Genomic DNA, 72089 nt, shown 5'->3' with positions numbered 1-72089 from the left:
TTTCCCCTTTGCTGGGCTGCTCTGATTTCTCCTGCCCCAATCTGATTCCTGCTCCTTCTCATTCCTTCCAACAGTCTGCTCCCATCCTCAGTAAGAAGCAGTGCTCATTCATGCTTGGACGGGCAGCCTGTAAATCTTTCTACAAGTTCTAGGAATGACTTTTGTAGTTGTTATATATTCCCCAAGCCAGCTCATGTCACGTTCAGGAGGGCAGCACTGCCTGTTGCCTTTCACAGCCAGCATCTACATTTTGCTTGAAGCCTGTGTACAGCAAGGGAGCCTTGATGGGAGCGTGCACAGTGCTCAGATAAATTAGCTCGTGCCTGCACGTCACTGGCAGCCTCTGGTTACTGCTCACACTGCTCTGCACTCTGCAGCCCCTGGCATCACGGGGGGAGCAGCCACACTGGGTGTCCGAGCTCCAGGCTCACAGGCCCTTCCCTGCACCTTCAGGAGGTGCACAGTGTGCCAGGTGAGGGGGAGTTCAGGAGTGTCCTGAGGTGTGGGGCTCTGGTGTGGGCAAGCAGCACTGAAGTCTAGATGCCCTAGCCAAGAAGCTCATAGGAGTGCTCACAGGGCTGCTTCCCCACCTCCAAGGAGGGAGGAGAAGAAGAAATCCTGTAACTTAAAACTGTATTTAGGTTAATATCTATAAGCCCACTTGGAGAATGGGTGAGCCCAGGGCTTAAAGCCAAGGGTTTGTGGAAGGGTAGAAAAAGTAAGAGGAGTAGTACAACAACACTCCAAATTATGAATTTGTGCAACCTGATCCCCTAATGACCCAGGGGCCTAGTGTGCTCTGCTGAGTTCCCGGCACATGGCACAGCTAACCCAGCTACCCTGCAGTTCTTCTGCACACTGGGGCAGTCTAGAGATATTACAGAAACCTGCTCCTTTCCAAAATGACTTCTTTTTAAATGGCCTTATAATATGGTAGGTGTTGATCCTTTATATTGCTTCTTTTAAAGTGCCTCCTGCTCATCAGCTGTTCTTTAAGAGATGAACAGACACCTTCACGTCCTGTCCTGACCTGCTGATGGCTCTGAGATGCTGCCAAGCAGCTGCTGCCTTAAACAGCAGAGAGGGCTCTTTTCTCAGGGAGTGGGGGGTGATATCTGTAGACTTAAGGTTTCAAAGTGCTTCCTAAACTTCTAGGATAAAAGCCGCTGGAGAAATGTAAAATATTAGTGGTATTTTAAGAAAGTGTGTGGGTGTGTAGACACAATTAATTTTCCTTTTTATAGGCCTACATGGAATATCTCCATCTCTGAGGAAGACGCCTAGATCTATGGAGTGTTGGCATCCCAGAGGAGGGCACTGCTCTGTTCATGTTAACAGCAAATGCCATGGAAATTAACAGTGCAAGAACACTGTTGTGGTCAGGCTCTGTCAGCCCAATAAATTACAGTACGTGTGAGAGGAGGCAGGCTCAGAATCTCTCCTTCCCAGGCTGAAGCAGCTCTTGTTAAATGCACAGGGTAGCAGTCGTAGGGGATTCTTGTCATGTTAGTCCCCCAAGATCTGAGAGAAGCTGATGCGACTTGGAAATCACTGCGTAGGATTAAACAGCAGAGGGGATGTGTGCTCACACACACAGGCTGAGTGTCTGCTCTCATGCTATGCATTGTTATTGACACACTGCACCTTAATGGCTATAATGTCAATGGCCACTTTGGGACCTTTACTCGTGCATTATTAATGCATTAGACCACAGTTTTTATGGGTTATTGTGTCAAGAGCAGAGGGGAGTGGAAGCATAAAGCACATTGGCAGAACAAGGATGTTTTTTAACCAGGGCTGTGGTGTGCACTGTGAGTGTTGCACCTTAGAAATCATGTTTACTGCCCTCTCATACCTTCTTTCAGCACGTGGGATCTCACTGCAGCTCAGAGGACAGCATGGAAAAAATGACACTGCCAGAGAGGAAAAGGGACAGTCCAGGGAAGGGAAGAGATTGTGGTGCCTGTAGCCAGGCAATTGTACATTGCTATCCCAGGCTGAGGGGAGATGATTTCCCAGCACTAGCCACTGATACCCTGAAACATGAAGATTAATAGGCTCTTTATTTTATTGTTAGTAACTGCAGGTGCTGCTTTTATTTATATAAATGTGCACTGCTCTCCTCACTGTGGACTCAGCCCAGGACAAATCCTCCCACGGGACTTTGGAGAGGGAAACTTTCTCACACTGCTGCTCTGCCTGAGAGCAAATGTCACACCACAGGCTGGAACATGAGCCTGGGGGGTGTCCCCAGAGCCTTTGAAGGTGATGGAAGCTGCAGGTGCCCGGTGCTGATCAAGGGATAGATCCTGTCATTTGCAAGGGCCTTTTTGGACACATCACAATTTGCAGAGGAAAATGATGCAGATGTAACAAGACTTTGGCTGGTCTTTGCTGGGTAAATAGGATATTTGTGTTTGCCAAAGCCCTGTTTGACAGGATATCGTGGTTAAATCTGCAGAAAAGTGAAAAGGGCAGTATAACATGTTCAAACACCTTGAATGGAGGCCTGACTGCTGTGCTGGTGGAGCAGGGGAAGAAGGGGGATCCTGAGAGCAATGTGGAAGGAGCAAGGAGAACATGCATGACATTGTAGGGTTGGAAATGTCCTACCTGTCATTTAAGCAATGCAGTCACTTCCAGGTCAAGCAACTCAGAGGACTGAGGGAAGGGCTCTTAACAAGAGCTCCGAGTTTATTTCTGTCAGAAATTGCCATCTTTCTTGTAATCACTGCTGCTTCATTCTGTGGAGAATTGGAGAGCTTATCCTCACAGCCAAACTAGTTATTGGGTAATAGAAACAATAATCAGCCAGTTATAGAAACAAAACCCATGTCACAGGCCCTTCTTCTAGGCATTAGCTCTAATAGATGGGCTGCAAAGGCACAGAGCAAGAAAAGAGGGGCATGGAAAGCCTGAACCCCTGGCAGTGCCAGTTCTCCAACATCCTACAGGGCAAGAGATGGCACCAACCCAGGAGGGAAATTCCTTATTTGCCAACCACTGCCATTGCACTTAAGGCCCATGTCTTTCACTTTCTCAGCTCCTCATTCTCTCAATTTCATATCTGAAGGAGGCCAAGAATTCCCCTGATTTTCCTGACAATGCTGAGTTCAGTTTGACTTTCCTTCATGTCGTATCTGGGCCACGGAAAGGCCCCTGCTTTTATTGTATGACGACACGGAAATTACTGAGTAATTACAGGATTATGCAGCACCCTGTAAATTAAATGTTACCTCTTTACCTTTTATAGAACAAAAAATAACCATGTAATTACCTAACAAATTAAACTGTTAAGGTCTCATGGTAATTATACATGGAGTCAAAAGCTCTGAGTTCTTCTGGTAGTTACAAGTAAAGAATTATCTTTCATTTTTAAACATATGTTGCAGTTGGATCCCAAAGCCTGCACATTTCCATTTTAATAACACTATGGCCTGCCCAAATGAGAAGAGGCATATGTCTCCCATCTGAGTGTGCAAATAGAGTGAACATGTATATATAAAATAGATTGGACATATGCAAAACTGACCCAGGTTCGTACCAGAAAAATGGAATACCAACAGAGGTAAAACATGATTAGTTGGATGATAACATTTAAAATTGTGTTTACTTTCCAAGCACTGGAATTTGTTTTCATAGGAAGCAAGTCAGTTTGATCCTATTTTTCACATGCACGTGACTGTATTTTGAAAACAGACAATCAAACCATCCATCAGGAGCCTCTGTCTCCTAAAGGAAGGCTCAGGACTTGCTGCTATAGGTGGGTTTTGCCATTATCAGCAAGGAGGGGATGACTGGGCTTGCAGGCGAGTCCATGATCCAAATACAGTGATGGTGTGAGCTTGGTGGATGGTCCTGCCTCAGGTGAGGAGGTTTTGCTGTAGGACAGAGCTCTCGGGGCACTGGCCCGGGATCCAGACTGTCCACAGACAGCCAGGGAGAGACATTGCACCAAAGAGCTGCAAAAGGAGGGGGGGTTGCAGATGAACAAGGGTTTGCTGCCTTGTGGCAGAGCTCATTCCTCTCCAAGCACCTTCAGGAACATGTTTTCCTGCTTTAGAAGTGCCACCAGAGACCTGGGTCCCTGCAGAGGGAATGTGGAATAAGCTGTAACATAACCACAGACCATCCAGCCTCTCTGAGTGGACAGAGCGGACAAGCAAGAAAAGGGCCATTGGAACAGTGATTGCATATGCTAAAATTCATGGTCAGATTTTTATTGAATATCAGGATCTGTAGCACATAGGAATTGTCACTGTTGTCTGTATGTCCTTCGCTCTGGCTAAAAATGCCCTTCTGTTATTACAAGATTTGCTTTTTTTTTTTTTTTTTTTTAACTGTTAGCGTAAATTTTTCTTGCTTAAGTTTTTAACCAGACAAAATCAGATCAAAGTGTTTCAGGTCATCTTCTACTTTCTTCAGTTTTTTTATTTCCACTTTTTAGGAATATATTTCAGAAAAATCCCAATGAACTTTAATAATGAAATAATAACCAACTTTGATGTCCTTTCAGTTTTAAACTAAACATTTTCATAGGTCCCAAAAACAGATACGTTGGCTTCATAATTTTAGATCCCTAAATCTGAAAAATGTGATGTTACAATGAGCCTAACACTGTTGCAGAGGTGCAGTCCATTCACCTCCAGCCCTTCAAATAGTCATTATGTGCATTTACTGGCTGATTTTTTAATTTGCTTTGAAATATGTAGCATGTTATACAAGCACCCACTTTGGTAATCCTGGGATAAAATGCAGAACCAGGATAGGGAGGTGAGTTTTTTATTTTAATGATGCTTCACAGTGACATTTTAACTATTAAAATTGTGTCTGGTTTTGCTATCACAGACCTAACTATTAGATCTACAAGTCATCCCTAGTCCAAACAGTAACTGCTCTAGGCACAAAACAAATTGAAGAAATTAACTCTGAATATTTTTATTTCTCATGTTTTTATTGTTTTGCTTTCAATATGATCAGCAATTCTCTGTAGCACTGTGTTTTGTAGTGTTCAAATCCTTCAGTAATGCTGCCTGATGAATGCAGTAATGTGCATTTATTTCAAGGAGTCATTTATATCCCCTGGTGAGCAGGTAGGCTTCGCTTTAGAGATGCAGGGGTGTTTTGGTGCAAACGGGATTTTTTACGTGCGTTTGTTGCATGATTTTTTCCCCCTTAAGTCCATCACTTGTGCCACTTTGTAGTTGCTATCCAGTGAATATTAAAAAGCACCCATTGGGATTGGATCTGAAAAAGGCGGGGGGGAAATTATGCTCCATCTCATTCCTCGTCTCTTGCGTAACGTGCCTTCATCCTGACACAGATTTCTGCCAGCATTGTGCTCGCCCCATTCCTCTGCCTTAATAGCCTTACGTCTCATTGGAAGCAAGATCAAAGACACACAAGTACCAAAGGGCTTACATTCAATTAACAGGAAAGGGGCAGGCTCTAGACGTGCTCAGCAGAAGCTCTGATTGCAACAAACTGCTGACTGCGGATCACGTAGCATCGCTATCAGTGCCTGCCCTTTCCCTGCCACGCTGAGAGGGCGTCTGGGAAGGGAAATGGCACTTTCCTGCTCTTCTTGGCTGTGGCAGGATGGAGAAAGCTGGAGAAGCCCACGTCCCTTCATGGGCATGATCAGGAGGAGAAGGAGGAGAAGGAGGAGGAGAAGGAGAGGGGGGGGTCTCTACCTCCCACTCTGTTCTTTTTTTTCTCAGAACTGCAGACTGAAAACTCTGTCAGACCTTGACCAATGTATTGGACAACTTGAATTTTTAATGAGGAGTGATTTCCCACTGCTCTCTTACACAGATCTCAGAGTTGGAGGCTTAGCCTGCGGCAGTCAGAACTCCTAGGGCAAAAGCTGAGACTTTTGACCCTTTCTGTATATTTGGAGTGTATCACAATGAAATAAAGCCCCTCTCAGTGTTCAGAATAAACTATCTGCTTTTCCCTTCTCCAGGTATTTGTGACATTGGGCAAAACTGAAAAGCTGTGTGTATGAGAGATAGCTTATGATTAGGAGGCATCTGGGACCAGCCCCTGCCATGGAAAACACAATACTGGGAAGACAAAAGACTTGACTTACTATGGCAGTCTGGGTTTAAAATTTTTCCATTTCTCTTAATGAAAGGTAGAGGGGAGAGTTGCAAAACTAGGAACTGGATCATAAACTTGGGGCAAAAAAAGTAGAGCATAAAAAAAGATGAGGGATCACAAGGAGTTGACTCTTTGAGCATTGCTGAAGTGAGACAGCACATCCCATCCCCTACGCACCCAGTGCTCCTTGCCATTAACTCCAGTTATGTTGAAGTCTCACATTTCCTGGGGTTACACGTGTGATGTTTGGAAAAGACAGGAGTCCTTAGCTTTGCATTACTGCTGGAATTTATTTTGGTATTATTTTTTAGAGTCCTGTGACAGCATGGATCCCTATTTGTATTAAACCTCTCTCTCCACTGAGCTGATTGCTGAGATAACCTGCAGCCGGGTTTGTCTGAACTTATGTGACCTGGTTCCATCTGTGTACAGCCCTGTTTTGCATTCTTTTCCATTTACTTCTAATGCAAACCTTGCAGAGCAGGATGTTCCTGCTACACATACACAAAATCTGTTCCTAGGGATTCAGTACCTGCTCTTGCCAGGAATATTTTCGACTGTTTTAACCTTTTAAAATTTTCTGCATTACTGTGGGAGATGACCAATCCTCACACTGCTCACAGGTTAACCGTGCTATAAAGACTGCAGCTGGTCAGTGGAAGCAGAAAACACTGAAAAGGTCAAAGCACGCAAGTATTGCAGAGGTTTCACTCTAGATGAGAGTAGCCTGTGACCTTCACTTAACCCTTACTTTAAATGATTGCAGATTAAGTTGGGCAACTTAGCCTGAGCTCTAAAAATCTAACTGTATTGAAAGATGAAACTACATCAAACAGCTTTCCATCACTGTCAGGCAGTGTTCTCCGACACACGTACACCAGATAGACATTTCTGTCTCTGAGCCTCACTTACCCACTGAGCTGTATTCAAATAAAGCCCCATTAACTTCCCCAGTGCTGAATGACATCCATGCATCTGTTCCATAATGCAGCCGTCCCTCTGAACAAAGGCATATCCAACCAAGGATCTTTCCGACAAGGTGTTTTTTAATCTTCTTGGCTTATACAGGACTTAGAGATATAATATATGGTGTTTGCATAGCAGTCAAAGCAGGGCTTTCAGCACTGTGAATCCATCACCTGCTTCCCATCAGCCATGTCAGAGCTTCCTTCGACTTCAGCAGGCAATATCCAGTCTCCTGGGCTCTAGGGACCAAATGCCCCCACTAAATGACCAAATGGCACTGATTAAATATAGTGACAAAAGAGAAGAGCTCTGCAGCAAAGCATCCTGTGACACTCCTTGTCTTGACCTCCTCCACACTGTGACACCAGAGCAAAACCAGAGATGGGGACCAGCGGTCTTCAGGGAGACCTGTGCACGGGGTTCCCTGTGGGGTCAGAGCTTCTGAGCAATCACCTGTGCCCAGGAGCAGCAGAGCCAGTGACACCTCCCTAGGGCAAAGGGATGGGATCCCCCAGCTAAACCATCAATATTCCTTAGTCAAAGAGAGGAGCCCTGAACATGGCTTGGATTTGCACAACATTGTCAGCTCTTCCTATTGTTGTTCTTTAATATGGCCTTATTTTCTTTTATTCCCTGCTTAACTACCTGACTCTTTTTTATATCACAGCAACAAATGTGAAAGCAAAACAATTTACTGAGCTGCAAACCCAAGAATTTCTGGTTTTTGCACCCACATAAACCTGTATCCCAATAACAGGAGTGGAAGGCACACTTTCATAGAAGCAACCCACAAAACAAGTTCTTAACTCCAGGAAGAACTCAATTCTTCAGGAAATTAGTTGACATTGAGACAGGGCAGTAGGGGCAGGGAAATGATATATCCTGGGAGCAGCTCAGATGTGTTCAATGCCATGGCCAAGTAATGGTTGCTCAGTGACTGAATTACTGGCCAAGAGGATACTCTACTTTCTGAATTCCCATGGAGATGGCCTGATTTCCATAGCAACTGGATTCTTTCTCTTGCCTTTGCCTTTAACAGGTAGAAACACACGTGAATCCTGAAAATGCTAGATTGTTCTGAGTATTACTGTATTTTCGGACACTAGAACACTTTCTGGACAATATGTTGAAATACAGGCTCACTAATGATATTTTTTTGTATTTTCCTTTAGAACTGGTGGTGACATCATCTTCTATCTGCTCTTAAGATCTGCTGTGATGTGAGCATAAAGTTTTCTCTTTCTTTCCTTCTTTTTTTCTTTCTTTCCCTTTCTTTTTTTTCTTTCTCTTTCTTTCTTTCTTTCTTTCTTTCTTTCTTTCTTTCTTTCTTTCTTTCTTTCTTTCTTTCTTTTTCTTTCTTTCTTTCTTTCTTTCTTTCTTTCTTTCTTTCTTTCTTTCTTTTCTTTCTTTCTTTCTTTCTTTCTTTCTTTCTTTCTTTCTTTCTTTCTTTCTTTTCTTTCTTTCTTTCTTTATCTTACATTTTATCATTGTTCCAATTTTCTATTGGATAACCTGCAATGCAGGGTGATGACTATTGAAGAAAGCTCTTGGTGGAAAGAGAGCATTGATAATACTAATGAACAGCAATATCCAAAATGTATGAGATGTACTTCTAGAGAGAATTCAATCTCTGCCCCAAAGATGGATTAAAAATTCGAGCTATTATTCAGTATGTCAGATAGGAGACCATGTCAGCAGTAAGTTTATACATTATTTGTCACCCATTTCTTGAGACTTTTAGTGGTTTTAGGTTTTGATTTTATATGCTAACTTGACGTGTCTCTTTAGGTCTCTCCTTCCTCAAGTACATCTCCACAGCTTCTCCTTTCTAGACTGCAGCTGAGTACAAAGAATAAAACCAACCCAGAAGTTGGTTTAACTGTGGTGTTCCTTATAGCCACTGTGAAGGAAATAAAAGTGGACAGACCCTGCAAACCATCTCCCCAAAGATCTGCTGAGGACACATACAGGGCAAGAAGTCATGGAAATAGGCTTTTGGATAGTAAAAAGACATCAGTCTGATTCCTGAAGGAAAGAAGTGCCATGGACATCATGAGCCTGCGAATCACAGGGTCTGAAAAGGTACCTAAGGTTGCATTTGTGAAGGAGCAGAGAGGTGGTGTGCTCCGGAAAGCTCCGGGTTTATGGCAGTCTGCACTGCCCCAGTGACTGGTACAAAAGCTTCTGCGTGGCAAGGACTGCTGACACAGTCAAAGGAAGGGCAGCAGGAGGTGATGAGTGCAGATCCTGTGTCTGCTAGGGTGGATAGCTGGTAAAAGGTATTTCCGGCAAGTGAAGCCATTTGGGAATCCAGGAAAAACTGCAAACTGCATGAGTTGCAGAGAAAGTGAGAAGTGTTGGTACAGAGGTGCTTTTCCTTTAGCCACAAATCACAGGAATGTGGTGCCTGCACTGAGGATGAATTTCACCAATATCCCTTTCAGGCAGCAGTCTGGCCCTTGCCCCAACCCTTCCAGTTCCATCTCTCCCTGAGCACACATTGCACTCTTTCCCCCGACCTGGCAATTAAACAGTCAGTTGTGGCAGTCTGCGATGCCACGAGAGCATCCTGAGGTCTTGACAGCACTTTGCCAATTCACTGACCTCTGTTACGTTCTGAACCACGAGAGGTTACACCCGAAATCAGACTAAAAAATTGACCGATTTTCCTGTGACCCCCAGTCTGACCTTACATCTGAGTTTACATTTTTAAATCTCACCATGAGCTGCCAGCTGACATCCTCCCTCTCCCTGCAGCTCCTGCACAGCTGTTCAGTCTCCCCTGCATTTTGCAGCCCCTCTTGCCCACACACCCTTGCCCTCAGGGGTTTCCCAGGTTCCCTGCCATGGTAGCATCCCTCTTCTGTTCCCTGCCCTCCCCTCCTTGCTCTCCTCTTCCGCTCCCCAGCTGACCACGGAGGAAAGACTTGTAAATGAGGCAGAGGGAGGTTGGAGGGGGAGATGAGGAGGGAGCTCCCAGGGCTCTGTCACTTCGGCTGCCTTTGGGACCATGGGGAAAGAAAGGGAGGGTGATGCTGGGGCCGGATCTGGAGCAAAGCCTGGTCCTTGGCAATGGCAGGAGCTTTATCAGCTCTGACCTCCAGAGCACTTAGTGTGATGAGGAACATTGAGATGATCAAATTAGGGTTGTTGTGGGAACCAGAATGGCATGTTTGTGCTGGGAGTAAGGGGAGAACAATGGGGGGGGGGGCTGGGCAGCTGCCTGTCATCAGGAAGGGGACCACAAAGATGAAGGTGCAGTCCTTGGTACTGCCTCCACAGCATCTGTGTCTCCCCCTGAGCACCCCAGGAGCAACCACAGGAAAATTGTCTCTTAGGCTTTTTGGGGATATGCCCATAGAAGGCACTGATTTGTCAACAAATTTTAGGGAAAAGAGGTGTTTGGGTAAGAAAGACTGACACGAAGGGCCTGGTGTCTTCCTGTGTCTCCTGTAGGCGTGTTACTTCTGAGCTAATGATGGATTGCTTCTTTTTTTATTTCCCCCGTCTCTCTTGAAAATGCAAACATCACTGGGAGGTGGGAGAGGTGGCTCCCCCTTCCCGTTTGCTAGAGGAGCAGATGGCCCCACAGATGATTTCTCCTTACTTCCCTCTGTCAGTAAAAGATATATAGCCTAGCTCTGAGAATACCATTTCTTGGCAAAGATGTCCCTGGAAAATAGCAGGGAATTTCCCAGTTTTAAGCTTCTCTATCCTCTTTTTTTAAAAAAGTCTTTAATTCTGCTGATAATGACAAGGTGCACAGCTGCAGCTGTCTTTAGTTACTCAGAAGACACGTGCAGTGCTCAGCAGATGCTGCCAAGAGCCTCACCCCAGGGAAAGCCCAGGAGCTCTGCCCTCCACTCGGGGGACAGCATCCACCTCCCTTGCGGCTGGCCAAGCAAACCTTTCAGGTCAGAGCAGTTCACCGTGGGGCCGCTGGGTGTGCACAGAGGTGTGGTGGAGAGACCAAAAAGCCTTGGCTGCCTTCCTTTGCCGGTGCTCTGCTTCCCCTGCTCCCAGCTATTCCCACTCCTCCCTCAGAGACCAGCAGGGAGGAGGCCCATTAGCAGCAGCTCTGCTGCAATGTCTCTTTAAAGGAAGTGTCAGGAATAAAGATTTACCTGCAGGTTTAGGAAGACAATTATTGTACGTTAATTAAATATGAAATGACACTTAAGAGCATATCCATTGCCTTAACAGCGACTCTCTGTAATAATAATAATACTTAGCACTTACATAGCTCTCTCCATCTACACAGCGTTTCACAAACATTAACTAATGAATCCTCACAACCTCCACGTGATGCTAAAGAGGCTGCTGGCATGATGGGGAGTGGGAAGAGGAGATGTATCAGGGGAATAGCCTCCTCTTGGCCTGCTGCTGCAGCGGCTTGTCAGGCTGCTGTGGTCTTTGCTCTCCCTCCTTTCTGTCAGCATTCCCCTAAGTGTGCTTCCCTCCAGCACCATGCAACAGGCAGGCCAGCAGTGCAACAAGGTGGTCACCAATGGAGCGTGCACAGAGCTTCCCTGGCTCCCAGCACTGAGCCCAGAATCCCTGCTTCATAGCAGCAAGTCCACAGCACCCAAAACTGCCTCCTGTCCCATCCCCTTTTCCTCAGAGCTCAGTGAGGGAGCCTCAGTGTGCATTTGCCTGAAGCTGGAGTGTTTTGAATGTGGTTGTGAGAAACAAGGTTCTGGCCTGGACATAAACATCTATAAAATGCAGAAGTCCAGTACCAGGACTGAAATAGGACTATTGCAAATCGCTTCTGGTGAAGCCATGCCTTTCCTTCAAGTCTTAGTGGCAAAGCCAAGAAGCTCCTCCTGAGCCTATTTCTCTTCCCCAGAATGGGATTTTTGAGCTGAAAGCCCAGGTCTCCTGGCCAGCTCTGTAAGAGTTGAATGCCTCCTGGCAGATGTGCTTGCTTCACCCTCTTTGAGCTCCCTACATGAGGACCATCCTCTGAGACCACTGCTTGACCCGGAGGGGATGACAGATGCTACACTAAGGCTGTGTTTCCTGACATATTTACATTTTCCTCACTACAGGCACCAGTCATTGTGCAATGTCTTTGCTGGAAACATCAGGAGAGCAATAAAAAAGAAGATTCATTCTCTCTACAAGAAGAAATGGACCTAACTCTCCAGAAATCCCAGCACCACACTCTGCCTTCCATTGTCAACACTCTCCCTCCTCCATCTCCCATGGCAGGCCTGGCTCTGCCTCTGCTCTGGCTTTTAGGCAGCAAAGTCCAGTTTTACCTGTTTTTCCAGGTTTGAAAAGGCACTAGTTTCATGTCCATCCCCTCCTCCATCCCTGGGCAGCTTCACCCCATCCAGGAGCCTGTGGGAAGGGGGAGAGATGGGCGCAGTGGATCAGGTCTGGTAGGAGGGAAGAAAGTGATTATTCATCCCTTTTCAGGGAGTGGTTTTTCTGCACAACCCTCTTCCAGACTATTTTTTTTCCCCAGCTCATTCCTCTTAAAAAGGTAATAAATATTCAAAACATACTTGTTCAGATTACCAGCTATACCCTAACAGCTTCAACACCTACAAAGCTGATGCCTGTGTGTATCCACTAAGCAGTTGTCAAACTGCATTGCTCATAACATTTAGGGTTGGTTTGGAAGGAGGTCTCAAGGCTACAATGCACAAAACAGTCTTTATTGGCCAAGGGGGAAAAAAAGACAACGTGACCTAGAAAATCTTGTCATCTTCAAAGCTTCCTGATTCTGCTGTTCTTTATTTAGCACTGTAAGCCCACCAGATCCATTTCTGAGCAATCAAGGATTGTTTTTGTCTTCCAGAAAGGTCTCAAGCAAACCTCTGAGTTTGAACATGCTGATATTTTCGGATAGTCCTGTCAACACCAGTGATTTTAGCTGTTTTCCCATCTAACTCACTGGTGGGCTTCTTGGGGTTCTTGGGGCATTTAGATGTGAAAATGCCACATGGTGCTCTCTGCAGTTTGGTGCAATATCAAAGGTTACCTCAACCTTAAGCAGAATTGGGGTCTTTCTGCACAGATCAGTTATCCTGGTTTTATCCATCGAAGAGCCCTTGATAAGGCAGTGGGAAAAAGAACATTCAGTGTGTGAGAGCTCACCTGTTCAGCCTTAAATGCACAGTTTGATGGAAGCCCACCTCAAGTGTTTTATTTAAACCTCAAGTAATTTATTCATGCCTCAGCCTTTCCTGTCTCAAAAACTGTCTTTCCCCTGCTTTTGACTTTGTTTTGCAAATGCAGCTCCTTACCCTGGGGCTTTGGGAACTTCAGTGATACCAGCAATCCTGGCAGCCTCCTTCAGCCACAGGCAGGTGACAGATCAGGTGTGTTTGAGCTCAGGTCTCCAGCAGCAGGACCATTTAGCTGTGTCCTCATGAGTGGCTTCCGTGGATGAAATGACTCCGTGGGACTCCTGCCCTGTCCATGGAGGAGAACTGCATGGTGGGGACCTGCTTATTTGCACCTGCACAGCACAGGGAACAAAGTGCACCAGATCAAATGCACCCAGGACTCCTTCAATCCCCAGGAGATTGCCCCTGATGAAGCAGCAATTCTCCCACCATGGTCCTCACACCCATGTGGTCTGTAACTGGGATCTTTCTCCTCCTTCACAAGTTAACAAATTGGCCGTTCCCTGAGAGCAGATAATTTCTTCTTAATGGTAGCCATCTCTCAGCACGTACTTTGGCTGCCAGCTTTCGAACGTAATTGCATTGTTACTTAAGAAAGTCAAAGGTGCATTCTTCCAGAGAGGCTCTGGCTGTGAGCAGGCGTGGGGAAGGCTGACCAGAGATGGCTTTGCTTGCTCTTGTTACAGCCAGGTGTCACTGTGGGCAGCCAGGAGACGGGGATGGATGGCTGTCCCCCCCCTCCACTCCCCACTCTTTTCCTCCACACAGAAGAATCTGTAAGAAGTCATTTGCTGAAAAATAAAGATGGGCTGAAAATACAAAACAAAAAATGTTCCTTTTTCTGATAAGAAAGTGATGTCACAAATGACCTTATTAAAAAAAGGTAAAATGCTTGTTTACTTAAAGCACTTGTTCAAAGAGAGCAAGTGAAAATGTAGCTTTTGGGTATTTTTCTTTCTCCTCTCTCTTTCCTCCTAAATGAGATTGAAATACAGTTTCACATTTGCAAGGCCCAGTGCCCTTTCTGCCAAGAAATCCATTGACAGTCCAATCAACAGACATGTTCTGGTTACAGGAATCAGGCATCAGTCAAACGCTTGAAAGCCGGATCCAGCAAATGCAGCAGATAATAGTATTGAAAACAGCCAGTGGGGGAGATGAGAAAGTAATTGGAGTGTAGGTAAGAGCTGGTGTAAGCAGGATGGATCGGCATATTGCTGACACGTGGAAGGGAGGAGGCAGAGGGGGAGAGCTAATGAGAGGGGTAATTCTAATGATAGAAGTAGTTCAATGTGTCAGGCTTTTGTTTTTTGAAGGCTGAGAGAAGGATTTATTTGTACAGAGGCAACTCAGCCCATGGGATTTATACACCACCTCCAACACGAGTCCTTGCCAGCTTCCAGAGCTGGCTCAGCCCTGGGATTTTGCAGGTAGATCCATAGTAAAAAGCTATGAAGCATCAGTGGGGAGGACTGTGGGGCTGGACTGGCCCTGGAAGTGCTGGAGCAGATGTAGTGAGGGTTTGCAGGGGGATCAAGGCAAAGGCCTTTGTGGCAGCCCAGGGCAGCTACGAGCACCCTGGGGGGCTCATTACCATGAGCAGAGCAACACTGGTCTCTGCGTGAGCAGGGGCTGCATCACTAAACACAGTCATTTCAATCTCCACAAGCCCTAAAATCTGCTGATTTCATCCCAAATGTAAAAATCTAAAGAAGACAGGAGTGAAAATGAACAGAATAGAATTTGATTGTATGGACTATATATCCTAATTTATTCCTGAGCCCTTGCTAGTAAAATACCCAGGCTCTGATTAGAGTGGTGAGCGAAGAGAATTACTCACTTCCTATGGGTAACATGACGAGCAAATTACCTGAATTTCTTGTAAATCCGTGATCCTCTTTTGGGACACAGCACTATGGGAATGGCAGAGAGGGGCTGTTGATCTCATACACTGTGGTATGTACTCCCTCATACCGAGGCTTGGGTGGGTTCACCCTACGTACATCACCCTGGCCTGTCTGTTATTTCTGCATCTTTTTCGATTGACTTTCTCTGTCCCACTGCACCAGGCGCTTGGCTCTGTTTAATTTCCTGGCCCAGGAAGGGCTATTTTCAGGAGCTGCGCCATTGTGTGCTGTGCTGCATTGGAGGTGCTGTGGAGAAGGGGGCAGTGGGGTTGGCAGGAGGAGAATTGAACACTCTGTAAAGACAGCACAAAATATTCCGAAGTAATTCGGACCCGACTTGAGCAAGTGATAAATGAGAGCAGCATGGCAGTGACAGGTCAATCAAATATTTATAGAACTTCATCCATTAGCATTGCAGCAGCAGAAAGGAAGCAGTGAAGTCCGGGTGCTCCAAGACCTGCCAGGGGTACACATGCTGATCGGCTTCCCCAAAATCTTGAGGCATGGGTGGAGCTTCTGACTTGTCCTGGAGGGGGCCAGGATAGTTGAGGTGGTAGTTGAGCTAAAAAGATGTTGGGATTATGCAGCACTGTGTTTTAGAATAAATTTCTCTGATGTCCTTGGGTGGATTAATGTATGTACATACTGGTGAGGAGATTCTTGTACCAAAACGATGGGAAAGCTGAGTGGTGTGTGAGGGATGTACATTGGTGTGTACACACTGGGAAAGGGCACGAGGTTTTGCAATTCTCTGGAAAAGCAGTTGCTACAATCAGTGAAATGCCAGAAAAGGTTAAACCACAACAGACAAGAAACCTTAAGGAGAGAAGAGAGTGGAATTGGAAAGCCTATTTTTAGGATCACATGACATGATTTGATTAATATTTTAGGAGGCAGTTATCATATGCTAAGAAACAGAAGGATTATTACTAGCATCCCAACATGCCTGCTTGCAGGGTTTTAACAAGGGAATCCCATCCAAATTTCTCGCTCCTCACCTTTGACCAATTCCATAAGCCAGGGACATGCAGGAGTGACACATGGATGCACTGGAAGGTGCAAAGAGCTGTGGAGAAGCTATTCATTTGACTTCAGCACTTAACTGGAAATGCCACAGTGCCGCCTGTGCTGAGGGAGGAGCACACTGCAGACACATGCAAACAGAGAAATGTTTAGCTGGGACCATCTCCACAGTGCTCCCAGACACCCCCAAAGCAATCCAACAGCAGGCTGAGGAGAAGGACTAGCCTGGTGTCCCAAGGGGTTAAATAAATGTTTGACTTTCAGCACAGGAAGGATTGCTCTGAAGTCCCCCTTTGACCCATTGATGAGATCTGTGTGACCAGGAACTTTGCCATCCTGGCCACATAAATGCACATCCTGAATCTCTTCTCGGGGATCACAGGGCCATTCTCATTCCCTTTGGCAATTTGGGCTTCCCTACATGTGGTCTATACCTGAGTGCCAGGGCTTCCCCAGGTGCTGGATGTGGGACTTCTGTGATACCCCATTTGATGCTTTTCACCAAGAGCTGAATTCCTGTGAATACAGGAGGAATCTGGGAAGGGAAACAAGCTCTTTCTTCTTCATTCACTGTTCTCCTGACAAAGTTTCATTCATCTGGCCTGGGAGCAGTAGGGACACCATGTGTCAGAAGCAACCATTCAGCCAAGGGGGATGAGGCAGGGCCCGGCACTCGCCAACAGCCCATTTGCTGAAAATTGATGATCCAAAGTTGCATGGGGAATTTGTATGAATGGAAGAAAAGACAGCCAGTAATTGGGATCGGTGGGTGAAGTGTCAGCAAACAGAAGAAAGGGATACTTTGGTGACAGTGATAAATGCTAGCAGCTTTGGGTCTCATCTGGAGGAGCGAATTGGAGCGGAGACTTTGTAGGAGAAGGAAGGAATAAAAAGACAGTGGTCTGATGGATGTTACAGAGGAAAAGGGCTCAGAAAACAAAAATTCAGCGGCGTGTTTTTAGGGGGGTAATCAGAGGCAAGTCACAAGGGTCATTACCCAAGGCTGAAGGGGGTCATAATTTTTTACACTCTCAGGAATAAGCCAGCACTGGGCTGGGTGCTACATGGACTCACCAGGCACCAGTCCCTGGAGAATGGGGTGCCCATGTGCTGGACACCATGCATGGAGCTGCAAAGCTCTCAGGAGCAGCCATGCAGTTCTCCTGGGTAAGCAGCACAGCTGTGAAGGGTCTGTGCCTTTGGGGAGGTGCAGAAGCCCAGGGGTGGGGCATCGGGGCTGGGCATCGGGACTGGAGCACCAGGGCAGTCCTGCAAGCAGGGACTTTCAGCAGGCACCAGTACACTGACCACTCAGGGCTGCTTTATTTGTCAGCATCGGGGCTGCTTTATTTGTCAGCCAGACCGGCAGGTTTGTCTCAGGGAGGAATTTGCCTACAAACCCAGTACGTGCAGTAACAAGTGGACATTTCCAGAGTCATTTCTCTGACCCTCACCAGCATTTCAGAACAGGCTTCAAACACAATTGGCACCTCTACACTGCCAATTTTAGAAACGTTTTGCTTTGGAGGAAGGACTGGAGCACAGAGGTGATTATCCCTCCCCTCCTGGCAGCTTCAGGAGTCGTGCAACTTGCAGGGAATGTCAGAGATGTACAGCATGTAAAAGAGCTCCAGCGAATGCTCTTTCCCAGAGCACTGGAACGTGCCTCTGTCCTCCTCCTTTAGACTGTGGAGGATCTTTGCCTCTTACAAGAGAAAAGATCCTGGCTGAGGTAGCTCAGACATCCATCTAACATGCCCTGAGACAGTAACACCAGCGACAGAGAGAGGGACTGATTCTGCTGTCAGCAGTGTAGGCAGGGAGCCGGTGGAGTCAATGGGAGTCGATGTTTACCTCTGTTGCACTGCCTCACATGGACACTGATAAATGTTATGAATTTTAAAAATTGAGATTCACATTAGTTCCCTTTAACTCATTTTAGATTTTCTGCTGAGCTTTATTAAGTGGCTTTTAAAAGCCGTTTAGCCTCTACAGCTCTTACTGCAACAGCTCTTACCTCAACAGCCCTGCCTCCCAGCCTGTCTCACACCAGGAATAAAATGAATCCATTGGTGCTCACAGGGAAGCAGAAGAGCACTGGGGATGAGGCAGCCAGTCCATTGTGTGGGAGAGCCTGGGCAGAGCAGGGAGATGGAGGATAATGGTGCAGGGTGTCAGCTGTGCCTCAAGGCTGGTTTGGACAGACGTGGCAGATCCTGCAGAAGATTGTGTCATGAGGCAACATGCAAAGCTGAAGATCCAGAGATGTTTCTGGTCCCTTGAAATACAGGTAGAGGAATATTAATGCAAGGATTGAATTTCCTCTTTCCTGAAGAACCATACAGATAGGTAGGTCTAGGCATTTTCCGGCAACAGATCTGAGCTGATCTCATGCATATTAGTGTAAATCAGGATTAGCTCCAGTGGGTTGAACTCAGCATCCTCCTGATTCTTAAGGCCTGATACAGCTTTCCCCAAAGTCAGTGAGCTAACTGTTCTTGGCTCAGTCTCTAAGTGCCTTGTTTTAATATCCACAAACTGCAGTAAAACAATCCACATCTCCCCTGCTCCATCCTAAACTGTGCTTGCCACCTGTCATTTAATTTTACATGACACTATTATCATTTTTAATAATGGCACTGCATTTTCTTGGCTAAAGAGCCTCTGGAGACCCTGTCAGAAAGGAAATCTTCCCCATCTCCTCCATGCCTGCAGGTGTATCTGCAACATAGCAAGCCTTTCCTAAGCAGCTCTTCAAAGACCTTCACAGCTTTGCCTCCCCTAATCTTAGATGCACATTTGACATCACTAAATAACAATGCAGTTACACAGTAAACTGGTGGTGAGAGATATGCAAGTGGTGGCTAAAAATCAGTAATCCTGCCTCAGCTCTCACTGATTGACTGGAAACTGAAGCAGGGGGAAAGCAGGCCCAGTATGGACAGAAGAGTAATACTGATTTATGGGAGGCAAACCTCTGAGATAGTGATTTACTCTCTTGGGATTTTTTTTGAGAGATGACACCACACATCTGCAGGACTGGAACCAGGAGAGATAAAGTCTGAGTTGCTATAAGCAACCAAAAGGACCAAGTGCTCTGGAGTGGGGATGTGCCTCCAGGGACATAACTCTCCTCCTCTATCGGCAATTCACTTTTTTACTATTGATTATAACAGGAAGGGAGAGATGGAAAACTCATGTAATTCCCTGTCCTTGGGGTTGTGGCCTGGGGGAAGCTGATGCTGTCTAATCTAATAAGGATGCAGTGCAGCCTGGATCATCTGGGCTCTCCTCATCCTCTGGGAGTTGTGTGTAAATGAACACTACAGAAAAGAATTAAAAGTCCCCTAAAAGAAAAAGCAAACAACAACAACAACAAAAAAATAATAATAAAGAAAAAACGAGCTGATATTTCTGCTTTCTTTTGAATGGCAACTGACTTTCCATCAGGACTCTCATGCCACTTTGGAGGGAGATTGCCCAGCAGAGATGTGAGAGGGTTAAGCTGCTGCCTTTCCATCAGGGCGGGCCGTGCTCTGGGGAAGGGGCATGGCAGGGAAGGGGTGGCAGCTGTGGGGATGAGTGGGGCAGGCTGAGAGCAGCTTTGCAGCAGGCAGGTTCCTCTCCATGTTGGAGCCATGTGATGGCCAACACAGCACTTTAAAAGGACCTTCCCAACCCACTGTGTGCACACACAGATCCTGGTGCAATGTCAGACGGAAATGAGACAGTGCTGTGACATTCACTGGCTTCAGGCTGAACCAGGCCTGACACACACCCTTCACTAACCCAGCAAGGAGCAGAATTGGCCAAAGCTGGAGCGTGTCCCAGGAGCCAGGCTGGGTGCAGCTGTGCCCAGCCTTCACCCTGCTTTCCACCTTGCACTGCACAGCGTGTTTCCTCAGAGCCCATGTCTCTCAGGATAGGAGAAGTGTGGTGACTGCAAACGTGGGCTGACATGGCAGGCAGCAGTGGCCGGTGGGAAATGGATATATTGCATCCCAAGTTGGTGCATCTTCCCATTCAAATCAGCTCACCAGCACAGATAGCCTTGTGTCTGCAGAGAACACTATTTAGATGGCAGATTTTATTCAGATGGCATCTGAAAGTTATTTTTTATTGAATTTAATTTTAATTAATTGTGTTGCCAAGGGTGGGCTGAAGTGGCCTCTGTTTTTAATTTTTTCTCCCCAGAGTGGATGTCCTTAAACTCCTTCCTATAATGATATGGCTGTAGCTTGCAAAAAGGCAGTCTGGATTTATTATTCTGCCTCTTCCTTGTCCCTTCTGATCCTAGAGAGAACATTGCAATGACTGTGGTTAGAAAATTAGTTAAGTGAATTGTATACTGTATTCTCTTTCTGTATCACTTCTTATTAGGGAAAAAAGATAATATAGTTCCCTCTCTCCCCCCCCCACTCACCCTGCATTTCATCCAGAGCTCTTGTAAGAACCATTCCAATGGACTGCTGCAGCCTGCTTGCAAAAGGACTCATCACATCTAAAAGCCCTTAGGATAACTCTCGACTTCTGGTGCAAAGTGCAGCAAGGAGTTTCATATGTATGGAAGAAGATGGAGCTGAGATCTGCTACCAATGCACAGGTGCTAAAGAAAGAAGCCTGTCGGGGTCGCTTCTGCACTGCACAAGCAGCAGCCTGTCACCTGCCTCATGTCTGAGCTGTGCCTCTGCAGCACTCAGGATTTCAGGTGTTTGAAACACAGCGCTGCCCTTTCGCTCTGGGTCCGAATGATCAAACTCCTCCAGCTCTGTGTGCTCCGTCTGGTGGGTCCCAAAGCAGAGTGGTGCTGCAGCAGTGAGCCCACCCATATAGATAGCTCACATATTAAAAAATAAAAGCAGAGAAAATATACTCTCCACCAGCTGCAGCCTGGCAACAGGAGGTTGCCTGCTCCAGGTGGTCTGTGCATGGTATTTGGAGATCAGAAACATGGGAGGACTGCAAATGGGGGCACGTACAAGGTAGCTGACCTCTTTAGCAAAGTATGGGTAAGACATCCTGCAGCCTGGTTCAAAATATTGTCAAAATTAAACTGAATTTGTAGCAGGTAAAAAAGCCAGAAATATCTTTGTAAAACTTTATTGTTATGCAGTTAATAGTGGATTTTGCTTGTCCATATGGACTAGCTAAAAGAAGGAATTTTCCCAAATTCAGTCAATTTATTGCACAGGGGCCATTTTGAAAGAATGTCTGACAAAAGAATAGATGAGCCTGTTATGAGAATAAACTCCCAGACAACTAAAAGGACAGCCCCAAGGAAGGCCAACCTGGTGAGAATGGAGAGTTAATAAATGAAGATACTCTTTGTACTCCAAATCCAAATATATCTCATGCAAGAGCAGAGCTTTCTAAAACAAATCCCTGTGATAGATGAAGGATTTAGGCACAGCCAGGTTGTCTGTTTAATGAATTCCCTGCATTTACCCCACTGAGGGAGGAATACCCAAACACTGCTGTTCAGAACCTTTTTCATGTGGATTAGAGCAGCCACAAATAACAGAAGACTAATTTTGCCTTGTTTCTCTCCTTCACAGCTCGTCTGTCCTACTTTTTACTTTTAAAGGAATGAGTAATTCAAAAAATCCCTCCAATATTTATGGATGCTCTGGTTCTTTTAGGCTCACTGACTGTATGTGAGCCAGGAGCCTAATTACATATTTTAGGCACATATGTAATTCTTTGAATGTATCAGGAAAGCCTTGACTTGGAGGGAAGATGGCTCAAAATGAAGTTATATGCCCTTTCCTGTACTGGGCCATGCCCTATTCTGAAGGGACATTTTTGTCTGGAGATCTACCCCCTTTCTGGTTCACTCCTGCATTAAGCCTGGCCTGTTGACAGGAGCTTTATGAACTGCTAGGAAAAGAAGGCTCAGTGGATTATCTGATACACCACGGAAAAGAAGAAAGGTACAGATCATCCAAGAGGATGCCATTTGGACTGCATGGGGTGTCAGCCACCTTTCAGAGGGTAACAAGCTGAAATCCCAATTTTCAGTCATTCTTTCTTTGATTTTATTTTGAAAGTGGATATTGAAGCTCTGCACATGGAGCATTTCACAGCTGACCTCTGCTCACAATAAATGCCCTACCTGATGGCTAACCCCAAGCAGTTTGGAAGGAGCAAGAGTCACAGGCAATTTTTTGAGTTTTATTTAATGAACTGATCCACATTGCAGTTGAAAGAGAAGCCCTTTCATCTTAAAGCAAAATTGAAGCCCTCTGTGGCTGTGTCTCTAGAAGCAGCCACGAGATGATGCTGGGTGCTTGTACCCTGCTCCCTGAGCTGCCTGTCTGGCCAGGCTGTGCAAAAGACACTCCAAAGAGAGTGATGTGGCCTGGGTGCTACAGCAAATGCTGAAGAAATCCCAAATGGAAAAGTCTCCATAAGTACTCACTATTGTGCAGCCCAGACTTCCACAACATTTTCTGTTACAAAGAACTGCCCTCCAGCTCATCACCCTGCAGCCCTGAGAGGCAGGACAGACATCCCACCGTGACTGGCTTCCCCAGGAGCTCCAGGAAGGAATGATGGCCCTACTGCTTGGTGACTATCCAATTCCTGCCCTCCAGGGACCACACCTCACGCACTGACCTCTTGGAAGGAGATAAACTGCTCCAGAAAGGTTAGGTTCCCCTTAGCTTCTCTGTCCTGAAAGCTCCCTGTGAATCCCTCTGAGAGATCCCTTTGTCTTAACTGGCTTTAAATGCCTCTTTTTGGCACTTGAGCCTCACCCCAAGAATCCACCATGAAAAAATGAATAAGTGAATTTCCCTGTGGGATTCACAGAGGCAAAATGCATTGGGGAACCTACTGGGATAAATCCAAATCCAGCTCAGATTTGCCTTAGGAGTAAATCTAAGCTGTCTGTCTTCGTCCTTGACCTTGTTTCCTTTCCCTTGACACTTAAAAATCCTTTTTCCCAGACTAAATAGCACAAGAGGTGCCAGGAATAGGTGTTAGCAACCATCCAAGTGAAGAGTTACTTTAAACCCAGGCTGAGTTTTTGACTTCTCCTCCCGTTCTGCTGAGCCACCAGCTATGGAAATTTTTCATCTCTGATAAAGCAGATTAGCTGCTGGAAATGTCAGAGAGAGGCTACAGCTGGCTGCACGGCGGGGAAATATTTCCCTGCTAGCCCTGGGAGCCGCTGAACACTGGACCCCAGGAGAGATGCTCCACAGTCTGTTGCATAAAGTGACTTGGCCTGTGATGCTGTTCATGCAGAAACACCCCAAAGTGCTCTGCTCAGTGAAGTTCACCAACAGCAGCGAGTCAAACCGACAGACAGCTCAGTGGAGGGGAGGCGGGGCAGATTTTTTCCTTTTCCTACTTCCATTTCTTTCTTCTTTAATTTTGGTAATGGATCAGAGTCAAATGAACAACATCTGGCAATTAGCACATCCCTTGCCTGGCTCCGATCTGCCACTAAGTTCTGAGTGTTTGCCTTTATTTTTAAATGGGTGGCTGTCAGAGAGAATTAAATGGTGCCTAAAGAAGCACGCAGACGTTATAATTAAAGGCACGCCAACCTTGACAGGTAGCTGTGAGTAGAAATTTCAACTTTTCATGGGAAAAGGAGCTGTTGGCATGCGCATGTGCTCTTAAACTCCATGTGTTTCCCCCGGCTGATCTATCCCCAGGTGCTTTTTATACACCCATACTTGCAATTAATTGTCTCTTTGTCTGCTCCATTTCAACAGCCATCCAGCCCAGTATTGCGAGCAGAAACGTACTTTAAATCTAGGAATAAAACTGGAATCCATTAGCTGTGATTGTGTATGCTTCTGTGGGACTTCGCTGTTAACAAGGATAGAAATGATATAATGGAAAACAGAACAGGGAGCATAAACCTGCTGGTGCAGAGAGCATCCTGAAACCACGTAATCCACGTGCCTTCTAGCTAGGAATGAATGCCTGGTGCCCTGGGCACTTCCCTGCCAGGCCATGTTATTATAATCATGGTCTTCCCCCAGCTCATTCTGCTCCTTCTAATTAAAACAGGGTCAAATCTTCCTCCTTGCAGTAGTGACCCACCTGAATCACAAGACCAGCTGACTCTTCTAGGGAATAATGAGAGCAAACTGCATTCATCAGCTACCTGGTCAGCTTTGACCCCAATGCTGAATGGAAGACAAACATCATGTTAATAGGATCTAGCCTGGCCTCACACCCTTCTTCCAAGGATTTCAGGCCTCTGAAGCTTCCAGCCCAGCATTTTTCCTGTCACTGGTTTAGGGCTGTAATTGAAGTTCATATGTGGTGTCAGGCTGTGGTCCACTCTCAGTCTTAGGGCTGGTGCTGGTCCTGCAGAGGTGGGCAGAGCTGTATTGCTGATGGGAGCCGTTGTCCTGACATGGGGTGTCTGTGCTGTCACACAACTGCAAGTTTGGATATCACACCAGGCAGCCCAGGTTGGAGAATGCAGCCTCCCCACATCTCACCTTATTAATCTGTATCTGCTGCAACTTTTGGTCTCCTGGTGATTTTACCTGCTGTCTGCAGGTTTAAGTTGGACAGCATTAATAATAACAGCCACCAGATTTGACAGCCACACCATCCTATCTGAGGTGGATTCAATAAGGTGATGCTGACAATCTGGTTCTTAAGTTAGTTTTCAAGCAAAATTTTAAACAAACTCTCTCCAATGGTCCTTGCACTGCCTTCACAAGACTTGCTTGACTTGCTGGGCTTCCTATAACGTTGTTAAACACCTATCCCATAGTGTTTAACAACTACCTCATGACCATGCTTTCAGCTGGCCATCCAGCCAGGGTGGGCTTTCTGTCCACCCTGGAAAACTAAGGTGAATTTTGTGCAACTTCAGTTAGCATCCAAGGGAAGAAAGCAGAGAAGGATTTAGGAGGGAATGGAGGAGCAATACAGGCATGGTAAAACCAGGACTATCAGTGGGACTATGTTAGGGAATAAACTCTCTTCCCATCTTCTTGCTGCAAAATTGCTGCAGTTGGAAAACGACTGAAGGAAATTAAATTCAAGGTGAGAAACACCAGAGGGATGCAACTTCTCTCTCTCTGTCCTGCACCTTGTAGCTTATTCCTACCCTATTCCCTGCATCTCTCACTCAACTTACGATATCTATCTCCTTCTTTTCACCCCTCCTTCCCCTGCTCTCATCCCCAATCCCTCTCCCTGCCTCTGATGGATGGAACCATTAGTGGAATCACTGTAAATAATGTGTAAAGTTGGAAGTTACAACAAGGTATCTCATTAAAGCCGCTTCACTCATCTTACTTCCCAATTAATGTTTAAGGCTTCGCTGGAATGCGGTGACAATATGTCACAGCATATCATTGTGGCAGGCGACAGGAAGTTAATAACCCACTGGCCCTTAAAGAAGCCTTTAATGTCAGCTGCAGAGGAGTAAATAACATTGGTTTCTTCCCCCACCTATCCCCCCTTCTTTTTCCTCTTTTAATTTGCTGCAGAAATGAAAGAGTTTGTGCTGAAATAACATCATTATCTCATAAAGCCGTTTTCCTGCAGAGGCAGAGCACAAAAGGTGTTGCCCGAGGGACTCTGGGATTTTCAGCAGCTTGACAAAGTTGCTCCAACTCCCCACCCTGAAAGTTCAGGAACTCATGGAGTGTTTGTCTTCACCACCCTTTCTGCCTCCATTCAGGACCTCTTTTCTTCTTTAATAATAGAAATTCCCTCACCCACCTTTTCTTAGTATTAATTTCTACCCCCTTCCCACTCCTGCGAGGCCCCAAACACAACTTCACAGCATCAGTGTAGTCAAAAGTTTCCTTTCATGGGTAAGTTTTATCTACTGTTATTGAAACTTTCTTCCCTTGATGTCACTGCTTTCTGGGGGACGAGTCATCTTTGCCTTTCGTTCCTCTAAGCGCCTGTTCACTTTGAGTGCAATCACTGCTCTTTACCCTCCTCTTGCTGCATGATGGGGCTTTTAAGCCCTCCTGGACATCAACCACCACAGGCTCCAGACCAGGACTGGCCCTGAGAGACTCCACTGGAGTCAAAGAAGCTGCTCTCGTTCATCGCAGAGCTGCCAAAGCTGGAACTGAGCTCCTGACTCCAGAAGAGGTGGTGTGTGGCAGCAGTCTCACTAGCCTGTTCCCCTCTGGGGATGTAAAGATCCATTAATCACACTGTGATATAACATAAATGATCCATTATTGGAAACCCATTTTGTAGATATATTTTTCCCAGGAGAAAAAAAAAGAACAAAACCCATATACGTGCAGCACTTATTTTTAAAAAATTGCAGGAAAAGTGTCTAGGGCTTGGGGAATGAATCCCACAAACTCTCTGCTCAGCTCAGCCACAGACCCAATACATCACAGTACACAAATCATGCATGGATTTCTCATGGCCTCTATTTCCTCCAGTACAGTGTGTCTAAAAATGTTTGCTCTCCACACCTGGGTTATTGCTTTAGTGTTTGGAAAGGTCTTTCGAATTTCAGGCTAAACAGTCAAGTGTTGTGACTATATAAACACTTATTTTACTTATTGTACCAGGGATATTTCAAATATGGTCCTAGACTTCTGTTTTAATAATAGGAAAATGCAGGATGAATATCAAGAGCAGACTTGATATAGCAATGAGATTTACTGTTATTGCAGAAAGGTCCCAAATGAAAAGTGTATGTTGGTTCTTTCAGAGCATTTAAAACTTGACTAATTCCAAAATTTTGGAAGGCATTTCCAAGAGAACAGGGATAGTCAACCAAGATGTGTTGCATCTTCATGTCAGCCTGAATGGGCCATAGAACATGCTGTGCAGCTCAGATGATGGAGAGAGCTCAGGAGATTGTCACCAGTATGAGAGGACCATGAATCCCAAGGAAGTGCAGGCATTAGCAGGGTAATCGTGGAGCTGAGTCTTCAAGAAGCCAAAGTTTGGTCTGTGCAGCCCTGGAGAGAGACTTCAGCACCTCAGGTGGGAAACTACAAACTGGAAGCAGATGGAATTCAGCATCCCATGGGACTCCCCAGTAAGGGGTGAACTGAGGTCCCTATCTAGTGGGACCATGGGCAGGAAGGTCTGCCCCAATCCAAGGGTCTAGGGCGGAATCTCAAGCCCTGCCCGGATCTGGACCTTTGTCCCTCCACCTCGTGTGTGACTCCTTCCACCGCCTGGTTCTGCCTCCCCACACTGCTGGAAGTCTAACAAACTGAAAGTTCCCACAGTGCTTTGAGATCCTCAGCAAAAGGCACTGCAGAAATGCAAATGTGCTCAGTTCCTAGCTCAAATACATTATTGATTTGCTCATTTGCCAGGGGCCACTTGTCAAAAGTATAACAGCATTAGTAGCACTTGACGTAATAGGGGAATGGAGAGGTCTGTGATTAAGTTTAGACAGCCTTGTTTGACTTAGTTAATTGGTTAAATATATTCAGTTACATGTGATGCTTCAGAATTTCGGCTCCAATAAAGTATAATATTAATTTTAATTAAAGCTCAACAGAGTTGGCAAAATATTTCTATTTTCTGAATATTTTTCTTAATCACATAATTCATATTCTGATAAAGCAGGGATTCTGGTAGCAACTAAGGCCTGAAGCACTTTGTCTGACCATGAGAACTTAAAAGAAGAATAGATAGACTAACACTGAGGAGAAGTGAATTTATTAACATCTTTCTAACCTGAAGAAAAAAATGAGGTGGAACAAGGAAAAATTCCCCTCTGCCTCAAGACAGGATTAACTTAGGTCTATTCTGACAGATGTATTTCTGCTATTTCTTAAAAATCTAGGATTGTCATGAAATCCATAACTGCAAGAAGTTGCACCTCCTTCTAAGTTTGCCCAGGAGCCTTTGTGTTGGCAATCCCTGATCATCGTTTGCTGTTCCCTTGCTTAAGACCTGCATCTATCACAACAGGAAGGGCAAATAGCATCCCACGGGTTGCCTTAGCTAAGGGTGCCAAAAAGTGGGAACTATCACCACGGAACCCTGAATGATTCCAGAGATGGAATTCTTTTAGTTTCCTGAGTAAGGACACTCTTGTAGGACTCCTCCTTTATTTCAGTGCTTTTCTGAGGAGGGAACATTCATGCCAGGGACATGCTCACACCAAAGGCAGATTTGCAAAGAGATGCTCCACGTGGCCAGGAAACTTTCCTTAGCTCTTGCCTGGAGAGGTTCAGTCTGGCTTGCTGAACTGCTGCCATCCTTGGGCCATAAAGATCTCCATCCAAAGCATGTCTCTGGTTACATGAGGAATGTGCAAGCCCCAGTAACACTGTCAGACTGGCATAACTGGAACAGTCTCACCTGACCGCTACAGCACAGCAAGACATCCAGCAGGTGCTCAAAAGGAGGCGTTGGCTGACTCCAGTGAACCCCACTGACGTAATAATTACAAGAGTGGGTATTGCCTCCTTAATGACAGCAATTGAAAGTGCAAATACAGCCGCAGCACATTAAAAATAGCCCGCTGCTCCCATGAAGCAGCAGCTGCATCTGAGGACTTTTCCCAATGCAGAGCTCTCAGGACCACCCCTCACAGCTTTCCTGCCAACTCCCCAGCCCTCTGCTTTGCATTTCAATTTTTTTTCCTTCTCTCTCCTTAAATGCAGACTCAAAGGTCTGAAAGAAGAAAGATGGAAGGCAATTCTTGTGCTGCCTACTGGCCATAGTCTAGTTTTCTTTATATTACCTACACAGGCAGTCAGTTAAAATAATGTGATATTTTTCTTTTGCAGTGTTGGGATCTAGCTCTGCAAGCCTTTAATTATCTGTGTAAGTGGAGCCAGGACTGGGAGAGGGTGGAAAGAGCATCCATCCTTTCAGCTGATCTGTCCCTGAGAGCATTTAGCTCAGGTATTTTGAGCCTAGTGATAAAAAATAACCCCCTTTTGCATGTTTTTCCCAGTCCTCTCTGCTGCAAGACCATTAAGGCTCTGATCTCCTGAATTCCACAGGATCTAAATGGCCAGGCACATCTATAAGCACTTCATTGATGAAGGGCCCCAGCTTGGCCCAATGGTCACACCTTGCATAAAAGATGAATTCATAAATCTTCTTTAGAGCATCTGTATGTGGTAAATTATGTTCTTGACAGGGCTGATAAACCCCAGCACCAACTTCTGCTGGTTCAACTCCATGTTTAATGATGCACCCTACTCTAACTTTTTATCACCTGTTATTTGTACACCTTCCCTTAGAGCAAGCATAGCAGGGAGTGCCTGGAGCAGAAGGTGCAGTGTCCTGCTCCTTCCCAGAGCTCTGGTGGGAATGTTCCAATTCTAAATAAAATGGGTCATTTCCAGCTTTGGGGTGAACTGGTCTCCCTGCTCACATCTTCCTCTAACCCACATCAGATGCCACAAAGGTGGACGAAGGGGCAGCCTCCGACATCAAATGGGAGACAAGAACAAAATCGTGTGCATTGTGTTAAGGATTCGTGGTTCTGATGCCTGGGCAATGGGAGGCTTTGCTGAATCGTGCTGTCAGTAGTGTTTAACGAGTATGGCAGTGGCATAATGTGTAAAAGGCCACAAGCAGGTTGGGACCCAGTGTGCAGCAGCCCAAAGGAAGAAGGCTGATATCTCACTCTTGTGTTAGAGAAACCAGAGTTATGTTCTCAGGGGAGTCAGTCATGGGGCTGGGACAGACTGAGATATAATTATGGAATAATAATGCATGTTCTTTTCCCACCACTCCCCCCTTTCTAAATTAGCTGTCATGTCACTAAAAACGTTTCTGTGTTCCACAATCAGTCCACTTAACTGTAACAAAGCAGCGCAGATCTATCAAACTCACAATGAGCTCCACTAATGACCGCTGAAATTACCAAATCAGTCCTGCTTCCCAACACCCTGCCCTTCCCTCCGCACCCCTCGTCAATCAGACCTCCGCTTGTGGCCCTGCTCGAGGGGAAACGATGGTGTCAGGCTCCAAATCCACGTCGCTTTGCCATGCAAAGCTGTTCTTCTGGATGCAGGGTGATGAGGTTGTTGGGATTGTGCCTTTTTTCACCGTGAGGCGGCTGCTGGATGCTGGGGGTGGCTCTAGGCAGGCACTGGAGGCACTGGAGAGAGAGCAGCAGAGGCACAGCCAGCAATGAAATACCAGCAGAGTGCATTGTTCCTGCTCCCTGATTATGAATTTAACTGCATTGCTAAGCACATCCTTTTTTTTTTTTTTTCCCGTAACCGCTCCTCGGAAGTGCAATCTCGCTACTATTCAGATACAATGTGGCTTCTATTCTCTCTCCCAGTTTTAATTATGTGTCCGCCACTGCTCCTTCTCCAAGCTGGCGGTCTCTGAGATTCATAATTTCAGCCTGACACCATAGTAACCACTTAGTTTGATTCAAGACTCTAATGTCATCACTGGCTGGTCTTGAATAGAGCAGGGAGAGAGGGTGTAATTTGAAGGCAGCATCACATAGAAACTGCAATTATTTCTCCCTTTCGGAGGGAAATGTAAACAAAAGGTCATCGCTGGTCAGTGCTCTTCATTTCCATCCTCACACACTGACAAGCTGACTTTTTTGTTTATTATTTATTTCCTCACCCACTTACATGCCTCCACACCAACACTAGGAGCAGCAGCCAGTGCTAGTTATCACCCCTGTGTAGGGACATGACTACTCCGCTGGGACGACTCCTCTGGTGTTTGAAAATGGCCCCAGGCGGCTTTGGAAACCAGTCTAGTTCCCATTAAGAGACTGGAATGCACTGTCCCTGATGTGGCACACAGATACTGCAGCCCTTCTGCTACAGCCAGAGGCTACAACAGACAGTACACACCAGTGACAGACATCCCTGGCTTCTGCTGTCCTTGCATGGAAAGGTCTTGATTCAGATTCTCTTCTCATTCTTTTCTGCCTTCTCCCACACAGTTCCCACATAGAATTTCTTACACTGTTCCTCTTAAATTAAATATGTGAGTCTCTCCTCTGGAGATCAGACTCCATGACTCCAGGAATGACCCGAGAGCCCTCCTGTCCCCTGCCAGCTCAGAGGAATGGTCACACAGGCTCATACTGAAAGAGCTGCTGGGCAGCAGTGCCACAGCACAAGACACTTTCCCCAGGTCCATGGTTTGCCCCTTCTCTGGACACAACCTTTCTCTGATCCTACTGGGAATGGCAGAGACACATAAGATGAATATCAGAAAGACAGATGAATGTGTACTCACAAAAAAATGCAATTCACTCGACAGCATTCGCTGCAAATCCTGCTGCACTAAATGAAGCTTTCCTGCCTTCCCCCAATGGCTCAGTGATAGAAAGGAGTTAAGTGAAAATAAATGCTCATATCAAATCACAGGTATTGATTTTCTGAGCTAGTAAATGAAGGCACTTTATCTCCGATGGGAGATTGAATGTCTGTGTGCCACGCTTTGCTCCATTTTCATAAAAAGGAAGGCATGGTGGAATTATTTTACCTGGCTTCTCATAAAGTGTAGAGGGAGCAGATTCTCATGTCCATGACAAGGGGTATCAATCAGGAACAACGTCATCACAGTGATGGAGCCACTGAGGATTGACAATGGAATAGCAAGCCTGGAAGGCTGGTCCTGGGCATTGGCTCGTCCTTCAGCAGATGTGGCAGTGTCTTTCATGGGTCCCTGTAGTCCCCTTCCCTTTCCAGGTGATGGGGACGGGCAGTTCTCTGCAGTTTTTGCTTTGGTTTGCTAGAAGGTAATCTTACATCTAAATCATTTAATTCTACTGGCTGGTTTAAGATGAGAACAAGAGTTTCACTGCTACTTATGCCCTTTTTGAGCTCTAATGAGTTCTGGGCAGGATATGATATTAAAATTATAGGTACATTACATTTAATAATCTGCAGAAAGCCTTAAAGGGAGCTGTCCATGGCCTTGAGGAGTCGTTTAGAAGATCAAAGCTGACTGATGCAAAATAATTCATATAGACGGGAAGTCACACTCACAAAGGTCCTTGGAAACACAACCTTTTTTTGACCAGGTTCACCTACACAGGCATGACTAAAAGTAAAAGAGCTAAACTTCTGCATCTGAGATCTACAGATCTGTGTTCAAACCTTCTGTCTTATCTGGCAGTTACCCATCTTATCAGGCAGATCTCTGGCACTAGCAATCCATCTCTGCAGCCCTCCACCCATTTCACTATGCAGACAGACCTGATGTATTTTGCTGCCGATATTTTTCAAAGTGAAAGAGATCAAATATATAAAAATAGATACAAAGAAACAAGCCATTAAAAAGCACACCCCATGCTTTTGCAGAACATGGACTGTTCTGGTATAAAATTGTGCTGCTAAAAAAACCCCCTGCATTTTCACTCCCTTTCGTGGCCTTGCACACCAAGATAAATCAGAGAGGGTCCAGTTTAATCCACTGACAGGGAGAAATGAAATGGCAGGTGGATTTCATCCAGGAGTGATTTTTGCATGGGTGAGGGATGATTAGGAGAGACACTCATGTTCCTGACTTGGAGCCTGGCTGCCTTTTATGTCCCCATAGCATGCAATGGAGAGCCAATCTGGAATCACTGTCTCCAGGGACACAACCACTGACCTTAAATTCTGAGGCTTCTCTGTGTCCTCAACTTGAAGAGACCTGGGATGATATTCAGAGTTTAAGAGAGGATTGGCATGGCCCAATGCTAGTTCTCTGTCCAACCCTAGCCTTAAAATTTCTGCTGAAGTCTGAGGGAACAGGACCAAAATCAAGTCCATCACTTTGGTGGAGACAAGCTCGTTTGTACCATTGTGGATTTCCATAGGGCAATAGGAGAGAAAATTGTCTCTTGATAATTACTGGTTGAATCTGAGAGGTGGGAAGGGGCAGTATTTGTCTAAAGAAGTGACAGTGTTTACTTTGCTGGGAAGGAAACCTACAGTATATGGGAAGCTGATCAAGACTTCTGTCCCTGTCAGCCCTTCTTCCACGAGCCATTGAACATGGCCCTGTAGGGCAGTGCTGTCATGATGTCAGGCTCCCATGGTGGTCTTTGCTGTGCAGTTGCAAAGCAGCACTGAGATAATAAAAGAAATAGTTTTGTGACAGCATCCTTTGAAATTTACTTTATTATTTCTCGGTTATTGTACCTCCTCAAGGTGGTATGTGAAATCTTCCAGGAGCCCAGATCTGCTCAGGGAGGTGGGCACTTGAAATAAATAAATGGAACAAGGTACTCTTTTATAGATCTCAATTGAAGCATTCAAGTCACTTTTGTCAGAGTCATGGGGCAAATAGGTGAGAATTCCTTTTTATTCCCAGTGGGAGGGTTGAACATAAAGCCTGATCATTCTGTTTTGGTAGGGCTTTGATTTTCATGATGACAATCATTTTATACCACCAAGATTTTTTAGGCTCTCTTTGCAACTGGTTGTGGGTTTGGGGTTTTTTGAGGGGGAGAAGAGGGATTGTTTTAGGGGGCTGGGGGGCTTTTTTGTAGTGGAGGAAGAGGACATGCTACTTTTTATTATTATCCCTCCCACCCGCTTGTCTGAGGCATCTTTTTCAATAGTCTTCTTACTGCAACAAGCAGAAACACCACCCTGGTCAACCTTTCCACAGAGTGCAAACATCAATTCTCTCTTATTAAGCTGAAGCTAAAATGCTCATAAAACAGTTTTAACAAACCGTTAAAAAGAAGAAAGCATCCACGCTGTGGTGGAAAACATAAAATGCAGTAATTGTCCAAACCTTCAAGAAAGAATGTCTCTGGGGGGGGGGGAGGTGAGGGGGGGGGGGAGGGGGAACACCTTTTTCCTTCCTGTGGCAAATTGCCAGAAGACTCCAGGAGACCTCACTTCACCAATATATATTTATTTTTAGGCACAAAATCACCTTTATTTCCCTTGATTCCTGTGAATTTGTTCCAAAGGCAGAGAAGAGAATCTAAAACATTTCCCTTCCCACTTTCCTGCACATGCTAGCCCTATCTCACATTGCTGCTCTTTTTTGAGTGCTTTCTGAATCTGATTTATTTGCAGTCTCACAAAGGAAAAAAAACGGTCTTCCTTTCATGTCTACACAGCAACGAGAGAGAGAACTGGAGCATGTGTAGACATATAGGGTGAATTAATCTGATTAAATTCAGGCTTCTAAGTTTAAGCTAGTCACCCAAAGCTCCTTTCGTGCAGTAGACAGACATCTCATCAATATACAGTCAATGGAGCCAGAGGTGTAATTCATCTCATTCCAAAGTAGATGCCTAAAGTAGGTCACATGAATCACACCCTTGAGAGCTTTTTTCTCCCCATTGTCTGGACAAGGATCCCACCGTGACTAAACCACTTGTAGATACTGAAACCAATGTTGACTGAGTGGCTCCTCTCCATTGCACAGTGCCACTCCATGCCTTCGAATGCCTGTGTGAGCCACTCTCCTCCCCTGACATCTCTGATGCTGAGGGTTTGCTGTTGTCCTGACTTACTCCAGGAAAGTAAGGCAGGTCCAGCTATGGAGATACAGGGATAAAGGCACAGGTCTCACTGAGGGACACTGATGCAGCCTAGAAGAGCATGTAGAGCAGGGTAGAGCAATATGGAAAAGAAGGTGCCCTAATGACATTGTTATCCTGATCCTGGATACACCAGTGAGCCCTGTGCAGGACAGCATAGCTTTATAGAGCAGTGCTCTGAAAGCATCTTTTGGCAATCAGACGTGACCTATGGAAGTCCTCACTTACCATCATCATCATAATTATCATTGTCATCATCATCATCATCATCCTACCTGGAGAACCCAAGAGGCAGAGAAAGAAGATGGCAACATGATTGAATCACAAGAATATAGGAGCTCAACCTTTTTTCTCTGCTATGGAATGCAATTCACTACCTCTGTGACTCCATTTCCCTCCTGTGGCAATGAAATAAATGTCTCTTCTTTCTCCTTCCTCAGGTTTATCTCTTGGATCTTGAATTTCTTATCATCTTACTAGTTGACAGGGGATGAAGGTATAAACCCATCCAGGCCCAGTGAGCTGTTGATCTCTGGACTTGATACACAGCTTTAGTCCAAATAGCAATAGCATTAGTATTTGGAGATGGGGGAAGCAATTGAGAGCTTAGCTGGGAATGTGAAGTGGGTTCACTTGGTCATTTTGTTGGAGAAAAGGTGTTTTTCCTTTCTCTGCCAGGAGATTCTTTAACTGACCTTTAGATTAAAAAAATACCGAGACAAAAAAACAAAAAAGAGAAGGGAAGAGAAGAGAAGAGAAGAGAAGAGAAGAGAAGAGAAGAGAAGAGAAGAGAAGAAAAGAAAAGAAAAGAAAAGAAAAGAAAAGAAAAGAAAAGAAAAGAAAAGAAAAGAAAAGAAAAGAAAAGAAAAGAAAAGAAAAGAAAAGAAAAGAAAAGAAAAGAAAAGAAAAGAAAAGAGAAAAAAAGAGAGAAAAAAAAAAAGAAAACCACCCAAACTTAAGCTAGACAGCGTGAAAACAGAGCTGTGAAATGCACACCAGTCTGCTCAGGTCTAACGAGAAGCCCTCAAAGCAGAATCCAAAAGTTATTCGTGAGATTTTGATGCCAAGTGAAGAGAACTTTTTAAAGAAAAGGGAAGAAACCTGTTGCAGTCAGAACAAGTCAGTGCTTCACACAGCTGTTTTCATGAATCCAGAACGACAGTCCATACATTATTTAAACCATCCAATTTATTGAACAGCTCAAACAGGTTCTCTCTACAGCAGTCAGAGTTGACAAGGGCTCACAGAAAACTTTGCAAGACATTCTGCTTTCACTCAGTTCTGCTCCAGCCATGGCAAGTTCTGCTCCCTTGCCTGGATCATTTGCATGTATAAACACCTTCCTCCCATCACCTCTCTCCTGCCTCAGAGCAGAACCTCTGGTGTTAGCAAGTCACCTGTGCTTCTTCAGAGAGAGGTGATGTAGAGCTTCATGGCCCCAGGCCAGCACCTTCATATGCAGTGATGACTCTACTGGCAACATCACAGCACCGGTATAACAGAGAGCACAGGAAAAGATGAGCCTTTAATAACATCTATTCAGAGATCTGTTGGAACTGAAATAGCAGACATTAGCTGCAAGGCAAGTGCTCTCCCATCCATGGGTTTCAAGAGAAAACTGTGTTTAAAATCCTTTCCAACACTCCCAGTGAACCGACCACCCTTGGGTATCAGAAAGATGCATATGCCATAAAAGAAGTTAGAAGCCCACATGTTTCCAGGTAAAACCCACACAGGTAGGTCTCTTACAAGCTGTGGAACTGGGAAGAAAACCAAGCTTTTTCACCCTTCAAATAATCCTTGTTTTTCAGCCTGCGCTTGAATGAAAGTTTGTATCTTCAGTTGAGGGATCCCAATAAGCTCTTGTCCTTTTCCTTAGGAACAATCCTTTGCCTCTCCAAGATTTTCTCACATCTGAGTCACAAAGTTTTGTGTTTTTGTTGGAAATGTGTGTGAGCAGATATTCCCTATCTAGCAGGGCATTGGCAAGAAGCAGCTGAACAGGAACATGCTCCATGCACAGACATACTCAATGGACCCAGCACAGCTAGTTATAAATCTAATAAACTGGCAAGCACTGCAAGCCTTATGCTACCCATAAATAATTCACTGCCAGCATGCTTGTAGGAACAGCACCTTCTGCATAGTCCACGGGAAAGTCTAACAGGTACCAAGCCCTGCTGACTCCAGTAATTGATCCTGTTTATTGCTGCAGTGCCAAAGGGCCAACACAGAATGAGCCCCCTTTGGGCTAAGCACTGCATGCACACAGACTCTTGGGTTTAAAAGGACTTTAGGAGGGGAAGTCTCTGGTATGTTAGCTCAGCCCCAGGACTGTCAAGACACAAAATTTCTTTCCTCTCCAAGAAACAGCAATAGCTTTTAGGCAAAATTCTCTGCTTTGTGTTAGAAATAGACCTCAGCTGCTGAGTGTGGAGTCTGATAAGGATGTGAATGTCTCAAGCTCTAAAGGATTTGTATGAGTTTGACTTACTACACTGGTCTCTGCAGCATGTTTCACCCCAGTGGGAGGAAGTGGCTGAGCAGGGATAAAGATTTTGCCCCTTCTGAGGGACCTGGGGTGCGATGAAGGTCTTGGGAGGGGATCCGAGTGGACCAGCACCAAGGCAATGTGCAGAGTGGGGAAGAGGATGTAGTTGTAAGAAGGTGTTCTCCATCATGGTTACAGACCAGAGTGAGCCATGAAACAAGGAGAGGGGAATCTCCACTGCCAGGAGCTTCAAAATTCATAGAAGGCAAACTCAGCAGCAGAAATTTCCTTTTCTTTGTCTCCTTTATTGCATGAGGACTTCTGGCTGGTGGCAGAAAGAGCCGAGGTGGCAAAAAACAATGACTCCTGTTAGGATTGAGTGAATCTGACAGGTTTAATGTCAGCGAGGGGCAGAGACCAGGCTCTGCAGTGTGATGAAAGGGATGTCTTGAGGTCACACTGGCGTATCTGAACATGGGGCTCTGGGACACACCAGAAGGCACCAGGGATGTCAACAGAGCAAAGGGCACCAAGGTGCCCACAGCTGAGCCGGCCACATGCCACCCAGGGATGCTCTGTCCCTTCCTCCTGGTCAGTTGGCCACTGGGTTCCATTGCCAGGGGCAGGTTCCGTGTCAACAGTCCCTGGGGATTTATTGCCAGGGGCAGCTGGCGTGTTACGGGGGTAATGTACAGTTACTTCATGACTGACACTGCAGTGCACGTGGTCAGTGCAGCGGTGGCCCCTAGCCCACAGTGTCCATCAGGACAAAACAGGAGAACAGAGCTGGTGAAAGGCCCTGTGCATAGCCAACCCCACATCTTGCCCCATAGTGACGAGGCATTTGTGGAAGCTTCTCTATTCCCCATCCATAGGATGGCAGAGACTCCTTGCCTGCTCAGGGGTGGCCCTGGAGGAGGATGGGGCTGCCCAGGAGAGCAGCTCTCCAGTGGAGCCCCATGATGTGACTGCAGAGCAGCCACTTCAGCCTGGTGAGTGAGGGGCCCTGCTGGGCTGGGCAGGGCTGGGGACCTTGTGCAGTGCCAGGATCCCGTTTCCCCAGCACGCTGGGAACAGAGGACCCAGAAAGGCACTCTCCAGCTGGGTCAGGGAAGAGGGAAGAGGGATGGGCAGAGGGCAGATGTCCTCCCTCTGCTCTCTCCTGTTGCCAGACCCTCTGCAGCCCTCCCTGCTCTCCCCTGCATTAGATGTCAGCTGGCTGCCACTGTATAAAACAAAGCAGGAAGCCATGGATTTCCTCCAGGCCTTTGTCAGGAGCCCCTACCAGGTAACCGTGGCCAGTTCAAAGGCTGCTGTGCCTGTCCAGTTTGCTGGCCAGGCAGAGCTGCTGTTCCCACAGGGCACTGCACCCCAGGGCTCCGGTCCTGCTGGCTGAAGGTCCCGCTCTCATGCTCCCCTGGTTGTCTATCTGTCCCTTGTCTGCCAGGGCGAGTATGACAAAAGGATGTTCCTGCAGAACATCATCAGTGTGTGCAGAAGTGCCTTGGACACTGACTTGTTACAGGGCCTGGAAGTCTTCTTCCAAAATAACAACCTGGCAGATAAGGTCAAGGTGAGGGGACACCTGGCACTCTGGGAAAGAGGGCAAGGCCACCTGGCACTGCCACACTGCAAGGGCAGTGCTTGGGCAGGGCTGGTGGCACGGGGTGCCAAGTCCCAGCCCGGTTGTGCTCTGCAGATGATGCTGGAAGAGGAGCCCCGGCACTGCCTGCACTCCCCTGTGAGGGAGCTCGCCATGCGTGCCATCGCTGCATTGAGGTACCTGCTCAACCCTCCTGGGCACCCCTGCCCTGAGCTCTGTGCCCACCTGCCCAGCCCTTCCAGGGACTGCTGTCCCAGAGCTCTGTGCCCACCAGCAAACAGCCTCGAGGTGCTGCTCCCAGCACCAGCCTCCAACTGGCTCCTCTCTCTCTCTGCAGCTCTGTGGGGACAGTGCTGGAGGGCAAAAGGAGAAGCCTCCTTGAAGTTTGCATCTCCAGGTTGTTCTGGCTTCCTCCATATGAGGAAACGAGTGAAGGAAACAAATTCTACCAGCCAGTAAGCGCTGGATGAGCTGCAGCAGTCCCCAGTCCCTCTGAGCTGCTCCCTGGCCACCCCATGCTGCCCCATGACCAGGGATTCAAGGCAGGGCAGGGTTTCAGCTCTGCTTTGCCACCCTGCTTCCTCCATCCCCTTTCTGTGGTCTGGCCACATCCAAAACCACAGGCTGCTGTGCTGCAGCAGGCTGCCTGCCCCTGGGGCTCTCCCAGGCAACTCGGGCATCTTCCTCTGGCACTGGGAGTTCACATTAGCCTCCTGGGTGGGAGGGACAGCAGAATCACCACCACTACTCTCTCTTCCTTGCAGACCTTGTTTGCCATGGATGACATGCTGCACGCAATGGCGTTTCAATCTCCTTCCTCCGTAGCTGTTGAGGAGCTGCAGCACATCTTGGAGGTCTGGCCTGTTCAAACAGTGGGTGTTCCAGGGCTGTTCCTCGCCCTGGAGGGGAAGGATTGCCCGCTTCTGGGTGGGTGATCCCCAGCCCCGAGCCATGCAGGCAGAGTCTGCTGCAGGGAGGGTGCTCACCTTCCCTGGGGAAGCAGGGGCTGGCACCAGGCTCCTCCGGAGTGCAGTGGCATCAGAGGATGACAGCTGCCTGGCCACAAGATTGGCCCGGGGCCTTTGTCCCAGGGCTGAGAGGACCCCAGGGGCAGGAGACCCCCAAGATTTTGCTGAGGGTCAGAGGAAGCCTTGAGGGCCAGTGTGAGCCCAGCCCAGGAGTGGAGCCACACTGCTGCTGCTGGAGTTGGTGTCTGCTCTCTTCCCAGGTGCTGCTGGACCTCACCAACTCTGAGAACACAGCTGTGCAGGAGAGGGCCCTAGGCAGGATCCAAAGGCTGAGCCGTTCACTGGTCAACTTTTCTATAAAGGATGTAAGGACCCTGCACCCTCCAGCCAGGCCATGCCCTGCTCCCTGCAGCTCTCCTTGCAGGGCTGCTGCCCAGCTGGCTGCTCCTGGATCCAGCCCTGGGCACACCTTGGGGGCAGGGTTCTGGCGCCAGCCGCCTGCCTCAGCCCTTCTGCTGTTCTGCCTCCCTCACCCAGGCCCAGCGAGGTGAGATCATAGAAACCCAGATCCCCATCCTGGGACAGCTGCTGGTGCGTCTCCTCCGTTTCCAGCTCTCCAAGGGAAAGACTAGATACTCAGCTTTGAAGGCTTTTTATAACATCTGTGATTTCATTGGCATGGAAAAAAGTAAGAGCTATTGAGGAGGGCTTCATCACTCCTCAGACATATTCCCAATGGCTCTGCTTCTCTTCCTGACTGCCTTTGCCCCTCCAGCTGCTTCCTGGAGCACCCCAGCTCTCAATTACTGCAGCAGCCAAGTGCTTTCCATGTGTTCACACCCTGTTCTCTGCTGCTCACCCTCCCTGCTTCTTTCCCCACCCTGAATTCCACTGGGTTGGGGACTTCCCAAGCCAAAACTGTCATTGATCACTATTACCATGGATGCCCCCCACAAAATCTCCTTGCCCACACCATCCTGCTCCCTCACAGCAGATCTTGGGATGGTTTGGGAAGCAAAAGCTGCTGACTGATTGGTTCTCCTGCACTTCCCCCACCCTTTAGGGAGGATGTCAGATTCTACTGATAGAGGACACCTGCAAGTACCTTTCACTCTCTTGCAGTGGTACCGCTTTGTCAGTGCCCAGATCAAGGTAATGAGTTCCCCCCTGGATGGGACTCTGCTCCAGGACATCAACAGGGGCCTTGTGCATGCAAAGGGACCCTAAATAAATGGGGATGTCCCTGGTGAGAGGGTTCCTGCTGTTGCTGAGCAGGGACGCTCTGGTGTCCCAGCACAGCTCCAACCCTCCTGGAGACAAGATTCTCTGGAGGGCCGTCATCCCATGCCTGTGAGCCCTCCTCATCCTCCCCTGTGCAGGAACTGCAGCCAGTGCTGCCAGCTTTCCTGTGGACACTGTCAGCAGCACCGCCAGGGCTTCTTTTTGCTGCCCAGCCAAGTGGCACCATCGGGGCACTCGGTGTGACAGGCCTTTGCTCCCTTCCTTCCTGCCACAGGCCTTGGAAACATACTTCACACCTTGGGAGAAGACAGACATCGTCCTTTCGGCCATTGAGGCCATGAGGGACTCCAAAGCCTTTGACCATCAGGCAGCAAGGAATTTCCTGGACATGGCCATGAGTTCCCCTGAACTGTGGCTGACGGATGTAAGTGCCTGGATTGCCCTGCCCTTCACTCTGTCAGGCCATGTCCCTCCTGCCTCCCTCCATCGCAAATCCAGGAGTCTCATGCCCCTGAAGCCACAGCTGCAGGCAGCTGAGAGGGCTGGGAAGGGCAGCTGAAGACAAGGCTGTGTCCCCTCCAGGTGCCAAGCATTGTGCGAGGCATCCGTGCATGCCTGGAGCACACCAGCCCAGCGTCAGATGTGCAGAGCCTGCACACCCTGCTTGGTGTGCTGGCTCGTGAGTCCCCCAGTGAACTGCTATGCAGCATGTTGACCTCCGTGGCACCACACGACAGGTATCAGCCCCAGCAGCCCCGAGGGAAAGGGGAGAGACCCCGAAATGTGGCCTGGCTGTGCGCACCTGGGCACAGGGCCATGGCTGAGGCAGCCCTGCTGATGCAGCACTGTGTTTGCAGCACCTCCCTGGCCATGTGGGACGTGATGTATTCTCAAAACAACATCAGGTCCAAGTTCTGGACGGAGCTGCAGGGAAGCATTCACTCCCAGGAGCAGCAGGACTGCGAGCTGTTCAGCCCCACTGTGCTGTATGCCATCAGAGTTTATAAGGTGGTAAGTGACCTGCCCTGGCTCACCTTGGGGACAGGAGACACTCGTCACACGTGTCCTGCCTCCTCTGTGCCAGCTCTTGCTCTCCAGTCACACCTCAGAGACTGCCAGTGCTCAGAGGCCAGGAGGAGCCTGCAAAGACCCCATGGGGTGCATGGACAGGGCTGTCCACAGGATGGGCACCTGGCCCCAGCTCCCTCACCTGGAGCTGCCTGAGGGGAGCAGGAGCCCCACAGCTCTGCCAGCCGCTCACCACCACCACCTTTGTTTCAGATGCTGGACCCCATCGACACCGAAATCCTTGAACTACTCCAGGAGAACCGGATGAGCCCAAAGCTGGAATGTCTCTCACTGCTACTTGCGGGTCTCAGCACCACCTTGGAGAGTCCTGAGAAGGTGAGCAAGGCATTGAGCTGAGCCACACTGGCCAGAGACGTGGCTTGGCCTCAGCTGGGCATCAGGAGTGGGGTGGCGGTTCCCAACACCCTCCCTGCCGTGGACAGGGCTGGTGGGTGCCCAGGAGCTCTCCAGGCCTGTAGGGTTACCAATCCATTGTCGTGATCAGCAAAGGGGGAACGATCTAGCTGAGGACTGGGAGTTTTTGCTCTCCTGCCCTCCTCTCCCTGCTCTCCCCGCTCTCCCCTTCCCTGCTCCCCACATACATGCTGCCAGGTGGCCTTTGACTGCCTCATCAAGAGGAAACTCTGTGCTTCATCCAGGCAAGAAGACTTCAGTTCCTGCTGCCAGATGTTGTGGAGCACCTGCAGCACCCTGACAAAGCCATCAGGATGAAGGCCCTGCGGGTGTTCCAAAATGTGGTGCATCACACAGAGAGCAAGGAGGCCAGCAGCATCGCTGTGCGGCTCTCAGAGCGGCTCCTGCCGCTCTTTGATGATGTATGGGCACTCAAACCACCATCTTCTGCCCTCCTCCAGCCCTTGAGGGATGTTTTCTGCCTCTGAGAAACCTGTGCTGGACTTCTTGCTCATCGTGTCCTCCCCTCCCTCCCAGGAGTGCAGTGAGCTGCAAGAGTGTTCCATCCACCTCTTCGAACACCTGCTGGAGTCTCTGGTAGGCAGGGACAAGAAGAGAATGAAGAAGAAAGCACGGAGGGGACTGGTGCCGCTGCTGCTCCACATGAATGAGCAGACCCAGAGTGTGGCCCAGGTGAGGGGCTCAAAGCTGGGCAGCGGTGACCCCATGGGGGTGGTCTTGGTGTTGTGGGCAAGGGCTGCTGGCCCACACTTGCCCTACCTGGCCCAGCAGCCTGTGCCCAGGCCTGAAGGCACCAAAAGGCTTCCCAGATTTCCCTGCAGGGCTTTGAGACCCTGCCCTTGCCCACCAGGGCCGTGCCCAAGAGTCTCCTAGGTGTTCTCGCCAGGATACATCCCAGGTCCTGAAGGCAGGATGAGCCCAGGCCTCGGACCCCTGCCCACCTGGACCTGAGGCGGTCCTGGCTGTGGGATGCCTACCAGGGTCTCTGGGACTGCAGCCTGGCCAAAAGGAGGGGGACTTCAGATGCCCTTCCCCAGCTCTGGGGCCATGTCCCATTGTCTGCTGCTCGGCAGGTCTCCAGGAAAGCCCTCCTTGCCGTGGCTGGGATCCTGCAGTGGGGAGAGCTCAAGAAGCCGATCCAAGCACAGCACTTGTGGGAGATCGCAGAGCGCCTGGTGAGAATAACCTTGGAACCCCAGGCTCCCCTGCCTGCAGCCGGCCCCAAGAGCTCCTCTCTGGGCACCTCCTCTCTTCCCAAGGGTTCTGAGGGAGTCCTCAGCACACCTGGCTCCTGGCAGATGCACAGAGGCATCTCAGGGCCCTCAGAGGCCACTCTGCCTATGGCTGTTCTCTTCCCATGGAAGATGGGAATATCCTGGGCGGGAAGGGGAGCACCAGGAAGGGGGACTGCTCTGGCCAGCTGGGGAGGGCCCATGTCAGCCCCGTGCCCTTGTGCTCTCTGCAGCTGGCAAAGGACAGGAGCAGGGCGGAAGAGTACCTGCAGCAGAGCCTGCCGTACCTGAAGGACCCTCAGGCCACCATGCGAGAGGCGGCCATCAGGTTCATCGGTGAGCCCCAGGGTCCCTGTCTGGGCAGCCCAGCCCCCAGCCCTCAGCCCTGGGCAGGCCTCCCTCTGCCACCCCTGCCCATGCAGGTGGGCTTGGTGGCTGCCTCACTCAGTGCCATCCCCTGGCCTACCGGTGCTTCCTGGATGGCTGGTCCCTGGTGAGGGGGAGAGCAGGGCCGGGGACGAAGGGCATGGCAGAGCTCTCTGCCCAGGACTGGCCGTGCGGCAGCTGCGGGACCAGAGCAAGGAGACACTGGATGAGATCGAGAGGGGTGAGTGGGGCCAATGGGCTGGGAGGAAGCAGGAGGGGGTCTCTGCAGACACGGGGGTTCATCTCTGCTCTTTTGTTTGGTCACAGCCTTTCTGGCTGTGGCCATGGTGGACCCCGAGCGCTCCATCCGGTGCCTGGCAGACCAGACCGTCCTGGTGCTGAGGGTTCTCAGTCTGCAGTGAAGACCCAGAGGGATCCTGCGAGTGCTGTGCTGCCACTGAGCCTGGCACACAGGTCACTTTCCTTGAGGACCCAGGGAATTAGATTAGATTAGATTAGATTTATAGTGAATTTAATAAAATTGTTGTAAATACGTGATTGAATAAGGCCAGGCCTGGCAGTGCCTTGGGCATGCTGAGCAGCCCGCTCCTTCCCGGTCTTCCCCCTCCATTCCTCCAGTCCCTGGCTGCTTGGACACTGACTCCTCACTGAGCTCCTCATGAGCTGGAGATCTGCATAGCATCAGATTTGGAGTGCAGGGTGCTGAGATTTCTAACCCAAAATATACCTGCATCACCTTCAGTAAGGACCTGCTTCTCTTTGGACCACATGTTGGGTAGTGCTCAGGTCTGTGGATCCTGTCCATTCAAGCAACATGAAACCAGCCTTGGTTTGGGGCAGTGAGGTTCCTCCAGGACCGAGGAGGCATTTGAGGGAGACATGATTCCTCTCCCTGTGCTCAGCCACGCATCCCTGGGGCTCACCAGGTTCATGCTCTCCTCTCTGCAGTCATGAACACAAAAAGCCTTTGGGCTGCTGCCAGAACAAGTCCCCAAGAACTCTGCCTTAGCCCACTCCTCTTACTTACAGAAGTTTCTGCCACAGAATTGCCTTCCCAAAACCTCCTGCCTGCCCATCAGACATTAAACTCAGATGATCTCTACCCAGGGCAAACCGAGAAGCTCAGGCTGGAAAGCAGGAGGTACAGAAGAGGATGCAGGTAGAAGGCCGAATCAATGACTTTAAGAGGAAAACTACAATCACACCCCATGCTGTCACCAAAAAAAAGCTGTATCCCAGATAACAGAGCAGAGAATCACACTTTTTTTCCACCAGACAATGACTTAAACTGATCTAGTATAGGAAGTCATCTTGACTAATCCTTATTTTATAGAATCTAATGGCCATCGCTTAGCTGTGATCATACTTTACCCAGTGTGTGAAAGAGACACAGGTCGAGTTAGGGTGGATAAAAAGGCAAGTGAGAGATTAGCTGCTTTACAGCTGTTGAAAATGAGGCAGGGAAGAGGGTGAAGGGGAATAAACCCACCCTGATTGAGCAAGGCAGCTCCTTAGCACATCACAAGCTGCATGAATAGATCCTGAGCACTGCAGAGATCTTCGCTCTGTACTGGTTTTTAAAGATTACTCTTCCTGTAATCTGCCTTTTAGATGGCCCATGACAAAAGGCCTCTGATTAAGCACTTCTTTTGCTTTGTTACACTTCTGGGTGAAATTGATGCTCCTGAAAATAAAATAACTGAATAAAAATGAAAAGAGACAGGACTGGTTGCAGGCTCACAGTGCTGGAGGCTCCTCAGTGTCTGGTCCAAAGCTGCTGGAATTTTAGCCATAACTCATTCTGGGTCCAATGCAACATTTTACTCAACCAGAAATAAATAATTTAATTTAAGGTTTTGGGCAACTTATTGTAGCTCTATGAAACATTCATATAAAAAACCCACTTAGATTACTTTTTTCCTACTTTGAGGAAAACTTTTTAAGTACTTTAAAACAGAACCCATTCACCAAAACAGACAAAGCTGCAAAATTATTTGGCTAACTCATGCCTGCAATTCAATAAAATGCTTATGAGCTACTCCATACAGCTTTACTATCAAAGGAAAGTAAGCTTCTCATTTAAGTTTCTTTTTCCAGTGGGATTTTACAGAGCTTAGAAGAGACTTTTTTTTTCTAATTTTCTTTAAAAATGATCCAAGAATTATCTTTATAAGGGTCGTGGTGGCTGCAGGGGGAACAAGCAAATTAAACTTACTAAAACCAAAACCAACAAACACAGCAACGTTTCCCCAACGCTTTCCCTGCACTTGGGGAAAGGAAAGATCAAATTGAACACCACAGTGCACAGAGCCCATCTCCTCTCCCTTCAGCAATCCAAGTGCTCGTTTTTCCATCAGTGAGGACATGCTTCCCAGCCATCACAGCCTGTACTGATCCACAGCCGTTTAGCAATCCAGGCTGCACACACAGCTTCAGCTCAAAGCTCTGAGTTTTTGCTTTCCCTTAGGACAAGTGAAATGCTGCATTACACAAATGTAGTACAAGCAAGCGGCATCTCTGCTGAACGGCGTGGACGATGCTTGCAGGGCACACGCATGGCTGGAAAGTTAGGCCCTGAAGCAATGAAGTGACAAAGTGAGGAAGGATAGGGAGAGGAACTCCTCTTTCCTCCATGATGGCCATTGTGCTCTGGTAGGGAGGAGAGGCATTTTTTAACTCATGGAATATAAACTGCCTATAAAATAGTGTTGCTAAAGGGTGGAAGATAACGTGTCTGAACATCTCTCAGAACTCTGCTTTTGGGAGGGCTTGTTGGCACGGTGGCAGTGGAGGGGACGGAGTAGAGGGAGTTCAGTCCCAGAAAGCACATCTGCAGTGCCAGGCACAGACACCTGAGCCAGCAAGGGGGTCAATGTCCCCATGGCTTGTCAAGATAAAATCCTCAGCTTGGTAAGCAAGGCAATGCTGCTCACGTACAGCTGAATGAGTTAGTCTTTCTAACTCCTTCCCTCTAAAAAAGTGATTCCACAGGTCCCAAGTCACGAAGCAGAGGTAACCTGGATTGCAGGGTACTGCTGGTACAACTGCACATGAGGTAAATCCTCTTTAGAGGTCTTTTGCTGCCTGGGAGAATTGGTTCTCCTTCATCTCAGAGGGAATTTTTTACAAGTCCTGGATCCATTAGCAGTCCAAACACACATCTGGTTTTTTTCGCTCCACCCAGTTCTCATCCAGGGAACTGAACAAAAATTTTGATTAATGAAGAGTTCAAAGTCTGGATTAGCCATTTGTTCCAACTGGTTCCTGAATTAAGCAGCCAGACTGGGAAGTCAGAAGCATCTCCATGAGCAACTGGCCAAGACCCTGTACCTGTAAATCTGACGGGCTGAATTCTGTTCTTCTTTGCTCGCCTGCATACACACCTGAAAAGGTCAGGGAAATCACTTCATCCTGACAACTGGAGCAGCAGGCAAAAGCAGAGACACCTGAAAGACCCCTGTGTTTTTCAAGTTTATACATTGCTGTTCCAAGGGAGAAGTGTATTTCTTCTCAGCCCCAGAGACCTGAAGATTCAACAATGTCCATACAGATGTCAGAACAAACCTCTCCTTCCTATCTCCTTGAACAAACCTCTCCTTCCTATCTCCTTGAGATCTCAAACAGCTGCTTCAATATTCCTTTAAACAAAAGGGCAGTTGGTGTTCCAGATGTTTTACTTGCAACTGAATGATTTTTTTTGTCCCTTCAGCATCCATCACCATGCTTCTTTTTGCAATTCTGTTACCTAATTTGCAAGAGCAAATTGCATAAGTACAACATTTTGCCTTTCACCTCTGCCCCATTACTCATTAGATGTACAATTTTCAAAGTAGATATCCCAGGGACAGAAGCAGGAGGTAGCTGAAGATTTTGCTTTTGGGGGCAGGCTCTGCTGATAATTCTTGAATTGGGGGAGATTATTAAAGCAGTAGGAAACCTGAAGTTTTAATGATTCAACTCCTTTCCTATCAGCCCTTGAACAAACAGTGAAAGAGAGCCATTATTTGCCCTGAGAAGAAGACAATTAGATAAAGCAGGATGCACGAGTGTTTGATAAACTCTTCCCTCAACTCTTCCCTTGATGATTGTTCCAAAATGTGCATATAAGCTTGGTGTTCCCACCAAAAAGAAGCATTTCCAAGGGTCCCTATCAGAACAGGGGAGAAGGAAGGTGGGAGGCAAGAACAAGGAGTTGAGTTGTCCAAACTGAGCCTGCAGAGCCACACGTTATGTGCTACCCCCTTTCAAGATGTCCAAGTTCTGCTTGCCCTGGGATGCTGTGCCACAAAACTTCAGATGTAGCTGTCGCCAGAGCCCTGAGCTGGAGCATCACAGCCCCTTGATCCCAGCTCCACTGCAGTAAATGTTTGGGGAGGGCTGACTCCTTGCTCCTTCCAATGCACAAATATCCCCGGCCACACCTCTGGGAAGAGAGGAAATTGTCAGCCAAGCAAATTGCTTTTTGGATTGTTTTTTGTCCCATTGTGAGAGCTTCACTTTAGGAGCTACCATGGGAAGGGGTGACATGATCAGGTGAAAACCCAACATCCCAGACGTTGCTGCAGGGGCACAATATATATTAATAAACTAATTCCTTGCAGCTGAGGCAGATGCACGGAGCAGCCACTGATTCTTCAGAAGACTATAGATTTTTGATGAAGCAGTGTGGAGAAAAAGACTTATTTTATACCTAAATAATAAAAATAATAAAGGGAGTCAAATAAATAAATAAATTCTGCTTGATAAATGCATTATTAGCTGTAGTAGGAGCAATTACTAGAAGAATGGGAAGTGACAGCTGCACGTCCCAGATAGCCAAAGCACAAAAGGGGAATTTTAGACAAATGTCCTTCAGATAATGGATTTGTTTCTCATCTACTTTGGGGAGGGAGGTGGGAGATATGGGAAGTGTTAACAGGCTGTGCCTCACATAGGGAGCAGAGATGCTGCAGGAATAATTTAGCTTATTTTTTTCTTTGCTGGTGCATCTGACTTCATATTTATTTAAAGCAATGTGGGTTTCTCCATCCTCACCCTCCTTGCCCAGAGCTATTCCCAGAAAGAGAAGGAAAAGAGGGTCCTGCGACTACCTTCCCTATAAGCATGTGGAAGCTCAGATTAATAAGAAAGTGAAGTGACCTCTGGGAATGGGATCACTGGCTCTGGGAGTGTCCATGCTGGGGGGGCAATGGAACCTTGATGGCAGCAGCCCAACAGAAACAATCCAGAGACTATTCCTAGGAGGCCACTTCCTCCAGATACCTCAGGGACTCCCAGAAGTAAGGTCTGCCCATGGGTATCCATTCACCAGGCTCTTTGCCTTGCCTGGTCAGCCATCCCAGCACATGAAATCCTCTCTCCCCTTAGCATAGTCTGAGTCTATTGCCCAGAGGAATACATCTCAACACAGCAGCTCAACAGCCCTGGTGAGCCAAACCAGCATCTTTTCCACTGCCACCCCTTCAATATTTGTGAGCCCTGTGTCGCCTGACCTCAAGTCTGTGTATCCCCTCTGCTGACTGGTGCTTGGCTGGGCCATGGAGGAGAAGCAACTTGATGGGGCCATAGGGGATCATTCTGCTCCAGACCTTGTGCCAGATATCCAATGTATGGTTGCTGGGATCTTGCTATAATATCTTGCCTCAATGCTTTTCCTAATAAGGATGAACAGTGAAAAAAGTAAAGCAAGTGCCCCCACCTTTCTTCTACTGACCAGCTCTGTCCATGCCCCTAAGACTGGTATTTGGAGCCACACCTGTTGCCCTTTTCATGTGAAGCACACATCTTTTGCTGCTTCAACCCGCAGCACTTTTTCAGCTGCACAGTAATGAAAGCTTTTGGCCTTTTCAGGAGCATGGGAAGGCATAGGTGATGGAAGGTGGAGGGAGAATGGCTCCCCTGGATAGCAGTGCGTTCCATAATAACAGTGTGAGAACCAGTTGCAATTTGCTGGGGATGATGACGCTGAGGTCAAACAAGCTGTATTGTAATTTACATCCAGGAAAATGTAACCAGACATGACCAGACAATGAAGGATCACTCTTTCAGTTATTATGAACAAAGAACATGCAGCAGGAAATCATAGAGGCCTCTCTACAAGACCCCTTTGCCTTCAGCTTAGCTCCATCCCAGCATAATTGCACTCACCGGTTTGCATTAGTATTTTCTCCTGCCTCTCCCGTGTCCTCTTCTCCCTGTGTGTCATTCAGAGACATTAGCAAAGATTGCACAGCCCTACTAGAGATCCCCCAAAGGCATACACAAACTTTCCTCACAAAATATGATCAGTCCAGCCTGAGGCAACACCCAGGAGGGAAAATTTCAGCCTGAGTGCTTACAATTTGGGAAAGGTGCAACAGAAAGTGGCATCTAATAATAGGAAATGTGAGGCAGCCCTAATAGAAAGCACCTTACAGGTCTGTGCTCTGCATATAATGTCTTGTCTCCAAGTTAATTGCTCATCAGTTCGGTACATAAACAAAGACTGATGCTGTGACTGTGCAAGTGGCAGGGCTCATTCCACCATGAGTTTCTTGCTGCTAAAAACAGGCTCTCCCTCTGTGCTGTCCCCTGCCTGCCCATGATGGAGTGTCTGGGAGAACAACTCCCCCCAAAACCAGCTGGCCTTCCTGGACCTAAGGGGCTGAGGGTGTGTCACCCTGCAATGGCTGTGCTCTCTCCTGTCAACAGATGTGTCCAGCTGGAGCAGGGTTACCGCAGTATCTCCTCATCTCAAATGCAATCCCTTCCCCAGCCCTGGGAAGGCTTACAGGCAGATCTTTGGAAATTGCAGCTCATGGCTGGTGTTTTGAAAGCCTGCCAGATTTGCTTTTGTAAAAACAGGCACCTGCAGGCCCTGGGACAGCAGGACTGGCTCTGCTGATGCAGAGTTATTAGAGCAAAGTCTGAGGCTGAGAACAGAGAGCATCCTGCGGTTAGGGTATTCCCAGAGGACTGGAGACAAACCCAGCAGTGTCTCTGCTGAGGTGTAGGAATATGCATAGGTCTGAAGCTGGAGGTCTGAAGGAATCTGAGGGAAGCAATCTTATCAGGTGGGATGGGTAAGGGTTGGAGGACAATAAAACAGGATCGTGAGGGAGTCACAGAAATGACAGGTTAGCCACAGACAGACTCGGTTATTCTTTTCTTACAGGGATCTAGATTCATCCCACATGAACACAGGTAGGGCAAGTTAATTGTACCCAATCGTCTGAAGGTGTCACCTGGAAATACACTGGCACAAACAGGTGAGAACTCAGATCATATTTATATACCACTGAAAAAAGAGGAGAGAGGAATCCTGTACACGACATCATGATTTGTTTTGTTGGATTTTGCTTCTCCATCCCTTTTGCCATTCCTGTGTGCACAGGACTCTGCTTCTGCTTACTGCTCTCAAAATGTTACCACAGTTCCTGCTCTGGTTCTTCACTGCCATCATTCCCCTCTGAGCCTGGAAAGGGAAGGGGAGAGAAGGGGAAGCAGTATTATTGTTTTGTGAGATGGATAGTGGCTCCATGGTCCTTCACATCCAGGAGAGGTCAGTCCACACCACCAAGTGAAGCATCACTTCTTAAACATCCCTTACTGTCTCAGGAGCGGCTGTTCCTATGGTGGCAGCTGAAGCTCCTGCATGGTTGTGACACAGGTAGAAATGAGATTGCTTCTCTCCCAGGTAGTGCCAAATTTAGCCTTTTCCCACTCCTGTGCACAAGCAATGGGAAAGGGCAGCTCAGTCCCAGGGCTCAGTGCAGACTTGCAGGGATAGATGCATGAAGGAGGGAGTGCTGCAGGGACCAGAATTAATGCCTACACCACCCAAAAAGTTATCGATCTCTGGATCTGGATCCAGAGATCCAAACCATCGTATCCATGATCCATGGGTACCCTTGGGTACCATGGTATCTCATGGGGCATTATTTTCAGAGCTATTTTCTCCTTTACCCATACTTTTCCTGCACTGAGTGTAAAGACAACAACCTGGGAGCCTGGAAAGGCTGTCTCCACCACATGGAAGACTGCACAGCCATCCTAGGCAGGACAAACATCCCTTCTGCAAGTTTCTGCTTTGTCTTTGGGGTTGCCCAGAATATCTCTGCTGGTTAGAAGGGTGTATACACATATCTAAATATGTGTGCATGGACTGAGTTGGGCATGAGCAGGAGCTCCATGTTCACTACTCAGTAAGGTCAGCATCTCACAACTAATCTGATGGGTCTTTAAGTCTGCACCAAGCCTGTGGCCACCACATGGCATTGAAGACTGAATTTGCATGGCTTGCTAAGCATTGCATTAGCATCCCTGTCTGTCCCTGCTGGGACAGTGATCCTTGGCACTTGGCTTGGCAACGTTTTCTAAGTAGACTTAAGGACTATCTATGAGAAAAGCCCAAAATCTGGTATTCCTGATTGGATGAACAACTGGTCTCACCCGGAATCATACAGCAGGAGGTGTAATGAAGTGTTGGTGTTCGGCAGCAAATAGGTCTAGACAGATCACCAGGCTGTTTCTAAATGGCAGAGAATGAATGGCCAGAGGTGAAAATTGTCTGTTCTCAGGAGTGTGCTGTTTGCAATAGTCTGGCTGCCCAGGAGGATCCTGTAAGTTATCCCATGGCAGTAGATATTCTAATTTGTCTTCAGCTCAGCCTATGAGTCTGTAATCAGTGCTGCTAATCTTTAATAAAAGGGGTTCACAGGAGCCTTTGTTTTTAATGACATGGTGGGTGATAGCTCTTTCTTGTTATAATCCCCTCTCAGAAAGCATCTGATGGGGAAAATGTCTCCCTTGACAGTTTGCTTAAATTTTCATTTGCCAAAACACTGAATAAACTTCTTGTTTGTCTAATGGAACTAGAAGGAATTGTGACACTTTTATTGTTTGTTTACTTCCTCACTGGGGCACCAGCTAAATTGAAGATGTCATCACACAGCAATGAGAATCAAGCTTCTTAATTTAACTGACTGGTTTGCAAACAAGGGTCTCCAAAGCACCTCTGAGCCACACAGACTTTACAGTGACCACGGACTGAAACACACCAGTGAACTACAAGCAGGAGAAGCAATGCAATGGGGAGGTAATCCCAGAAAAGCTGCTTCTTTTACAGGGTATCTCACAGAGGCACTGGTCGGATGGCATCTGTAAAACCAGCAACGGGAAGACAAAGAGAGCAAATTTTCCTACAAATCCTATATAATTAGCAGCTGCTGTGGGATTAATGCTAGCTCTAATTCTGAATGGGTGGAGGGGGGTCTGGATTTCTTGCCTGAATTCCCTCTATTATTCACTCTTTTTATGCCCTTAAAACCAGGAGTAGAATTACTCTCATTTTACACTGCACTAAGCAAGGAGAGAAAGCAGCAGTTGAGATGCAGACAGAGGAGCAGTCCCCCACGGATCGGTGAGATTTTCAGACAGATCAAATGTTGAGCTTCAAGTAATTGGCAGAGATCCTTTAATGTCTGAGTTTAACACTCACCTACTAGAAGAGAACGCAATTAGGCAATGAGATTTGGAAGAGTCTGAAGTGCCAGGTATAATAATTCAGCTCTAGTGCACTGTTCAGAGGAAAGCTGAAGGCTGAGAGCTGTCAATTACACCAGAGGTGAATTAATACAACCAAATTCATGCACTGAAGCGTCTTATTATTGCTATGATCACATTTTATTATGAAGCAGTTTGGGTGAGGTTATATTTTTTTAATTTATTTATCTATGTTAATTTTGTACAGAGGCAAATAAGTTATGAGTTGGGAATTGTATTAATTTCACTGCTTGGAAATATTTTAATAGCCGATTAGGTTGTTTGCTAGTTGATGCTTTTTTTTTCTCTTCTTTCTGCTCATTAGAAAATTAGTCTTTTTTACAAGAAACACCACAGGCAGCAAACCATAACCCCTCCTTGTTTTCATCCCACACAAAATTTACTGGTCACCCCCTAAACTCAGCTTCCTTATCATACATTTCCTTGCCTTCCCTGTGTGCATTTTAAGGGCTTACCTCTCCAGTGCAAACAGAGCCAATTTTACTCGTCCTCCCCAAAGCAAAATACTGCATCTCACAGCAAGCACAAGAGGGCTCAACAATCAGAATCCACAATCAAGGAAAATCATCATAGAATCATAGAATGGTTAGGGTCGGAATGGACTTTAAACATTATTTAGTTTCAACTCCCCCTCCGTAGTCAGGATCACCTTCCACTAGACCAGGTTGCTCAGGGCCTCACCCAGCCCGGCCTTGAACACTTCCAGGGATGAAGAATCATCATTCAGCTACATCCAGCAAATAATGTCACATATGGAGGGCACAGTTACACTGCACCATCCCAGCCTGCTGTCAGCAGCGCTGCTCTTTGCCGACCAGGCAGGCTGGAGGGGAGCCACACAGTTCAGGGCAGATGCTGAAGTGCCTTCTGGTTCTAGGTCATGATATATAACCCAGGCAAAAGTCACTGGTGCCTGGTGCACATTTGGGATTGGTAGGAAGCTGTCTCTTCACAGGACATGGCCTGGAGGACATCAGTGAAGCCGAGAGCCACAGGTGTACACAGATTGGACATGGCACAGGAGACTGCAGGCCCGAGGCTGATGCCACATTCTTACAGTGAACAATGCCCCTGGGGTCTCCAGCCAGCACCTTGTAACTGCACAGACCTGATCTTCCGGGAAGAAGAGAGGAAAAAGCAGAGCTGGGGGAAGAATAAATAAAATCTGTGATCCCTCTTCTTTCCTTACAAAACTATGTGAGATAGAAACAACAATGTACTGGGATGTACATGGGATGGTACTGGGAGTTTGGCCTATCCCATTCAAAGAAATGGAGATGTCTGAATATTTGCCGCTTTTACATTCTAGACATCTCAAACAGTTTAGAGATGTTAATTAGTTTTTCACCTTGAGAGGACAGAGCTCCAGTATTTTCCTTCTCCACACATGTGGCACAGGTGATGTGAGTTTTGTGGTCTGCTAGGTGTTTGTGGTGGAGCAGGAGTGTAGATGCCAACCACAGCCCCTGCCTCTGGCAGGTCGCTCAGTCTCTAGGATGTCTCTGCCTTTCCACAACCTGCTCTGGATGGGAAGAGCCTTTAAGTGCCTCAAAGTCAGGGAAAAGACCACTTCATTGCCTTGGCTGCAGATATATCAGCACAGCCTCAACAACTCTAGCTGCTGCAAGCTCGGAAAGTTAGAGGAATCCTACAGTAACATTTTTCTTTGCCTTAATTACCGAAATAGACAAATGGGAAATTGGCCCATCATGAAGATAAATAGCAATAAAAAAACGCAGTTGAGAAAAGTGTTCCTGCTAAATTGTAATTAACCACCCACCAGCAGCTACCTGACAGAGGTGAGAGGGGAGGCTGCGAGCAGCCCCTCGCATTGGCCGTCAGCACTCCTGCGATGCTCCTCGTTACTGCACCTCTGGGGCACTTATTGCACCATTTTGCTTTCAGTGCAATTATAAAAGGCCACTTACATTTACCACCCCCCCCCTTTGTCTCCCCACCCCAAGATCTCTAATAGTCTAAATTATCAGCAAATTGCCTATTTGATGAGGGCAAGCCATTTTGCATTGAGAGCTGAACTATTTCCCACTTCTGGGGGATAATATTAAGCAAATAACAAGCATCATTCTTTTGACATGTACAATTATTTGGCAAGTGTATGTTTGAATAGCCTGCTCCTTTGTGTGACAGGGTCCGTTCTCCATTAGCATACTTGACAGATGAATATGCTTGGTCCTTGTGGAAAAACCTGGCAGTAACCATGGTGATTGGGAGACAATGTTTTGAGTGAGGGATGTATTATCAATTTCAACTGGAAGTGGAAAAAAAAAAAAGAAGTGTACAACTAACGAGCTGATCTGCAATACAGGAGACATACATTGTTCCCAGGTAATTAAACCCACCTTGGTACTACTTTTAAACTCACATAAATTAGAGTCAGAGGTGTCTACCTGTTTTGCTGGTTCCCAATGGAGGTTTTTCTCCCTGAGTTTTAATTAACTTTCAGTTTGAAGGAACTGAAATGTGGCTCTCTACATGCTCCAAAGTTTTGGGGGCCCCAGGGCAGAGTGGATCACGAGGACACACCCTGTCCCTGGGTGTGTTGGGAAGGAGGTGGGTACCCAGCCTTAACAGTCCCCACCACGTTTTGGGTTACTCTGACTGTCTTTGGAGCTTTCCTTTTAGAGCTGTGGAGAGAGATGTTCCACTCATGTCACTGGTCAGAGCAAGCAGTTCAGCAGGGGCTGTGGAGATCTTTCCTGATCTTCCTGAACCAAAACCAAAATGCAGAGCCTAGTTCCCACCTTGCAGATGTGATTTCATGTCAGGGTAGCTCTGATATTTGTACTGGATCCCAGCTCCTCCTGTGCACACACATTTCCCAGTGGAAGTTCTAGGGAGGGAGGCAGACACTTAGGGTTCCTGGTGCATCTAAAAGACACAGCTCTGGATACAGTACCAGACCATCCCAGGGAGGAGAGGTATCCTTATGCCTACGTTTGGTCAGAGTGGCTGTTCTTGTGCCTCTCCCCCTTGGGAAAGAGACCAAAAAACCCATGCATGGCAGTGCTTTGCCTTGAATCTTGTCCATTTAAATCTTTACAGAATAGATAAAAAGCATCTTCATTTTGTCCTGGTACTTACTTTGCATCAGCTTTGCTGGGAATAGACTGACAAACACCCAGGCAAGGAGGATCAGGACCAGCTTTTCCTTCATGTTATGCTAATAATAAAACCAGCAAACTGAAAGCATTGCCTAGTCCCTCTCCAAAGTCCCTAAATCCCTGTCACATATAACCCCACTTTACGGAAAAAAAAGGCAAATTATAGAAACAAGGTTATTATTAGCAGTTTGATTAGGAACATATTCTCTACAGTCCTTCATTAGAAGGAATGTCCCTGCCTTTTTAGACACAAATTTGCCATCATTTCCCACACACCTGGTGCTCTCTCCCTTTTATTACTGTAAAATATCGACTTGGAAAATGCTGAGTCAGGTGCCTGAGGTCAGAGAAGGCAATTTTTACTGGAGTAATGAAGCCCTCTGCCTTTTAGGACTTCTTTTTTTTTTCCCTTTCCTTGTCTTCTCCTTGTTACTGAATCTATTTTAGGCAAATGTTTGATTTTATTATTTTTTTCCCCCCGCCCCCAGCTTCTGTCCCCATTACTCCCCCTGTTTTGGACTTTGGCAGGTTGAGAGCTACAATTAGAGCCAGTGTTTATGGTGTCAGCCATATGGCTTGCAATGCAAAACACCAGCTGCATGGGAATCTCGGGATGAGCCCTCTCCAAGGTCACCGTGCCCATGGCAGGGTGTGCCTGCCCAGGTGGGACACGCAGCCCTGTCCCCCGTGGGGCTGTGACTGCACAAGTCCCCAGCCAGTGCCTCTGCTGCAGATGGTCCCACAGAGGGGAACGCCGTGTACAGCACCAGAGCTTGGCATGTGGGCGGCTTCTGGCCCCTCTTTGGGAGACCAGCTGCAGATTCCTGCAGCACTGCGGGGCGATTTCTTTCATCACAGCACCTGTGTGGCTCCCAAAGCTTCCAGCCAGCCTTGGTGAGCCTGGCTCTTGGGAGCTGCAAGTGCTTCTGGGAAAGAAGGGAAAATAAGGTAGGAGGCAGACTGAATATGCTCTTATTCAGGAGCATATAGTGTCTTAAATGCAAGGTCTAGGCCAGCAAGGGGACTGAGGTTTCCCTTTTGTAAGAGGGTCTTTTGAAGGGAGTTTGGCTCCCTGAAAGACCAGAGAGCCTGAGTACCACTGATGGAGAGCCACACAGACAGGGGCTCTCAGGGCACGAAGCACCTCGCTCTCCTGAATCAGACAGATGTCTGCCCATTTTTTTTCAGCAGTGACCCTCTCCTTCCCACCCCAAAGATAACTGACAATTTGGCAAAAACTGTGGTTCTTCGCTTGATCCATAGTCTCAGCTGTGCCAGTGACAAACACATGGCAAAAAATCCATTGCTGCAATCACGAATGCATTACACCGATGTCTAAAGAGCAGAGCTTTGTCCCAGATGGTGCAGATTTTTTTTTATGGGACAAAGCTGTTTAAATCACTTATTTTCTGTAGAAACAGTCCTGTAAAAAAACAACCTGTGCATCTTTTGCATCCAGCTGCTCTTCAGGAAACCTAGTGCCAAGCTGACCGAGCTGGGATTTCCTCTGGGTCTCTCGTGACATTAGCAGATATGCTTTTAAAGATGTCACATTCATAAAAGAGCAAGGATGTGACCTGACTGAGGCAGGCCTTTCCCAGGCTGTTTATCACCCCCTGATAAATGAATGAGAGCATTTGATGCTCACAGCCTCTAAATAGACCAGAAAGGCACTCCCTGGGACTGCACCAACTACCCTGCTCTTCTCAGACACCAAAAAACTGCGTGTCCCAGGGACTAACACACAGGCCACTGAGCAGCTCTTCATCCTGAAGGAAGGTGGGGAGCTTTACACATCCCATGGCATGACCTGCCTCTGAAATGGTGCATTTCCAGGATGCTGCTCTCTAACAGTATGTGGCAACACTATGCAGTAATTCAACACAGGGAGGGAGGAAGGCTGCGACAGATACCTCAAACTGCCTGGAGGAATTAGCCCAACACTAACCTTTCCACAGGATACAGCCTCCCAGCCCTCACCAGTCTGACTGTCGTGGCTGATTTAGGACCCAAGGCTCTAATTCTAACCTAAAAATCAGCAAACAAGATCTTGTCTGCCTGTGTTAAAGATTGCCATCCTACCCTAATCTAAACCTATATGAGAAGGGATGGGAGAGGTTTCCCAGCTAAGCACTTAATTCCCCGTGGTGTTATCTACAGTAACATGTTCAGTCCTCATAAGGTGCCCACAAAAAGTAACAGAAAGGGAAAGAAGATGGAACATATTAAATTTCTCAGAACATGTAAAAAGTTTTATGAATATGTGTTCAGATTTCTGAAAGAGAAGAGCCTGAAACTAGAATAGTTTAAGTATGTAATAGAAGTGTTAAGTGGGAGAACAAGAAGAATGAAAATAACTTTGGTTACCTTGTCACAGCCCAATGCCCAGGCACACAGAACAGGCACTGGGTGGCAGCGAAAGGGCAAGGCACACGAGGTGATGGGGAAGAACTTTTTCTGGGAGCAGACCGTATTCCCTCTCATATAGATAGGATGCTTAAAGCATGGACATCTTCCTGTGAGTCTTTCACACTGCCTAATTTAGGTTTTGCACAATGCATTGCTATGCACGTGGCTGCAGAGAGCAATTGAAAACATCTTAATGAGGTACTTGGGCTCCTTACTTAGTCCATGAAGAGAGCTGGTGACTGACAAACTGAGGAAGCCTGGGAGCGATCAGAGCTGCCTGCTCTGTAGAAAACACAAAGCACAGCACAGTATGAACTTTCTCCCTTCAGGCAGGAAATAATTGCCTGCCTTCCCAAACCAGGGCACTCCTGTGCCTACATGTCACTGGATAAAGTTTTCAGCTGAGTAAAGCACAAAATAGGAATTAGCCACCTTCAGGGTTTATCGGTGTGGGATGGAGGGCTTTCAGGTTGCAATTTGGAATGCAAATACAAATACCCCCTCACACTTCGCTAAACCAGCTTCACCACGCAAGGCTCTGAGGAACTGCTTGTTAGAGAGAAAATCCAAATCTGGTGGTGAATTCAAGTTTCAGCAGCCAGAGCTGATTGGGACCTTACTGCTGCCCGCAAACCTGTGCTCTGAGATGGACAAGCCGGGTGGTGAGGGGAAGAAATGACCAAGCTAATCTCCTCCTGTGAGACCCACACCTGGCTGATGTGCTGACCTGGACTGTCCCCAGCAGTGGAGACACACTTTGGGCTTCCTGAAGCTCCCCGCCATGAGGCAGGGGCCACTGGTGTGGTGCCCAGCCAGAGTCATACCCCACATGCAGGCTTTTCTGGGCTGCAACAGCCAGCTAATTCCAGGGAGATCCAGAATGAGCATTACTGTTAGACATAGGCCTAAAGACACATTAAAACATAATGAAGTGTCTTAATCACCCTTTACAAGCTAAATTTATCACAGGGAACCCTGTAAAATGAAAGTGAAAGAGCAATTCCACAATGACGCCTACCCAAGACGGATTGAGAGATATTACTTGTTGTTAATGAATGGCAAATTCATTGCTGTCTCATCTGCAGGAATGAAATTTGTGGGCACGTGGAGCAAGGGCCCTGGGCTGCACTGAGAACATTCTGTAATCAGCTCACAGCATCTGTTAAAACAAGCCTGGGAGCTTGGTTACACTGATGCTCTAATGCCCAGGCACGGGCATGTCTGCCTCAAAATCCTCTGCTAACCTGGGGCTCAACAGCTTTGTGGCCTCTCCAGATTCAATTGACTCCATCAGCAGGATTTTTCTTCACAGAGCCTAGGGGGGAGAGCACAATGATTTCTGCAACTTCTTTAATGAAACCAAGACATCTCCACCTAAGTGGTATGTTCCCCTGCATAATTAAATATTTGGCAGTGGATAAATATTCCAGGCAAATACCCCAGGTTCCCAGTGTCTGTTGGGCAGCTGCAAAATTGCTGTCCCTATGCATGTCCATCCCCACCAGATGATGCAAAGCACCAGGAAGGTCTGGTCTTTCCTTTCCCTGTCTCCCCATGGCCCTCTTGGAGCTTCTACCCCTCCAAACGTGCACAGTTCACTGCAGCCAAAGGGCAGTGCAGGCGGACATCCCTCGGGATCACTCTCTCCCACAAGCTGCTGCTTGGGCAAAGCCCCAGCCAGCCTTCGGTGCTGTCCTGAAGAGCGAGGGTTTGATGAACATGCTGAAAGGCCAGATGGACCACATCCCACCAGGCTTCATTACAGACCTTTGCTCTGTTCAGCACAAGTGGTCAACAATCTCTGTCCTCTAGATGTGCCCTGATGTGCTGTTTTCCTGTAGCCTTAATGACAGCGACGCTGTGTGTCGTGAATGCAGAAAAATACACACATGGCAGAGAGGCTCTTTGCTCACGTCTGCTTGAAGCCTCCAAGGACCTTGGGGCTCAGAGAGCACCCAGCTGCCTCTCCAGCTGAGCAGAAGCCCTTGTCTCTAACTGTCACCAAGGGCATATCCATTGGGCAGGCCAATGCAACCTCCTCTAAACACTGCAGGAGTGAATTAGAATAAGTGGCTCTCCACCACAAATCCACCAGACATCTCATACTCCCCTGTGTCCATTTCATGAGTGGCCTTTCTGTGTGTCTTTCTACCTTTTTGACCATGAGCTTATATCGATGTGCTTTAAGACACCAGAACTCTGCTGTTTTCCTGCTCTAGCTCAGGCCACTGCAAAACTGAACTTTTCTTCACAGGGCTAATTTCTGCACAAAGCAGCAGGGGTAGGATGCACTCTTGAAGGATAAATGCTTTAGGACTGTTCCAATGGACATTATAGGAAGCCACAAAGCACAGCTGGAGAGGTGCAGCTCACTGCTTTACCACCAATTCACTGCATGAATGTGGATAAATAAATCATTTCACCTCTTTCTGCCCCCATATAAAAAGAACTGATGGTGCCTTTCCTTTGTCAAGCACTGTGAGATCTCAGGATAAAACACACTCAGAGTTTTATTAATTCTTCTTTTGGGCTCTTGTTATTAAAGTGATCTGTGTGGTCATGCACCTTTGAAGTAAATATCAGCAGGAAATAGAAAAAAAGGGCTCCCTAGCATCCAGGGATCAGACAGTCCCATCGATTGCAAACACACAGCCTCATTTAAACGAGTGGGTGCTGTGCACACACAGCAGCCGGGACTGTCTGCTCCCAGCGAGTTCCAGCTAAATGTCCTGAGTAACCTCCTGGACACACATCCAATCAAACTGACGGCACAGGAAAAAAAATCCTTCTTTATACATTTGCGGCTCTGCCATCATCAGAAGCTGGTGGTGTTGCATGACCTTCCTGCCAGCAGACGATGGCTGAGCTGTGTATTTTCCTTGAGGGTCTCATATATCGTCCTCCTGGAACGTGGCTGAGGCAGGTAACTGTTTGTTAGGCTGTGTGCTGGAGGATTGTACAAATACAGCTTCTTCTTGTCCTTGAAGAGCCTATAAATAAATGGGCTCTTACCTTGACTGCAGGCTGCAGCATTAGTCAACACTCAAGCAGTTCATTTGGAAATTTGTACACAATAGAATCCAAGACACTTGAAAAAGCAGCAGAATGTACCTTTTTTGTGTGCAGCTGGATTTAGAGCTTGAGCAAACTGCTGGACTAATAGGCAGAGAGGCCAAAGGTTTGTATCTATCCACAGCAACATAGCTCAGACAGCCACGGTGCTTATGCTCCCTCCTTTGCCACCCCAGCGATGCCTCCAGAGCCTTCCAGTGGGAATGAAGAATCCCAACCATCCCTCTGCCTTCGAAGGTGGCTATATTGCATAGTGACTATCCATCCCTGGGACATGGTTTGTTATTTGGCCTTGCAGCCTGAGAAATGACAGGACCAATTCTCCTCCCACCGTCTATTCTCTTCCTAATTCCCTGATCTGAGTTAAAAAAAAAAATTACTGTCTGTGTTGCCCAGGTGTGGATATGCAGCCTATCTGAAAAGCAGGTCCAAAGCAGTGCACAGGAGCTAGATGTCAAAACACAATATTTCTCTGCTGGTCATTTTTTTTAAATATGTAATGGTTATAGTAATTTTTTTCTAGCTCTTATTAGCCTTATAGCTGGATTACTTAAATTATTACTCATTACCACACTACCACTTCCATAATTTATATTGTTTATGGTCTTGCCACTTTAATTATTTAATTTTGCAAAGTATTTTGGGGACTTGCTTGTCCAGTGCAACATACTGTGTCACCCTGCCGCGTCTTGTACTACTGTGATTTCTGGCAGTCCCACTGCACAGAAAAGCAAAGAGCAAAACAAAAAGAGTCCTCAGCCTTGTCACCTGCATGAAACGAGCCCAGACTGATGGGTCTTGTTTCATGAGCTATCATCTCTCACCTCAGTTGCATTGGTGGGATCCTGTGTTATTACTGAGGACCAAGAACAAGCTCTACACAAAGGCCTCTGAAGGAAGAATTAAAAACCATCACACGCTTAGTGAGGCTAAATGAGTATTCAAATTGGCTAATAAAAAAGTAATGAGGAATGCCTGCAGCCCTGAGCCACCTAAAGAAAATCAACAAATGCCAGCTACAATGCAAACACTTTCCATGGTTGGAAGTGGGGATTTCAAAACAAGGCACAGAGGGCTTGCGCGGATGACAGGGGAGAACGACACTGGAATTGCAGCTGCTGGAGGATGTGCAAAGGAAAATCATGGGAGAATTTCTCACTGAAGGCAAAGACAGAGCCAATCCGCAGAGCTCCCAGCTGAGACAGGGCACATAGCCAGACTCCTGCTCCATCCTCCCAGGAGGAAAACCTCCCCTGGGTACTGTATGGTCTCCTTGAGAGCTGAGCAGTGGACTGACAGCCTTCCTCCTTCAGCCCAAAAAACCTTTGAGCTCAAGGAGTATCCCTCAAGGACATCTTCAGGTTTGGGTTCAGGTTCTTCCAAGGCATCCCCAGGCTGCTGGAGGGGTGTTCTGCCACCACACATGGTTTCATAAAGCACAAGGCCATGCTCCCACTGCATCATAGTGGTTCCATAGCATGGTCCAGCTTGGGATGCTTATCCCTGGGCTCACCTCCCAGAAAGATATGGGGATTTAGCCCACATGAGACTCCCCACCTTCTGATGAGTAGAATTGACCCTCTGGTGCTTCCTACCTCCTTCCATCAATGGTGGGATCTTACGTTCCATGTCTTAAGCTAGGGTAGATAAAGCTGGTGAGATGTGTGCTGCTCCAGGGGGAACACCACAGTGCACAGCATTGGAATGGGCTGCCAACCACCACGTGCCTCAGTCATCCCAGGGGGGTGAAGGAGAGGAGGAGGTGATGGTGGAGATGTGTCTCTCAGGAGCATGTGAAGAGAACTGTATTAAAGATTGTGAAATGCTCAGGTACCCTGGAGACCATATAAGTATCTATGACAAGACAGTGAGAATAATTAGCTCAACAGCTGTGAGTACTGATCAGGAGCATTTTTAACAATATCCTGTCATGTTTGGGTCTATTACTACAGTCCAATGAGGTGTGATGCCATTTTTCCTGATGATGGCTTTCTTTCCAGGAAGCATTGAGGTGAGCTTACATTTCAGTAGGTATCTTGAGGGTCCTTGGCATATTTTGTCCCTCATTTAAAACTCAAAGCACCTTTTAAAAATGACAAGCCAGAGAACTCGAGTCTAACAGACCTGTGGAAATAAAGGCTGGGTTTGCAGGTCCACGGTGTCAGAGTGTAAATGAGCTCAGAAGCAGACCAAGCAAGATTTAGAATGCATACTTAAATGGGTAACAGGATTTCCTGGCCTTCCAGGCTCAAAATATTTCCCTCAGCAGGAGGGGTGTTATTATATCTCTCGTGTTATTTATCTCTTCCTCTCAAGAATAGTAGCTTAGCAGAGCAGCCAAACTTCAAAATGTGAAGGAACGAGGATGGAGAAGTTGCGCCAAGTGTCATCCTCAGAGTACCCCAAGTGCAAGCTGGGGTGACAGTCTGCAGTGTCTTCACAAAGAGCTTCTCTCACACTCTCCAGAACGACACCTTCTCTATGAAGAAGGCCAGCAGAGGAGGGACAAGGAGCATTGACTTCCATACCACAGCTAGAAATGACAGGAGTATGAAATAAGAAAATCCTGGAAGACAGCCAGGGAATGTGTTTTCCAGAAGCATATAATCTGCAATTGGGCTAATTCTGATGTATTTGTGTCTCCAATTCTTTGTTTCCCTGTTGCCTGTATAACTCTTGATTGGAACATTTGACGTCGCTTTTGTGAGCTCCTAAATCCAATCCTCTCTGATGATGTACATGAATGTGCATCTGATGGATGTTTTCCAGCACCTTTTTGTTGCCTCAATTAAGGGATAATGAACAAGAATTGTTCCTATTTGTAAAACATCTCCTGCTATTTCCTGCTTCCCAATTGGTTGGACAATATGTCTTAATTAAACACAAAGCCTTGCAACTTCTTTCAGGGGAGAGAGACCGGAACTGGGAAGAGAGGAAGAAAAGGAGGAGGAGGGGAGAGGTGCGAGCCTTTTGTGCTTCCAGTGACTTGCTTGCAGAGGCATTTTTGATTTGTTGTACTAATGGTCACACCCTGCAGTTTCCTCTGAGTCTGCTACTGGGGGAATGGGTAAGGAACAGACGTCAGAGTAATCTCCACTCAAATCCATAACTTTATAGAATACCAAAATCGATGCCTCAGGGAATAAGAAATGAGGTGTAGAGCCTTTCATTTTTAGTTATCAGTCAAAATCTAGTTCGTCTCCCAAGGTGCAAAGAGAAATAGCCATCACCTGCTAGGTCCTGTGTAACATAAACTTATCAATAAAATAAAAAATAAAATAAAATAAAATAAAATAAAATATAAAATAAAATAAACCCAGAAGACATTGCACTGTATCTGTATCTGCAGAGATGTGCAGGAAAGATGAGGTCACAAATTTTTAGCAAGCTGATCATCAGTGTGGGTTGATATCTACCAGGGTGGAGGGTGAAGGTCCTTTTGCACTGCCTCTGCTGCTGTGTGAATGGAGAGCAGGCATGTCATGCCATCTTTCACCAACACACAATACGTTTGATTATATGATTCTAAATCACATCCCTCCGGATGTGAGCACAAGCATATAACATGCAATTTCATGTTTTAGTCCAATTAAAGGTATTAGAGAGTGTCATCTACTCTGCCCATGAAAAAGCAGCTTTAGCCTGATCTTTGGCCTCTAAGATCTCTGTCTCCTGATTAAATATGCCTGTTTTGTCGTCCTTGGATAAAGCCCAGAATGGGTGATGGTGTCAGCCCTAGGTCTGCTAGATCGGCTGCTCCTCCTGCCTCTCCTTCCCTTTCCAGTGAGCGCAGGGTGTGACATTTGTGGGGAGGATCGGATTACGCGCTCCGATGCCATCGCTGACTAATCGAATTCCATCCGCCCTTCCTACTCACTGTCTCTGCCAAACTTCCCCATCCGCAGAGGACGAGGGGCGACCGCAGCAAACGCTCGCCCCACGCGGGGAGCCTGGCCCCTGGTTTAAGTGGAGCCATATGTTTAATGCATAACACACAACGCTGGCAAAGGAGGGAGGCGATAGAAGTCTTTGGAGCCTGTGTTACACATGCAAATATCGCCTGTGAAAGGCAAGTCTGTCTCCTTTGACACTGCTTGTAATCCTGATGTCATCCTCTTCACTCCCTCTCGCACACACAGTGTTTATTTTGTCACGGTGCATCTGAACACAAGACTAAAATCCTGTGGGGCAGCAGAATTTTGCACATTTTCCGAAGCCAAGTCCTCATCCCCACAGAGTATGTATGTTTAAATATAGAAAAGGGGAGGCATGACAGAGGGATGAGGGAATTGCATCTGGTGTTTGTCATCGTAACGTAACTCTGTAGTGGCATCTGTGAGCCTAGAGCAGCTCCAGCTGAAATAACTGGACAACCCTTTCTGTCTACTGGGATATCCCAAGCAAACCCATGCCCTGAGCTCTGCTGTTTCTTTATATTTGCTCCCAGAAATCTGGAAGCAAATATTGTATCTGCAGCAAAAATATTCCATTTGCTCTAGTGTATCTAACCCATCTGCAGCTGAAAATGAGGAGATACCAGTAGATGTTACATTCCATGACTTTGTGTGGACAAAAGAAGGGGCTTTAACCTATCTGGATCCTGGCATCATCTCTTGGTTCACAAAATCAAAAGCAGCAGCATAAGCATCTCCCATTGCTCTGCCTCAAAGTCCCAATCTGCAAGCATCTTGCCAGATAAGAAAGAAGAGCTGAATTTCCACGGTCCCCTCAAACCCGAGGTTCTCTGAAGCTGCCAGTGAAAGGACGAGCTACTTTGTTCTCTGTGTTGATACCATGTAAAATGTGCTTAGGTACTCTAGAGATGGAGGCTCCTGTAACAAGGAGATAAACTGGAGGTAGTAACAGCTCTGGTGATAGGGACAGGGATGTTTGAGTGCTGGACACAATGCTGAGGCTCTCAGGAAGACATCAAATGGGCTGATAAGGATATTCCCCATCCAGGCAGAGCAGAGGCCCGGTGGCCAGGCCTTTATCTTTCCCCCCACATGGGCTCCCTCCTCTCCTTTGTGATAAAAAGCCTTGTGCTTAGACCAAGGGGAATAAAAAGTGCCAAACATCCCTGGGGCTCTCCTTCTTCAGGAGGGGACTGTGCCAGCTTGGCACTCTTTTCTCTTATCCCCTCCTTTCCTTCTCAACACCTCATCTTTTCCTGGCTCCTCCAGTCCCATCCCTGTCTCTCCTGCTTGTGCCTTGCCCCAAGAGTTGGCAAAGCCATGGACATCCTAGGGGGAGAATTGCTGCTCTGTACTTGGGAGATACCATAAGGTTTTTTCTTTTTTCCACTGCAACTTAAAAAAAAAAAAATTCTGCTAGCCACTCAATAATTAATGCTTATGAGCACTGATTCAGCATGTCAGGAAGAGAATTTTGCACTCTTATTGTAGTCTTTTGTAATTGAATCTTATGCTGTTATATTAGTGTGGCCCCAGGTGAGTATGCAATAGCTGAGGGGGAAAAAAGGTAAGATAAAGGAATTACAATAGAGCCAAGCTAATGTGAGAACAAGGCAATGTCTTCTGTGCCTCAAGGTGTTAAGCTAATCTCTGATAAGTTATTAACTTATTAATGGGCTGAGAAGGGATGAACTACTTTTCATCCAAAGTCCCAAGTGCTCCTTGTTTTCTTTCACATGCTTCTTCTTGTCAACTAATTCTCCTTGGGTGCTGCTCCCCTATTGCCCTGCCTCCCTTCCTCCACATATCCTGTTTCAGCAGAAATGAAATCCGCTCAGAGAGCTGCTCTGTGCAGTGATCACATCATGCTCAATGCCAGGGATGTGGGGACTTCAGGAGAGATTCAGGGACAGAAATCTGAGAGGATGAAAGCTAAAGAAGTCATAACAGAAGCTTCTAATTAATCTCTCCTCGTGTTGCTGACTAATCACTGAGGTGGAAAAGCAAAAAGAGGGGATGGTGGTCTTCAGATAAAAAAAAGGGACTTGTTAGGAGGAGTTAAGCACCTCCATCCCAGCTCTCAGTTCAGCACTGGGTTCACAAGTGAGTGTTTCTTCACTCAGAACCCAGTGTATGATGCATCATCTGAAGTCATGGCCTTTGATTCCAGCTTCTCCAAAACAAGAGCAGAAATTTAAAACTGATGAAATTGAGTGAAATTCTGAAAAGTTTCTGTTGCGGAAGGAGGGACAGGTCCTGTCTCATTCTTGTGGGGTATGATTTCTCCTCATAGCTGGATTCCATTTGCCACTGAACAGTCTCAGTAATCCTTTCTTCTGAAGTCACTGCCGTGCTGGAGGGAGGCTTTTCCCTCACCATCCCCATTGCAGGTGTCAGAGCAGAGATTGGAAACCACAGCTTGTAGACAGAGACCTCCTCCAGGTCTCTTCTGCCCAGGAGGGGCATCCCCCAATGGTGCAATGAGGATGTCCTAAGCTGGTGATCACAAGGTTCAAAGATCTCCTTTGAGTGTGGTTCAACAAGGGAATGGGTCCAGGGCTTCTGGCCAGAGCTGTTCCTTTCATCTGGCCATAAATGAAAAGGAAAATGGTTTGACGGTGCTGGGGTCGGGTGGCCATCCCCTTGGCCCAGAGAAGCAGAATTAGAGAGGGTCGGCACATCAACACAACAGATTTCTGACTTCTGTACCAGAGCAGAGACCTCCCTGCAACACCCCACCAGAGCATGACACTGTTCCTCCAGTGTTAAAAGCAAACCGTGTCTTTGAGCTTCCCTTCCAAGCTCAGACACCAGTGCTGAGATTGCAGGAAGCAGAAAAAGGATACTGTTCATTATAATCTGCAGAAGATGATGAACCTGATAATTCTTCCACATGAAATATCAATGACCTTTTAGCTGGAAAAAGGCACCGGCCATCACATGCCTTAGCACAAAGCGGGGGGTGGGGGGGGAGTAAAAAACAACCAGCAGCCAACTTTGGAAAAACACACAAAGGGTCTTCTTTGAATTAGCTAAGGCTTCAGCCCAAGTCTTTCTGTTTGCTCAGAGACAGGTTGGCATCTCTGTCTGTGCTGTTGCTGCTGCTCCTGCACAGGGTAGGGAGCTCATCAGAGCATGAAAGAGACTGTGATAAAGATACACTGACTGCCAGCCTCCTTCCACTGGAAGCAGGCTCAGCTTCATATCTGAGTGACATCTCAAACACCAACACCAAAGAAGGGGAGGGAGGGATCTGCTCTTTCTTTGCCCTTTCTGGTTTTGATATTATTATTATTATTATTTGCAATTATTCATTGCTAGGGCAGCTCCTCAGGTATATAAATAGAGGCAAAAGAAGTCCCCTTTCCCCTCCCAGCTTCAGTGCATGCCACTCTTTCATGCTGCACCCAAGCTGATTGAATTGTTTGGTAGATAAAAGCCTTTGTTGAAGATTCCCCTGCATCCCCACTTTGTGAGCTATTCCCATGCCAGTTCTGCTTTCCAGCAATATCAGCTGTGCATATAAATTGTCAGACTCATCTGGATGAATTCTCTTCTGCCAGCCAGCTGTTTGAAAGCATTCCCTGACACCGCATGCCATTTGTTCTGGGGAGGTTGGCTGGCACTGGGATGTTGCTGTTCTGCCAGGATGTGATGCACTTCTCACCATGATGGGGAAGGGGAAAAAACTCCTGCCATCTCCAGGGCTTGCCCACAGTGAATGGGCTAGTTCATATGATGGCTTTTCTAACTTTTGCCAACTGAGAGAAGCTTAAAAATGGTCTGAAGTTCATAATTCCACACAAGCTCCATGGGAGGGTACCACAGGAACCATCACCAAAACGCTTCTTGTGTCATAGAACCAGTTATACTCAGGAAAGCAAGATGTCTTGCAGGCATCCAGCCAGCAAAACACAATGACCTACAGGTAACCAGGTTAAATCTGTGCTGTCCCAAGTGCCTCATGAAACCATTGGTGTGTTGTTCTCCCTCTGAAAATGGAGGGAAATAACAGCATTGTCCCACCTCACAAAGGCACTGTCAGGATGAATATTCCAGTGACTAAGATTCTCATGTCCTACAGCATCAAAGGCCATGGAAGAGAAACAGTTTTGCTTCAACAAGGCAGTATAAACATAGCCAGGGATGGAAAAAAAGGGTTTTCATGTCTCAAAGAGTAACTTTGGGGAAGGACAATGAAGGCATTGCACATCCTTACCAACCCAAATAATCCAAATTGCCATTCCCATTCATGTTTATGAAGTGTCAAGATCTGTAAGCATTTTCACAAAGACCTAACACTTGGCCAAATATTGAGGAATCAAAAAGAAACTGTGAAAAAACTCATGGTTATGACCACAGCGTAAATACAAGGAAGCAATCCCAGACCTCAGCCAATACCTCGTTGTCAGGAGATAATCATCCAAGCAGACTCCCAAGTGGTGAACTCGAGTGACAAATGGGAGGCAGACCCCCTGACAGACATTGGAATGCAGGCATTCTGTGTGTTTTCTGCATGAAACCATAAATCATCCACAGCATTAAAATGGCTGGAGAACAGATAAAGGGTCTCTCTGTAGCTGAGCAGGAAGCTGAGGCCTCCTTTAAATGTGGGAGTTGGCACCAAGTAGTTCATGCTGAGTTGATCCACATGATCACACTGACTCCTTCTGTGAAGAGTTATTGTTTGAGGAATACCAACCACAGCACTGGTTTACCATCTTCCTCAGCCCTAAGGGTGTTCACACTCCCCAGCCACAAAAGCAATGGGACCCAAAGGACACCAAAAATGAGTCCGGCACAAACCTGCATGTAGAAGCAAACCTGATCACACAGCTTTTGGTTTGAAGATTGATCATGCCTGGCTGGTTCCTCTGAACAGAGCAGCTCCCAAAGGTGCTAAGCTGCTGTGATGAATGGAGCCCAGCACATGGGAGCACTTCAAACACAGGTTTGATTTTCCTTGCTTATCAATAGCTGTTGCCAGGCAGGGGAAATGTCACTTATCTCCTCCATGCCTACCTGCCTTTGGTCATGTACAAAACAGATGACTAATATGTAACTCCCTCAAGGGAGAAGTGAAAGTCACTGCACTTGCACTGTTTCTTATGTCCTTCAACCTGCACTTACGACACCTTTTGTGTCCCCAGTATTATTGCCCTCTGATGCAGCATTATCCCATGTTGACTTGTTGTCATATTCATGGCAGCATTACATTCCCTGGGGAAAAAGGGCTCCTGGCAGTACTGCTTTGAGAGACCCTTTATTATATTGATGCCAACAGAGATTGCCTCTTTGATAAATGAGAGTGTACCTATGAATAAATACAGGAGTACATTTTATACGTATTGTATATCTGCTGGGACAGGGTAGAGGTTTGTGCAGGCGTGTGCTTTAAATATGCATGGAGGACACAAGGCAGCAGGAGCTGGAAACCGTGGGCTGCTGCCTGGATATTCCAATGACACAGGATCCCTGACTGTCATCTGGACAAGATGTTTCCATTGTAACCCTTGCTTGAAGCAGTTGGGAGATACCCACTCAGCACACTGAATGGGTGTGATACTCTCTGCATGCAACAGGACCTCTCCGTGAACTGGCAAACTCAGCAATGCTGGCCTGTCTTCTGGTCTCTCCTGAGGCAAGGAAGCAAAGGGAGCTGGAGTTACAGGTGTATTCCCAGACCAACACAACAAAGCAATTGCACATGAAAATTATTGTCCTCCCGGGAGGTCTTCCTGGAGGTGCTGGGTGTGGGATTGTACTGCGATGCTTTGGCACATAGCAACGACTGGGAACAAACTGATCCAAAATGCTTCAAGGAGCAGTGTCAGACTCCAGAGGCCATTTTAGTTGCCCAGGCTTCCCAATGAATGGCACCACTTATTCCACAATGCCAGGCCTGGGAGCCCACCCCAACCCCCACCCCAGGCAGAAGTGTCTGTGTGCTGCCCTGGGGAGTGACCGCCATGCAGAAATGGTCCCCAGCAAGAAGCCACTGCAGGGGTAAAGAACATCATTTCACTCAAAGGGTAAAGCTTTCCTCTGAG

Source organism: Coloeus monedula (assembly GCF_965178545.1).
Source record: "Coloeus monedula genome assembly, chromosome: 11".
Lineage (NCBI taxonomy): Eukaryota > Metazoa > Chordata > Aves > Passeriformes > Corvidae > Coloeus > Coloeus monedula.
This window is presented reverse-complemented; position numbering follows the sequence as displayed.